The 70,402-nt window shown below is 40.9% G+C and overlaps 1 protein-coding gene across 1 annotated transcript; it reads left to right on the forward strand.

Annotated features, from left to right (window-relative positions):
• The first annotated feature begins 39,669 nt into the window (after positions 1-39,669).
• Positions 39,670-56,147, forward strand: SLC38A2 (solute carrier family 38 member 2). The gene is made up of 16 exons (XM_051608328.1): positions 39,670-39,912; positions 40,575-40,759; positions 41,070-41,151; positions 41,274-41,389; positions 44,455-44,528; positions 44,624-44,716; positions 44,912-44,993; positions 48,031-48,113; positions 49,116-49,174; positions 49,304-49,450; positions 50,205-50,284; positions 50,380-50,480; positions 50,848-50,972; positions 51,674-51,818; positions 51,937-52,034; positions 52,789-56,147. Exons 2-16 carry the CDS (start codon positions 40,641-40,643, stop codon positions 52,885-52,887), a joined length of 1,503 nt encoding a protein of 500 aa, XP_051464288.1. The 5' UTR covers positions 39,670-39,912; positions 40,575-40,640; the 3' UTR covers positions 52,888-56,147.
• Positions 56,148-70,402: the final 14,255 nt, after the last annotated feature.

Here is a 70,402-nt window from a genome sequence, read left to right on the forward strand (position 1 = left end):
TAGTCAGTTTGGAAGCTGTTTAATGCACTTTCAGAGAGAAGCTGTGGGAGAAGTAGGACCAAGGGAGGGAGGAGGCCTTCGCACAGCCAAGTTTAATCATTCTTGCTCTAAGTGCACGTTTGCCCTTAACTAGCTAAGCACCTTTTTCTCCTGAAAGTCCCAAAGGATATACATAGGCAAAACATACCCATACCACTCCCATGTACAAGGTTAAATATGTCCAGTGTTTTCAGAAGGAAATACTAAGTCCCAACCACCTTCAACATCTCTGGATTGGCTGATTTTCCATCAGTAAAAATATGTACACTTTGGTCATGCAGGACAGTGGGAATTGCATACACACCCTTCTGTGTGTATATTGGCTAACAGAGACCTCAGCCCAGAGTGCTGTATCCTATTTTAAAATTAGCTCCCTTTAAATTTAATAAAATACACATATTTGAAAAAAAAATTATGAAAACATCCATCCAGCTGAGAGAGCAGATCTCATGGTTGGTGAGGACTGGGAATAGGAGACAGAAAAATTCTTAAGAGCCCAGCCCTCACCTTTGTCTTGCTTATTAATTCCTCCCAGACGACGCAGACACCAGGCTTGTGGCTTTTTGGCCACACTGTGGTTGACTTCATGTTCCCCCCATGTTCAGAGCTAGCCTGCTCGTGACTGGAAAGAGATAGTGGAAGACAAATGTAAAGAAGTCAGATTTTGAGGAAGGACTTAAAGAAAGCAAGAAACAATCTGGAATGACTGGAAGGGAGCTGCAGAAACTGGATAGACACACTAGCGGGAAGAGATCTCTGCTTGCAAGTCCTCTGGCCCAACAGAGACAGGTTTGTAGAGCAAGAATTGCTGCATGAGGACCGAGCAACCACACCATGCATGTTTCGAGGTTTGCTTGGGATGAGCTCTAGCCTGACCCTGTGGCCCATTAGGAGTACTGCTGGAGAACATCAGCAGGAATAGTTTTATGTATAAGGAATTCAGTTAAGCCATATACTCCAAGATTTGCAGTTCAATTCAAAGCACAGTAACTGGTGTTGATGGGAAGGTTTGCTTCAAAAAAACAGTCCTGATCCAAACTAAAGTGCTGGGCGGATTCACCCTGGGAGACATGACATTGCCAAAGCAGGGTAACTGGGCAAAAAGAGTTCTGCTGGAAACTTGAACAGGGAAAAGGTATTTGAACTCCATATGGATATAAAGAAGGAACTCATGGAGACCTCAGAATCAATTCAGAAGAAATAGTGGTTTATTCTCATCAGCCATACTACACAACTGAGACCAGGGGAAGGACAGGTTTCCATACTCTCCCACCAGCCAGAAGCAATAGACCCAACCCTATCAGGCAACTGCCCATGATTGGGTATGCAGCTCATTCTCCTGCTCTTCTTGTATCCCCATGCTCTCTTGATGTAAGGGAACTTCTGCAGGTTACCACAGCTACATACATACGTTTTTCACTTTGATCTCATAGACAATGCAAATACAACCCAAATAAAGGTGCAAGTCTGAAATGCAGGGACTACATAAGCCTACAGGACTGAGTCTTAGCATTGGACAACTTTTTTGCATGCTTGTGAGATGCACTGGATACAGGCTCTGATCCGACCTGGGAGACATATAGTTGTAACATTCCTCCAAAAGTACCCATTCAGGCAGGAGAAAAATCACTGAGCTGATTCTGGGTCTTGCCAGTTAAACTAATATAAGAAGGCACTTGAAATATTACCTAGAAGTACCTTGTCTTCTCATGCTGCTCTCCACAGGACTGGCACCACAGTAAAACCAAGTTTTGCTGGAATGTTTCATTCTTCTTTTCATATGTGGACTTTCTGACCGCTGATCTTGGAGGCATAAGCCTGTTATTTCCAAGTGTTTATCTACTGTAGACCTTTGCTGCAGAGTCAGGAGATGGAGTCAGGGTCCATCTCAGCAACCAGGCACTGTTGCTGGATTTCTGTAAGACCAAGGGCAACTGGAAATACCAGCCAGTAATGAGGAAGCTGCAAAACTGAAGATAAGTCTTCTACTCCCCTCCTGCATTCATCCTGTAATCAACGAGGTGAACAAAGGCTGTCTTTGGAGACCATCATCAATGCCAAACTCATGGCCTATGTGAAGAGGAAATCCTTGGCTCAGGAGCAGCCAGAGAGCACCTGCTGGGGCGTGCAGGACCTCACATGTCTGCCAGGCTCAAAGAGTCAAGCACAGTCAAATGCTGAAGAGAGAGCAAAATGGCAGCAATTTACATCCTCATGGCCACTTTTGAAGAGCAAAGTAGGTATCTATGTAATACCTCATTCCTATAACTGAGTTTTAAGAGTAAATTACAACATCATAATTCATTCCTGGAACAGGTGTAGCCTCTGTTCCTCTTTCCCACTTAATTCATCTACCTGCTTTTCGGCCTGTGCTTTATGCCAATAGATTAATCCTCAGCTCCACTGTATCAATGGACATTTTGCATTGGCTTTCAGGGAACTTGTGATCACTCTGTCTTTATCAATGAAAAGAAAACATAAAGATTTAAATAACAGGGAAATATAAGAATTAGTCATAAGCCCAGACTATTTACTAATGTAAAGTAGATGTTGTGCTTCAGATATGAATCCTTCCAGAATTATTCAGAGGCAGTTATTGAGAAACCCCACTCCACCAATGCCAGTGGGCAGAGGTGTAGAAATTCAGTTCATATTTGTGATCGCAAGCTTGAAAAAACACAACACAAGCTGCAACATGTAAACAGGCATGTCCAAATCAGAGTATTATATTAGAGTGCTCTTCCCACATACACGGCAAAGTGACAGTCTGGTATTACCCTGCAGTGTCAAGCCTTGAAGCATCTAAGGTGTGGCTTTTCCTGAATGAACATGAATAAAGTAGTGACCATATATAGTGCCAGGATCTTCTTTGGCTACCAAACACCATTCTGCTCCAAAGCACATGATTTCCCCCCCCAACCTGCAGGCTCATTCATCACTGTATTATCCGAGTTTCATGCTGTTATAACTCTGTTAACACCAGGCCCATAGAAACTCTGATTGCCTGCTGATACTGAAAGAAAGCACACATCTTTCCAGTAACATAAAACCAAGTTTTGTTCTGTAGTTTCTTTCAAAACAAGCTGTTCCATTGCATTCAAGTGCATGACAGCTTTGTAAATTAAGGACCACTTGGCAGCACAGTTCTAGAAAAGCTAAATAAAATACATTGTTAAAAATCATAATTTCCCTATTTTAAGCAGTTTTTATTTTCATCCCTTCCTTCTACATTATTTAATTCCTAAGTTTTTAATAGGATTTGTATTTGTTGTACACTTCCCTTGCAATGACCATAACAGGGAAAGAAAGGGGAAAATACATAAATAAATAAATGGACAGTTATTTATTAAAATATTTGTTTAGTATTGTAATCTAGAATATTCTCCTACTATGCTCAAGAATAATATGCAGTAATACCTATCAATATTAAAACCAATAAAAATGGAGTTCTCTTGAGGGGCTGCATTTAGCTTTTTCAGCTGAAAGCAACAAATGAAATGCAAATAAACAGCTGAACCCAGTAGAATGTAAATAAACGATCCTTGCCAAATCTTTCCTGGTTACCAAATGCTTCACCAAGTTTAAAGATCCCATTGCGATACCTTTGTACTTTATTTATAAGGCTTTGAGTAAGCCACTCCCTTTCCATATTTGTTTGAGTTTATGCCCGTATTCCCATGATTATTGCAGAACAAATCCAGGTGAAAGGTTGTTCTTGTTTTACACCAACATTCATCTGAATTTTTGCCCTTTCCCAACGACATATTTTTAAACCATCAGCTAAAATCTTGGAAGAATTCAACTGAAATATTTGAAGTTCTGATAAAGTTTGTTTTCTTCAGAAACAAGGCACCTTTCACAAAGCACTTTAACAGCACACTGGGTCTCAAAGGCCTTGTTCTAAGGAGCTTTTGTAAAGTTTCCAAAGGAGAAAAAAACTGCTTTTCTCATTTCTCCAAGAGACTGAAAACTCTTTGGATCAGAGTAAAGAGACCAACTATTTTGGTATCTTTTTGCTTCATCAGTGATATCTATGCAGAACTGGATGCACTCCCAAAGTCCTGCCTGAACATATTCCAGGCTGAGTTGTGCAGAACTTAGGAGGGGTTCTCTGAATGCCATCTCTCCTCTGCACCCTCGCTGGGAAAGCAGAACAGTGTTCCCAGGGCGTTACACAACTTCGCCGCAGGTAAAGCATGAGACACCAAGTGGGAAAGGTAATTAGAAAAAATTTGAAACTAAGTGACCTTCCCTTAGCTCTAACATGCCACATAGTACTAGCTTTGTCCTGACATGTGAGGAACTTCTCTTCTGTATCTAATCCAGGAATCACTTTACATTTCATGAATCTACATGCAACATGAGTCAGATATAAACAGAGTTGCCCAACCCTTTAAAAAATTCCATTACACTTACTCTGCCTGCCAATTTAAGTGAAAGTTTTATGCAGAGCAGGTGGCCCACGGCTCACCAACTTTTTTCTTCTGGCTGGGATGAGACAGTGGGTGACAGTGTGGATCACCATCTGCATGCAGACATCACCAGCCACATTTTCTGAGCTCAGTCCTGCTGAGAGTTCCTTTCAGGTCTCTAATACGCTCATCTCTGTTTGGCACAGTCCTTTTCAGGTGTCAGCCTCACTGAATTTCACCAAGGATACCCTTCATGTATCATCTAGTGCCTTGCACTCATGGCACAGGGCTGACCAGACAGTTACAGAGCTCAGTTTTTCCTTGGTGGATTACATTTCCCCAATACACATCCACCCCAGCAGTCTGTGGATTACAAAATAATAAGAATTCCCTATAATCATTAATTCTTCCTTTTTTCCCCAAGTCTCATTATATTTCCTGCCCCCCTCAGAGGTCCACAGAAACGGAATGAAGTTATTTGATAGGCATGTCCTCTTTTACTACCAAAAAAGAAAGGAGCTGGGCAGGATCTACAGATACAGCCTTGCAGATACCTCACAGGCTCACAGACTAAAAGCTGAGAGAAAACAATAATGTCTCGTTTGCAAAAACAGGAGAAATGCATTGTTTTCAAGTTCTTGGTACTGAGCAGTAGAAGTTGCTTATATTCACTTGCCCTTTATTGCACAAGGAGCTAGCATGAAAGGTAGCCATGGACTTCTCCCTAGAATTTGAAAGAAGTCTGGCTGATTTATACCAGGGGCTTGAACTGAAAATTAAGCAAGTTCAGAAAAATTAAATTAAAAAATCTCAATTAAAAACTGAGTGATTTTTTAAAAGAGGTGTATAGGGTTAGAAAAATACATCATTGTCCTCCACCTAGTTCCTTCCTGAAATGCTTGCTTGCTGGCTGATTACTGACCTCCTCCCCCAATATAAAACAAAGTAAGAAATCTTTATCTCCAGCCTCACTTCAGTGACTCATACCAAAAACATACCCTTTTACTTCCCTGAACTTCTGAGGAATTTAGAAGCACAATCCTCAAAGCCTCAAGGGAAGTTTGGCACTTCATAATAACCCAGGAGCCCCACCTGAGGTATGAAGAATGCTTTGAAATATGCCTGTGAGTGTTTAATTAATTAACATATTGGCACCTAACTAGCTTTTTAGCACTCCACCTAATGTTTTAGTTTAGAGCTGCCCGTGCCTGTCACAGAGACTGTGTGGACCGATGCCATTACCTTGTAAAGAATAACGTATTTTACATCTAAGTAAACATAACAATGTAACATAGATACAGCAACTTGAATTAAGGATTAATTACAACGATTCGTAGCACTTAAAGAGTAGGCAGTTTACAAAGAGAGGAAGCAATTACTGTTAAAGACAGGGGTTTTTTGCTTCAACATTTCTGAGCAGTTGCGTCATTCTTACTCCTGACAACAAAGTCAAAATCAGCACATTAGAAAACAGCCCTACAGACAAGAGCCCCAGCTGTGCCCTCACACCTGTGCTCACCCAGGTGAAATGAAGGCTTGGTGTCCCCTAACATGGCTAGAGTACTCCATGCTCAGAGCTCCTTGTGCCCACAGGTGCTGGAAAGTGCCCCAACCTGCACCCAGGGTGAAGCCCCTGATGGGCACTGATGGCAGGGAGCAGAGGTGATAGACGATTAATCCATCAGCCTCATGCTGCAAGTTTCCCATGGATGATGTGACTCAGGCAACCCTGAAATTTAGGCTCTATTTCCTATCAGTTGAGGAACTCAATGGGGTCATTTGATTTGTAGAAAAAGATGTTTTCTCAAAAAGGGCGAGTTATATTAAACCTTCAGTGAAGTGTTAAGTAAATTACTTGGTTAACCAGGGGATTTTGGAGTATTTCTGGTTGTTTAGGTAAGCAAAAAACCCACACAACCATAATAACAAAGTACAACCAAAATACTTCAACAAACACAAATCCTCTTTCTCCCCTTCCAGCTACTAGAATAACTAACTTGTTTTTTACATATGAGAAAGTCTTAGGCAAGTCCTAAATCAAAGAAAGGAGTTTTGCATTTAGCCCTGAGAGCAAGAAGGTTCATGGCCATCTAGATATCTTGTGGGAGCACATTTCACTGCACAGCTATAACTCCAGGGAAAGCCATCTGCAGTGTTTGTGGCTTCCCCATGTCAGTTGCCAGCTATATCATTGTAGGGAGACCAACAGCACAGGAGTGTTTCATGAGAGGTGGTCCTGGCACCACTGCTAGTAGGTATCACAGGTGAGATATTTGGGTTGCTTTCCATCAGCTTGGAAAGGGCAGGTGGTGGCTCTGACTGCTATCAGGGTCTGCCACCTCCAGTTCCTTGAAGAGGAGCCTGTGCAGAATTGAAAGTATTTGTCCCTTTTCTTTCTTTCCTCATTTGTGTACTGGTCTTTCCTTTAGTTTGTCTACAGACAGCAAACCTCCTGAAAGACCAGGAAGCACTACAGAATTCTACACCAAATTTGGAGGTGGTTTGTGAATGTCTCATGGATTAGTGGAAAGCTAGCTGCATAATATATAACACAGAAGAAAGTAGTAAGCAGCACAGGATTTCACTTTGGAAGTGGTGCAAAGTCTAGATCTTGCAATTGTGCTCATCGAGGGAGGATGCTCTTCTAGTGATGATTAAGATGCAAGATAAACATCAAAACTGGATCAGTGTTCACAAACATAAAAAAAAAAAAAAAAAAAAAAGAGATAAAAATTTCTAGTGGAAAACAAGCGAGATCCAGTTTAGGAAAAATGCATATAGAAAAAACAACCCTATATACCTTGAGAAAGACCAGCCTTAGTAGAAAAGACTGAGGGTTTTTTCCATTATTTTATACACTAGTGTGTTTTTTACTCTAGAACAACACCACCATAGTGTACTGAATTGCTTCCCAAAAAGATTTTGCTGTTTCTCTCTCAATATACATAGAGGGTAACAAAGAAACAAGAGTGGAATTTTTTTACTGCTGATTGAGCATCTGTCATTTCCACTCTTCCCATATTTCCAAACTCTCTGTTACAGGAGTCCCTATGTTTCCTCTCAGCAACAAAAGCATTACAAACACAGCTAATGTCATGGGTGTTTAAGACTCAGGCATGTATTACAGAGATGAGTCTTGACCTGGCACTTCATCACGGACCAAGCGAGCAACTCTATGACATTGCAAGTGGCCAAGTTTGCTCATGATTACGTCTGTTGCTAGGCTTGAAGGTGCATCTGTAACCAGAGCCCCATTGCCTTGACAGGATCATAATTCACAAGCTGATCAAAAATAGCTGATGACAGCATTTGTTGTTCAAGGGAAGGAAATAGCCTTTGAAGGGCATTTCCACCCATCAGGTCTCATTATGTGATGCTAAAATACATCTTTATTATAATCTGGAGATTTCAAATCCTGCCCCTTTGTAAAGTGCAAACTTTGGTCTTTCCCAAAGAGACGATGGTTGAGGAAAAGATGTCAGGTAGAAATTCCAGAACCTGCTTTTATTCTCCTCCCTTAAAATTTTTACAGTCAATGGTACAGCCTGAGTCAACGAGACTCAGCTGACTCAAACTCTCTAGCATGATTGTATTTTTTATCAAACACTCTTTACAACTTTTATTCTCACTACATGGTGCAAAACACTGCATTTTCAACAAGAATCACCTGCATAAAAAGTTATATTAACCATTTAGGATTGTCAATTAGTTCTGAAAAGGTTAGAGGAAAAATTTGAAGAAAAATAATAATCACAGTTATGTGAAATCTACAGTATTCAAACCATGCCAATCACAAGCTGTACATACTGATTATACATTTGTACAGAAATCTAGTCATAAAGGATCGTTGAAACACATAATTCACACTGTATGCTACAATTTTCCTTCTTGGAAAAAAATACTTATCTGAAGACCAATTTTTATTTTTGTCAAATACTAGGATAACAAAGGCAGCGAGAAATTCCAGGCTCAATTATTCTTCCACATAGCTTCCCTTGAGAAAAGTTATTCTAATACCATTAAGCTATCTGTTAATTATAGTTTAAATCTTGCATAAGCTTGGCTTTATGACCAAATTTTGTAGTTCTTAGTTGACAAAAATTACTTTTGAAACCAATAGGAATGTTGACAAATCAGAACTGCAAACTACAGTCCTGCACAGTTATAAGTTGTTTGCTTTTATATGAAAAAACAGCAGTATAAATTTGTCCAAAATCTAAATTAAGAGCACAGATTCAGAAAGAAAACATGTCCCAAAAGAGCCAGAGACTCAAGGACTTGCTCATTATTTTTAGCTTCTCAGATTCTTCTATAAGCTCAGCTGCAGGTGACAACACAGAAAAGCTCAGTTTTCTCAGTTGTGTGGTGGCTGTAGGTGATGCAGGTTGGTGATCACTAGCAACGATTTGTGCACTCTTTCAGGAGGGGGGAAGTCATCTACAAAGTGACTCTGGTCTCTGTTGATGCCTGAGCACAGGCTGGTGACCTTCCCACTACCTCTGCCCAGGCTTGGCTTCTCCCATGGCAACACCTCACGGGTGCGAGCCGGCATCCACTGAAGGCGGTGGCAAGGCTTGCACTCATTTCACACCCTGTGACTATGTCACACCCTGGTTTCAGACACTAGAATTAGCAACCTGATGTTTTCCATCATATCATCAGCAACTAAAAAGGGAAGCAGGAGCCTGAAAAATGAAGTGCCATATGGAACAAAACACCAGGAGGGGACTGACCTTCTATGTACTCATCCTCCTCAGCATCCCATCCTTCTGTTTTTATGGGAACATCCAGCACTTTGCAGCTGTTAGTATTTTGGCAGTATAAAAAGCCAGAGTTGCTCTGATAGGCTTGACCTGGTGAGTTGTCCATGTCTTCCCAATGGAAGTGTTAATAGCTTAAGAGGGGGTACTAAATCCATATCAAGAAAACACAGCTATGCCATTACTCTATGTACACCAAGGTAGGTAATACATCACATGAGACTGGATTCCATTCCATCCAATTATCTGACCTTCATAAGAGAAAGAGCCTACCAGGAATTAATGTACTGCACATAGAAATGTCTGCTTGCATTCCTCTTTCACAGACATGTGCTTGGCGCCTGAGGTATTAACTTTCAGACTTTGTTTCTTTTTACTGCGTATTCGTCTGCAGTACTGTTGCCTGCAAACGGGGTGCAGTATAAAAACAGGCTGTGTTGCCCTTGTCCTTTCCCAGTTCTCCAGATGAAAAGGTAGTTCATTCATAAGTAGTCTTATTAATTTGTTATATGAGACATTATAATCTAGGGAGAATTTATTTTCAGTTTTGGTCAGAACCATAACCCATATTAAGCTTCTATTTATAAGTCACTTTTTATTATTATTATTATTGCTTCAGTAGCAACAAAATAAACAGCATTGTAACTGTCTCTAGAAAACAAAACAAAAATAATAAATACTTAGACACAAAACTGAAGGCAAATAATTGTTGTTTAATAAACACAGAATTGTTTCTAAAAATATCACTTCTTATCTGGTTCAGAGCTATGCTATATGCTATTTTGATTAGGCTTCTTGCATAAATAAAAAACAATTTATATTGTGTAGACACAAGAATGAAAAATATATTCAGCAGGATGTTAGTCACAAATCATCTGAAAGATAGTTTTGACTATAATGCAAAGAAATCAATTTGACCAATGAACTGTACAATTTTTGTTCTGAAAACTCTGTTCTATAACACAGAATTTGCTAAATGTCTTCAGAACTAACGTGTTCCTCACTTCATACATGAACATACCGTTACGTTCAATCCAGTAATATATTTTTTTAATATAGCTGACAATATATTTTGATTGTATACCTCTCCCTGTGTTCCAATTAGGTTTTAGTAGTTCCGCTCCTTTATCTTATTTTGCAAGAATAACCATGCAGGTTTCAATTTTGACACCAGCAGGTTACAGTGCTCAAGGCAGACACTAAGAATTATAAAACTTGGTAAGGCCCTGTTCATTTTTTCTGTTTGTAAAACAGTGGCATATTATATTAATGTGTTTAATGAATATTATATTCACTCAATAATAAGCAAAAAATAATTTCAGGATCAGGATGTAACAGCTTATACTTTATTAAATTAAGTTGGAAAGAACATTTATGTGAATACACTCCAGAAAAATTTAAATGGCAGGAGAATACTTGGGTCTAATCTTCTAGAAGTCTAATCTTTCATCATCTTCTAACATGACAGCAACTGGATATTCACGTATGTACAGCTACTCAATGCAGGAAAGCTAAGATTAAAAGCTCCTGTGCATGAATGCATGTGGATAATAATGTTAACACTAGTCGCTCAAAAAGGGATAAAGAGGCAATGGGTCAAAGAAAAAGAAGTTATTTTTGTTAGCAGCAGTATCCTCATGTATTCACTAGGACCAGAGCTTTTAAGGCTTTGAGAGCAGAATTCCTCATTGTGTATGCATGATCAAAAAAAGGCTCATGCGGACCATATTAAACAAGCACTTTCACACAGTGAAGTGGTTACAGGATTTACCTTCCTGAGATGGATGTTACTGGAAATCACGTGTATTTGGAAAAACACTTATTTTTCCCTACACAAAATACAGTGTTTTAATTATTTTAATTGTTTAAAGATATTTCTAGGTATCTCTGGATTTCCATCTTAAGATCCCCTATGGGGAATCCATTCAAGATGGAATTTCATTATGATATTTTAAAAATATATATATATTAAAATTTTTGCTTGGCATTTTCACAGCTCTGTCTGGTACTAGAATGTATCAGTAGCCATTGATCAACAGGTTGCTATGATCCAGAGCAGCACCTGCTATTCTGCTCATGGAAAGGTGTTTTGATCTGCATATTATGCAGTTAATTTAGTGATGTCTTTATTTCATTTTTCAACATCAGCTCTACTCATTTCAAATAGCTGTACAGAACAGAGTGTTGTCATTGTAAAGGTAATAGGGCATGGTTACCGAGGAGTCTTTCTTAGTTTCTACAGAAAACCTCCTCCTGACACTTTTCTTTACGACTCATTGTGTTAGCAAACTGAAATAGGCAAATTCAGACACAAATCCTTATGCTCCTCTCTTCTTAGTTTGCTCCAGTGAGAAATGAGCCCCTTCTTTTATCTTTCCATGAATTTTAGCCCCTATTCCTTTGCATACACAGAAGGGGGAGCTCCCATGTGGAATTGTACTCCTTGAACTGTTTCCCTGCCATCACCATTGCCACTCTCCTGATACCAAATGAGCAAAGAACTGACACACTAATGAAGGGACACAGTACCCTTCCACAAGTGCTGGAGCCTCCTGAATGAAATTAGCAGCATTACGTTAATGAATCACTTGATTAGGCAGATCTAAAGAAGAGTCCCATGTGAGAAGTTTCCTTTGACAGCCACCACATGGGACCTCAATGGGCAAGTGGAACAGCACCTGTGCAGCTCTAGCCTCTGTCTTGACCCCCCTGAGGACCCTCCTAGCCAGAAGCCAAAGTGACTTGCTCTGGTTAGGACAGCTCTGGATCATGAAAACATTAAATCATTAACCACATTAAACCATTACATTTCCTCTTCTGAAAGAGATGGTGAATTCTCTCTCCATCCCTTCCTGTCTCTTACCTACAACCAATGGTGGGCAAAGTCCCAAACCAAAAAAAAGCTAACACATCCTTTCACTAATATCACTTGAGTACACTATTTTGCCCTAATTAGTTCATCATTATGTAACAGATACTTGTCCAGAAACTTACCTTGCCTCACTAGATAACAAGTAGAAGTTTCACAACAAACACACAGCTGAATCTCCTGTTAGCTGTGGGTAAATAAATTCCAGCCTTAGTGTTCTATTAATACATTTCTAAACTGAGTATCTTTATACCAGTTAACTTCCAATTTTAATCATCTAGATTTTAAACCAGCTGTCACCTAGTGAGGATGTGAGAGCCAACTTACTTCCTTTTCAATGGAAAACCAGCCCTTTCTATTCACAGAAAATTAATATGACATACCCATTATTTTGTAAAACTACTCTTTGGACAGCACTAAGATTCAGAGATGCTGAGAAGGAAAGAAAAGTCACTGAAAGAAAGATTATTCTCATCAGCTCCATGAACCATCAAAAATTTCCTCTGTGTTTCCTACAAGGGATTTGTTTTTTCTCAGGAGGAGAGTAGAAAGCATAAGAAAAGGGATCACAACTTTTCCAAAATATTTCAATAATTAAAAGGAAAAAAACGTTTTGGTGGCCTGTTATGATACTGGGATGCCAGACAACAGATGTTACCTCTGGGTTCTGTCAAAGACTTACTGAGTGACCTTGGCTTAGATAAGTCTAAATCCCTCTGGGTCCCAAGTCCATACATTAAGCAGGGATAACAGGAATATCATCTTTGTGAATCCATGGAGATATTTCCTTAGTGTAATACCTGTCTTCCAGTAAGTCCACATCAGGCATCCAGGAATTATTGACCTTTTATCCAGGTTGACATGGCTGTATAATGTAGGCAACTCTGATGAAGCAATAGCTCCTCAACAATTTTCTGCACAATATTGTGACACCTAATGCCAGATCAAATTAACCTTGTGAACAAATAAAACAGTGCCTGAGCATATCTAATCTGCCTTTGTTCATGTACCCACTTCAGGTGGGCTACTGCCTGTGGAAGAAAGAAATACTGCTGTATTCTGGAGGCTAAGAAATAGTTTCTCACAAGATCTTAGGCATCTAAGTTAGATGTAAATGGTTATTAAATGCCTAAACCCAAACAGCAAGTCTTGAAGAACAGTGACAAGTGGTATTCCTCAGGTATCTGTACTGGGACCAGTACTGTTTAATATCTTTATCAATGACATAGACAGTGGGATCGAGTGTATCCTCGGCAAACTTGACGATCACACCAAGCTGAGTGGTGCAGTTGACATAGCTGGGGAATGCATTGTCATCTGGAGGGATGTAGACAAGCTTGAATAGTGGACCTGTGTGAACCTCATGAGTCACTAAACATCATTTTTTAAACAAATAGAGAAGGTATCTAAAACTAAAGGAACACTCCTGACTGGAGGAAGCCTCCACCTACAATCTAGAGTTAGCTTCAAAGCTGAGTAAAGAAATGGGGCTCAGAACACATTTCATAATAAAGAAAAACAGGGAAAGAGCAAGGACAGATGGTCAGAGGTCTGCAATAGCTTCCATGCAATGAAATGATCAAATAATTCAGAACTGTACAGTCTGGGAAACAGATGACTGTGGGACGTGGCAGAATGTGTCAAATCAGAACTGTCACGGAGAGGGTAGTCTGGCACTAACGTTGTAATGCATCTACCAATTCAAGACTGAGGGATATCAAAAGACGCTCCAAATAAGAATTCAAACAAAACTAAAAGGTGTAGTTCTCTTGAAATGGGTGGAATTCCTTGCAAGGAACATCAAAGATACTAAAAGTTGATACAGGCTTAAACAGCAACCACATCTCCTTTTCCTGTGTTCTTCCCCTGGGTTTCGCTTAAGGTTACTGGTAGTTTGGAGGTAGGAATATGTTTTAACTTGGGGAAAAAGAACAAAAACAGTCTCCCACATTGCAAATTTTACAGTAAAGTTCCCTGGATCTGAGGAAATTGCAGGAGTCAGCCTATCTGAAGTGCTAGTGGTGACGCTCACTGTTGAAAACCACCTTCCTGATCAGAATGTCTCCCAGTCAGACAAGAAACATAGACAGCCTGCTGGGCTGGACGAATCTTGTTCCTGACCCAGCACAGCTACTCTTATGTTCACCTAGCCTCATGGAATCTCTGTTGATTATCAAAGTCTACTGATATTGAGTATCAGTACCAACTTCTTTCAGTACCTAACTCCTTGCACACCCCTGCCTTCAGATCTACTCGATAGCTACTGTTTCCTAGAATATACATTGGCATTGCAGGTTTGAGCACCACAAGCTTTTGCTTATATTTGGAGCTGACACTTAGAGGCAGCTTCATGTTGCTTTAGTAGACAGTCCAACAGCTTAAAAATGGGCCCTCTTAGTCTGTTAAGACACTAAGTCAGCAGCCTAGACATCTTTTAGAATGGGGGATGGCATTTCTGAGGAACAAGCTAAAAATCCCTGCTGAGTGGACAGATACCTAGAGGCAGTCAATAGGAAATACATTTTTAAGGAATACACTAAGGGCCACCCTTTCTGAGATTTAGACAGACTAACTACTTCCAGTGGGTCAATATGCAGATCCTAAAAGGCAAACAAGCCAGTCTGGAACAAGACATAGGTCCCGAAATAAGCATTGATCATCATACTTAACTACCTATGGTCTTGTAATTTAGAAAGTTACACACGTTTTATAACCTCTCTCCTTACCTAACTTCTATCTAGATTGCACAGGAAGTGTCAACTGGGTATTTTGGATCTTACCCTTAATACAAATGTGTCTTGAGAATCAATTAGCTAAATAGAAAAAGTCTGATGAAAACTTAAAGTAGATGGAAGTAACCCCATTGTACATCCTACTCTGGAAATATTTGAACCTTATGGAGTTTGAGGTTTTGTGAACCTAAGGGATTTTTAAACGCTCTGCAGGCTTGCAAAATGAACTTAGTCTCTTTTTACTCTGCCATTTAAACGTATAGTTTGTTTCATTTCATATAAGGATAATTCAATTTTTTAAAAACCACAAAAAAATGTTTTTCTAGCTACAGACAATCATGTGTAATGTATTAAGGACAGAACAGCCTCCAAGTCCAAGGTTTGGCACAGTCTCAGTCCTAAGGAGACTTACTTACAAAAACTGGGATTTGTTTTCTTTCCCTTTCCTCTGCTGCTTTCCCAGGGTGTCTCTTTCACACAGTCAGCTCTCTGCTTCTTTTCTCACTTTGTTTTTCACCATATATACTTCTGTCTTTCCCTTTTTCATACTCACCCTTAAGGAGACAAGTAAGATGTGGTCCCAGTAACACTGGAATCAAGGTCAAAAATTTTAATGAAAAATATTTGAGCGGGTTTGAAATCTGTCAGAATGTTTTAGCCCATGTCTAATAAGAACAGGATGTCCATGGATTATTTCCAGCACTCTCTCTTGCAAGTTGATCACTTCTGATTCAGAAGCACTGCATTTTTTAATAGCACCGGGTCAAACCTTCAAAGAAGTATTCACCCAAAATAAAATTTGACTTTGTTTGGGTGTCTTCATGTTCACTTTTGCATTCACTCATCATCAATATGCCAATATGTGAAATGAGGACAGAACTGAACAGCGTAAGAAATTAATTTTAACTAAATACATAAAAACTTCAACAGTTGGGAAGGACCTCAAGATCAAAAGAATTCCTAGGAATTACCAAGAAAAGTTTTTTAATAAATTTGAGATAGCTGTCAACAGCCAATGGGGATTTTTTTGAGAAAAGAAATCTAATTTACACAGGTATGTATCAGTAAAATACACAGCAAAAATACTGAGCATACTCTTTATCAGGGTTGAATTAAGGGTTCATTCAGCTACTCCAAAGCAACAGTCCAGCCTTCAGGGCCAGCAACCACTGGCACTTTAAAACTACACTCAGCTCCTATTATTGTGGCATATTGTCATACACATCATCAGTCGTGACACACACCTCGAATCTTACATATCCTTACCTATCCTCCTGCAAAAACATCTAAAATACTAGTCTCTAGACAGCTTCCTTCCTCAGACACAGATAATTCAAAGTCCAACAACATCTTCCAAGCAGCCTCTGCTTTCTAATACTTGAAAATCATAGACAACTACAATGAAAAAGAAATGTAGAAATCAGCTTAATGTACCTAATCTGTAAAATTATCTTCTCTCTTGCAAAAAGTCACTTTATAAAAGAGAGTTTATCAAACAGCCCCCAAAGTAAACTAAACAACCTCTGTCTAGTTCATTTATCAGATCTTCTACAGGTCCCTTAAAATCATTGCAGATACAGGCCACCTTGCAGAAATTACAAGCTAATTCGTGAACAGGAAAACATTCAAAGAAAGAAAACCTGAACATTTAAAAAGCAAGATAACTTCCAAAGAATAGTAAATATTGTGCTATCAGAGGCATAAGTTTCGCAAGTCACACTTTTTACTCAGAGGTCCATTTGCACGCTGGCAAACACTTGTTCCTCAGCCTGTTTTGCGCAGACAATGCAGTTTATTTGTTCTTTCTTGTGTCACAACATGTATGGTAATTCACAGGCTACAATGATTCCAATTTCCATACTTTGAAAGACTGCAACTCCTTCTCCAGATTGCAAAATCAAATCCTTTCCTTGTGTCCCAGCACCAAGCCTCACGCCTCATGCTAACCTCATGGTCAGCAGAAGGTCAGAAGGGTTGCACTGCTGGCTGCTCTGCACTGCCTTAAATATTCAGATAAAAAAAAAGAAAAAAAAAAGAAGTGTGCATTGATTTTGGGCATACTTTATTTTACACATGCATACATGCATATGCATATGTATATACAGGGGAAATAGAAACTTCTATTCATCAGAGCTACTACTGAAAACCAAGTCAGTAGATTTTGGATCTGAATTTACATTTTTGGTGCATTTTTAAAGAGAAGTCAAATAACACAGGTCAATCTATTCTCAGCTTACAGTCTTTTAAATATAGTGATAAATCCTCTATTACTGACAGCAGCCTTAGCATCAGCATTTGCATGTTACTGTGTTGCCTGGTAGTCCTTGGCAGAAATCAGGATTCTGCCTGTCAATACTGCAAACAGGACTTCAAGAAGGAGGTCAGTATTAACTGAGATTATTAGAGTTAGCTGTAACCAGAACCACTGTTCAAAGGAAAAATTCAGAAAATCTTGGACCCACATTCAAACTAGCTGCCCTGGCTACTTCTGAGGTAATTGCTTAGTCTGCATTCCCGAAACCCTTAGCTGCTAACTCTCACTGGCTTAAAACTGGAGCCCCTTTTCCTGTCAAAATCCAAAGACAGAGAATCAACAGAAACAATGGAGGAGAAAAGGATGTTATTCAACTTCAGAAAGTATTAAATGAACACGGAATAAGGATAGAGGCTGCATTGAAATGTAAGGAAACTGCCTTTTTATATCTTGCAGGCAAGAAACTGCCTCTATCTGAAAGGTTCTTTCTTTTTCTCTAGAAGCAAAGAGGAGGCTGTAAGCACAAACAAATGGCAGAACTAAAATGAACAAAACAGGAAGAAGTGGAAAAAAAGAAATCACAGAGTAGTTAGACTCTGTTTCTTAAATAGTTAATGACCATCTTGCATTGCTGTACTTGCACAATCTCAAAACACTTTATTATTGAGAAATGAACACAAATTATTTTCTTTGCAAATATGACAGTCAGAATTTTTCTGTATTAGTTCATAGGAGGTTTCTTTCCTTTACAAAATGCCATTACTCCAGACAGCAAACAATACGTTTTTTTTAACTAGTTACCCAACCTCACATGCAAAGTAATAAACCTTGTGATATGTTACTCTTACTCTGTAAACTCTCCCCCAAGGAAATGTCTTTTGATTATAAAGAAGCAATATCTCCCATCCCCCTTGAGTGAATATGTATTAGTTCTGCAGCATTTCAGTGCTACAATGAACCTACAGAAAAGACTTGAGGTGATGGCACAGATTTCAAAAAAAAAATCACAAAATGCTTACATTGTAAATTCCTCTGTACCCACAGCTGAAAGGGACATGTAGCAGCCTGCTGTTTTGCTCTAGGGGAACGTGCAACGCATATGCAAAATAATGAAAGAAAACAAACAATTTTAAGGACCTGATCTTGCAAGTTGAGTCACCACCAATGATTTCCTTGGGAATGTTTGTGCTTAAAGTTAAGAATATGCTTAAGAGCTTTGCTGAATCAAAGGCAAAGAACTCAACTTCCCACAGCATTTGTATTTCTCCTCATTTGAAACTACAAAGATGATCTTGACACTTTCCTCAGCTATTGGTTGATGTCTTCTAGGTGCAAGCAAGTTAGAACAATGTGCTTTCATTTTCACTTAAAACTGTGCATTTTTTCTTGTGCACCTAAATATTTTAAAATAATCCCTCCTCTACCTAACCTGAAAATAACTCATTGAGACATCATTATATTTCATAACTAAGTAAACTGAGTACTTTGAGTATGTGATTTACCACGTGCTTTATCTGATTGCATTTGATCTGCCTGACCTTTTAATCAAAGGGGGAAATAGATTTATCTGTGGTGAAAACACAACACAATTACCAACTCTCCCTAACTTTCTAGACTCTACAAGAACTTTTTGTACCTTGGTTTTACAACTGCATTGTGAGTCACCTTCCTAACACAGAGATGTCATCATGTTTATGGCACCGTGTTTCCTTTTTCTTGCCCCAATTTCTGTTCTGGCTCTAACAAAACAGTTTAACCTTAGACTTTCCCCATTGCTTCCTGTGTTAAACCCATGCTTCTGAGAACTCTTTGCTAATCTCTTAACCTCTTGCATTTATTTTTGCTACATATTGCATAGTCAATATTAAAATCAGTAACATATTCTTGGAAACATTTTTAAGGTCATTGCAGTATTTTGGACTGTTGCCTATTAGAAATCTGCCTACGAATAATACTGAAATCAGCGCTTGGCCAGTTGAACCATGATTGTTGCTCCTGTTACTGATGCTCTCAAATTACTGGGATTCTGTTGCAACAGAAGCTTCACAAATACAGGAAGACACAGTACAGAAGACCTCACTGTTGACCAGATGATACAGGTTTTAAAACTCCTTAACCAAAATGAGACACAACTTTCATCAATGGACAGTGTTGCAATGGTCCTCACACTCTTGGCCAAGATCAAAACAGCTGGGCTTTAAGAGCAATTTTTTTTACAGAGCCTAAAATGTTAAGTAAATGCTTAATTTTTATGCTTATAAATTGAAACTTTCAAATGCAAGTGGCTACAATAATTAGATTTAATACATCATACTGTAATGTACTCTGGATCTTAAAGTCAATGACAAAATTTGCTTGCTATTGTTTTTTCATGGTGAAAACCAAAATATATGTGCATATTCTCAGACTATTTGTCCTAAAAAAGTTGAAGAAAATGTCCTACCTGCCCAGAGCCATCTGCACAGTCTCTCACACCATTTATAGAACATTTTAACTTATTTATCCTAAAATAATTTCAGAAATTATTGACTCAGAGGTTTCTTCACTTGTCACTGGCTTCAGTGGCAAAACCCATTTAAGAAGCCTTGGCTTCTCTTCTTTCACAACACCAGTGTGCTTCCTCCCCAGCAATACTCACAGAGCTGTTGGGGAGGCTCTGCAAGGAGCTGGATTGCAGAAAGGATCTAGGTTACGAGTAACCCTGGAGAGGCTAACATATTGTGGTGTAGGGGTAGGAATGACAGATGAGCAGAAGAGGTGCATGGGAGGAGGCAGGATTCCTTGAACTGAAATTATCTTCATAACACAGACTGACATCCTGAGAAATACCCTCACATGGCTGGGGAGCAGCTAAGGGGAGGTGTGAAGAACTCTGTTGCAAGTTCCTAACACCTTCAGAGAGGGGGAGAAGGCACCAAGACTTTAGCAGCACTTGTGACTTCCAAAGGCAAGCTAATCATAGGCATCAAAGAGGTTACAAATTCATACCCCTATCTCAAAGTCTACAAACTACAGCTGAAAAACACCTCCTTTTCTTGGGATTGTTTCTTCCTTCAGATGTTGTGATGTTGCTATTTCACTGATGCTGCTGTCACCTTACATATTTTTCTTTACTGCAAAATACACTGAAGGTGAGGTTAGATTTAAAGAAAGCCCAGTCAGACAAACTACTATGGTTGTGGCAGATCCAGTGTCAGTGGTTATCCATGCAGACTTCTCCAAGCTGCTTATTCAGGCCTCACCACCCATCCTGGGTGAGATAGCTGCACTTTCCCATCTGCTGGTGTCACTGAGTGCACAGTCTCCTCTAACCCAGTTCTGTCAAAATTCATCCAAGGTGGTGGTTTGGTTTTTTTTTTTAAAAAAAAAAAGCCAGTAGGAAGTATTTAAACTCACTCAAATCATTTTGACAGAATAATGTTAATGAGTAACCAGATATTCAATTCTGCTGGAGACTGGAGACAGGGAGAGGGACAAAATACTCCAGTTGGAAGAAAGTGTCAGGCAGGTGACAGCAGCCTGGGTAAGTCAGTCCCTTCACCCCACTGGCAGACATCAAATGCAGGTTAGTCTCATACAGCTAACAAAGTCAGACCTAACCCTTTGATACTCCTAACTGATGCTTTTCAGTCAGTCAACAGCATCTGCTACTGAAGAAGTAGACAAGACAACTCTAGAGTGTCCTAGTCCAGATAGTATCTGAATTTGGGAGTAAAAAGATGGAAAAGTAATAATAATAATAAAAAAAAAACCACCCAAATTTTAAAAATATAAAGTTTGAACTTTTATTTATATGTGAAAAAGTATACAAATTTGAAAACAGCCATTTAAGTTTCAACTTCTCACTTCAACAGTACCCCTTGAAATGCAAAATACCAACTTTGAATAAGAGTTGCAAAATTATGGAGCAAATTAGTCTCTTATGTTGCACATTTCCAAACTTTAATAAACCATGGAGAGACCACTGTTACCTTATTATGTTGGATTTCTCAAGTTCCTTTCTCTCTCAAGTATGTTGCAGTTGTGGTCACATGTAATTGATGTGATAACTACATTTGTTCTCTTTCAGACTAGTCTTGCACTGATCAAGTATTGAGTTAAATCCAGGTCAATCCATTAAAAATTTGGCTGTGCCAGAACTGGACCCTTCTGATGGCAAAAATCTCTTACTAATTATTTTAATGTTTAAGATATTACGGATTTTATTCTGGGAGTTTTATCCTGTTACAATGCAGCATCACTCAGTCAAGTGCAATATAAAGCAATATAAAGCAAAACACTGCTTTATAGCAGTCTGTATTGTTGCTCACTGAGTACCACAGCAGCAAGAATCAGCCTCTCTGAATCATTTATATCTTAGGGGAAAATTACCTGGCTGACACATCATTATTTAATGTAATTTTTCCATGTCTTACTCCTTCCAAAGGAAATGCAGGGCTATACTTTAAACCATTTAATACATAACAGGTGTGGTATTCGGTAATTTTATTTGCAGAAAATAAGCAAGTACCCCTAAAGAACCCTTACAAAAATCTAAGTTTGGTCTCAGGAATCCTGCTTTACCACACCTAAAACAAAGGGGTTCTACATGTTTAAGTGTGCATTATTTTTGCAGCAAATTTAAAGGCTGATGGGCAGGCAAAACATTTTAAAATGTTTGCTTGTGGATCTCTACTTTTTCATACGCTGAGCTAAATTACTGGAAGCATAACTGCCAGTGCAGCTCAAACTACTTATTTTCTTGTAACTGGCCTTGGAAAAGAGTGCAACCATTGTTAGTGAGAACAGCAAGTTCATCTTCATCATGAGTTTAGATAAGGAAAGATTTTACAGCGAATTGTATGAAAGAAAATCACTTTCCACAGCAAAATATATCATCAAATAACTACTCTTCTAAAGTAGCTGTTCATTAGAAGATATTGAAAAAAAAAACAAAACAAACAAACAAAAAAACACCTGTAATAAGAACATTAGTTTAAAACACATGAAACTTTAAAAAACTTGTGTGAAACCCAAATATATTGGGTGGATCATGTTTATGGATGTCGTGGCTTGGGACAAGAAGACAACAAAGGAACAGCCCCATGGCCGCTCACTCAACTCCCACCCTCTGGGATGAGGAGGACAAAGCTCATGGGTCGAGACTAAGGACAAGGAGGGTTCTTCACCAATTAAGGTCCCGGGAAAAACAGACTCAACTTGGGCAAAAATAATAATTTATTTTCACACTAATCAAACACACACAGGACACAGACAACACACAGAGTAGGGCTTGCATATGTTACCCCCACCCCTCCCTTCTTCCTGCGCTCAAATCGCTTTATTCCCAGTTTCTCTCTCTCCTTCCCCCCAGCGGCACAGGGGGACAGGGGATGGGGTTTAGAGTCAGTTCACAGGCTGGTGGTTCTTGTCACGTCATCCTCCTCAGGAAGAAGGATTCCTTACAGTCCTTCCCTGCTTCCCCACAGGACCCCTCCCATGGGAGAGAGTCCTCCACAAACCTCTCCTTCATGAGTCCTTCCCATGAGGTCCGGAGCTGCTCCAGCCTGGGCTTCCCAGAGAGTCACGGGCTGCTTCGGAAACAGCCAGCTCCGCTGGTGCCAGGGTCTTCCACAGCTGCATAATCCAAGTCCACTGGCAGCAAATCCTCTGGCCACAAAATCCAACTCCACTGGTCAAGTTCACCCCTCTTGGTGCCTTCAGGGAATGTTCCACCAAGTTCCTCCAGGAGTGCAGGGGGACAGCTGCCATCTTGCCATGGGTTGCAGGGAAACTCCTGCTTGGGCACCTTCTTCCCCTTCTTCCTCACCAACCACCAGCACCACTTTCCTCCTCCAGCACAGCCCTTCTCCCCCAAGTGCTTCTCTGCTCAGGTGTTACGTTGGTTCTTTCATATGTTAACCACAGAGGCACATCTATTGTCCCTCTAATGGCTCCTTGGCTGGGTTTGGAGCAGGGGGAGCTTCTCAGCTTCTCACCAGAGCCACTCCTGGAGCCCTTCCCCCAACACCAAAAAACCCACCAACCCAACAACCAGAACAGTGGAGAAACAGTGATGAAAACTTAAAAAATCCTTGTCAGGATCTTTTTGAGAAAAATAAAATTTCCTAACAAAACATGCTATTTATAGAACTCAAGTCGGGTGGGGGAAGGGAAAAATCACACTTTCAAAAGTGAAAATTGACAGGTTTCTCTGTGAATAGAAAAACATACACACCATGGCTTACTCAGAGAGCTACAACAGCTCTAGCTCCTGAATATTTTTTCCCTTTCAACAATACTTTTAGTTCTTACTCATATTCCTAACTCTTTCCTTCACCCCTATCTAAGAACACTGTTACTTTTTAGAGAACCTGGCTAAACTCAAGTTAATTTTTCCTGAAACAGTTTTAATTATGAAAATATTAAAGCAAACTTCTAGTACTATTATAATGGGCTGACATCCACAAACACAAAGAGGGAGGTAGCACAGCAAATATAACTCTGCAGGCTGTGTGGAAGAGGCACTGATGTTTTCAGGCTGCCTTTTCAGCTTTGGATCTCATGTGGACACTCATCAGCACTGTTGCAAAAGATGCTCAGGTCTCCCCAGGCCTGGTCAATTTGACATCACCTCACTTCACCTCTCTCAAATCATGGCATATCAGTAGAATAATTCTGATTCTACTGATTAGAATTCTCTAACCAGAATTATTCTGCTAATTATAATAATTCAGTATTATTCCAATAATTATTATAACAATAATTATTAAAATAACTCAGTATTATATTAATAATAATCTCTGATCTGTCCTGTGAGCTTGATTAATGAAGAGTCACTGACCAGGACATTCCATGTGCACTACACTGTACAGTACTTATTCCAGATCTGGCAATTTTCAGTGTTTTCATTAATGATTTGTATGGCAATAATAGCACTTATATCAGTTTTGCAAAGGATGCAATGCTTGGAAAAGCTGTAAGTCCCAAACAGAGAGCAGGATTTGAATTCAAAAGGAGAAACTGAAGAATGAGAGGATGTATCACTGAAATAAGATGCATGTGTTCGTTAAACAAATGGAACACATGTCACTAAGGACAAATCCAAAGCACAGCACTTGGGAATAATCGACTGAACAAATACAAGATGGGGATGACCGGGCAGCAATTCCACAAACGGGATCAGAGGTCGCAGTGGGTCACCGACTGAACATGCGTCAGCGATGCCACAAGGTTGCAAGAAAAGCAAATATCATCCTGGGTAAGTGTCAACAGGAAGGCTTTGTTCAGATGGAGTACTGTCTTTGGTCTGAAGCATCATTTCCAGGAATGCCAGGAACCAAATGGAGAGAGTACAGTGGAAAGCAGGTAGAGCTCTCCAAGCCTGGGAAACATTGAAAGGACCCAGCCCCTCATCATCTACAAATGGGAAGACTCTGGGGAGACACTATCATGATCTTCAGACACGTAAAAGATTACCGCAGAGAGAACAGATGGTAGTGGACTTAAGTTGCAGCAAGGGAGAACTGGACAAATCTCTGCCAAGAATGGTTTAGACATCCTTAGACATGACTTGAGAAGAGAGGATGGTCTAGCTGACTTTCAAGGGCTCCTTTTCTTGTCTGCTTTCTATGACTTCTCTAATGCAATTTTCAATAAAATCTTGTTATTTCTCCAGAAGCAAAATGCAAACAGTGATTGAAAACAGATGATTGCTTAAAGCAGTCATGACAGTGTTAATTCCTGGCAGATTTATAGAAATGTAGAGGACTTTTAGAAGAACTTGCTTCATGACAAAATTATTCACAAGCTTTAGCTTTATTTCTTGTGTAGACAGATCATTTTAGAATAAAGTATTCACCTCTTTCTTCAAAGTAATTTTTTTTCTTGAAATGTTTTTTCCCACAGAAGAATTCCAGCTACAGAGTTAGAACAGATTAATTATTGCAACTATTTTACCACCACCCACAAAAGGAAGGAGACTGGCTCTTTAGGCTTCCAATTAACCAGAACCTGCTCTTTGGACTCCAGGGTGGGCTCAATGTTCCTTTTTTTTTTTTTTTTTTTTTAATCTAGATAAATTCTAACTGGGGTGTTAATTTAATTATCCCTTTGCATGGGAATATATTTCCTGGTGTTGTCTTAGTTGGCAGGAGAAAAGAAGGTAATGCTCTGTGTCAAATAATTCTGTACAGAAAGGGGCATATCTCTGTCATTGATTTCATTCACAAGTGCATGTGCCCAGAAAGGCACAATATGGCTTTTTAATCTCACAGAAAGGATTGCACAGATAGTCTGGAATAAATCCTTCAACCAGCTACAAGCAATAATGTTGCATTAGCAGACAATCTGCCTTGCTCCACTTGTATAATAGTATTTGATGTTAGTCAACACCTTCACCTCATTGATACAATTGTTACCTTACACCTACAAGAGTACAAAACCATCGGTGTAATTTCATGCTTTACAACAGTGAGAGGATGAATCTTACAATATCAACTTGCTAAATATGCAAGTGTAGCTATCTTTGCACCAACAATAGCGCGGCATTGAAACAAAAGTCTGAGAGACATATAATGAAAAATAATGCATTTGAGAGAGAGGCAGGCAGGCAGGACTACCAAACCAGTGTTACCAGCTAGAATTTCAGATTTTGCGTATACAGCAACAAAAAGTGAATATACAACTAATTGATTAAAGAAGCCTCTGTGAAACTTTAAGCATGTAAAAAAAAATTATATATAAAAATCACAGTAAGTATATACTTCACCCAAAATATTGAATAGCTTCCTCAATCATGTACTATCGATCAGAAGATCAGAAGCAGTGCTGGAAGACCAAAGTTTAGTTATTTTGTGTAAAAATAAGGAGGCAAGAATATCACTTATTACTCACATATTTACTTTTTTAATTTATAGAACCTGGAGAATGATGAAATACTATACTTAGGCATGGTATTGAAGATATCTGGTTGTAGAAATGAATTAAGGTAAGAAGTAGAAACAAACATTTTTAAGTTTGATAGCTCTTTTCCTATCTCTCTTTAACTTACCTGCCATAAGCAGCACTTGTTCAAGTATCAGAAGAGAACTAAAATTTTTATTAGCCTTCACTCTCTTGCAGCTTCACTAGTTTTAAAGAAGACAATATTTGTATTTGAGTATTTAAACAGAAATAAAATGTTTAAATGTTCTACCAAGCACTGATCATGACAGACTACAAACTCGGGTCCCTATCCTAATGTCTCCATGCCTGTGAGGAATTTACTGACTCCACTGGTCTCCAGGACATACTTGCCCACCTGAACAAAGCTAAACCATTAACAAAAGCAGAGACCATTACACCATCCTGTGAATCTTCTCTTCTTCCCTTCATTTCCACCCCAGAACAGTGAAAGATACTATGTCCAGACCCGAGCTGATGAAAGACTTGAGAGTTTTCCTGGTGCACTTCATGCAAAATAGCTTGGGTTCTTTAAAATTATCATGGAAGGCTATTGACTCTGCACTGAAACAAATGAGGAAACTTCACAGCCTGTTTGGTGGTGGGAGCAGGGACACCCACCCCAACACAGCACAACCTTTCCACAAGGTTCTTATCATGGCATGTGTTTTTGGAACCTGAGACCAGACTTGGTTCAGAAGGATTACAGCTTCAAAGACAGTGGCTAGGAAGAACTGACTGAAGAAAATCCAACTGCCTACCCACTCAGATTTACACTACCAATTATACTATCTGTTCAGCATTCCTATGTGCCTAGCTTCTACATGATTATCCAAAGACAGATTACAAGGCTGAATTTGTCATACAAGTTCTGATAATGTTTAAAATAATCACAGATTGATTATTGCAACTGCATACATTTTACGGGCACTTAATAACAGGAATATTTGTAACTTGTACCACTGCAATATTTTTTTTAAATAATTACATGGTCTTGTATAGCAATGACCATCTACATATGGTAGTGTGTATGCATGTGTTTGAGTGGACAGAAACAGGAAACATTTAAGACAATATTGTAAAGTACAATACATTTATGTGCTTTAAAAATACAACTATGTGCAGAGTCCTGTTAGCTTACAGAATTCTGCTGGTTTAATTCAGTCATTAATAAGGAATACCAAACCTTCAGAGAACATGTTACAACAGATGTACTGGTATGTTTTGCTCTCTATAGACTAATACCAGACCTTACTCTTCTTCTGTACTTTTAGCTTGCATATGTATATTAGTTAGGAAAGATGAGCAACACTGTAAAATTCAAAGGCTGTTCCCTAAATGCTGGGTTTAGATGCTCACATAGAAACCTATTAAGTAAGATATGCACTCAACAATAGACCATCATAATCTAATACTGTGTTCATCATGATCTATAAGCAGCCGGAGCTTCAGATTTGAACTAATTCTTTTTTTTCTTCTTCTTTTTTCTTTTTTTTTTTTTTAAGTGTAGCATTCAGTAAGAAAGATTTTCGTTTACCCACAAAAACTTGTAGTGACTCTACACAGAGACTCCCACACCTTCCTTTTATTGACTGCAGGATTTGGGGCCAAATTCCTACTGAAGGTCTCTGACTGTAAGCAACAAAGTATTATGTAAATACAGAACCCCCACAGTAGTAAAAGATGTCTTGTAACGCTGTAACATTTTGGGAAAGCATTTATTTCTGCTGCGTGTACTGAAAGCCAGCGCGAAAGATACAGCTAGCTAGCATGAAGCTGCACCATCCTTCCAGGAGTCACAAAGGTGAGCAGACTATGAAGGTGTATATAGAAGCTGGGCCCATCTGAGGGTGTGCTCTTACCAAGCTGTTCAGTGAAGTTAGGCAATATCAAGAAAAGAGATGGATACATTTTTCTTTTTAAACACTTCACAGCAGTTTGTAAATGTACAAGCAGCTTTGCGTGCAGTCCAAAGGATGAAACTAGATGCCACGGTTCAAAAAGGGAGGAAAGCTTTGTTGGTCCTTAGCACTGTCAGAATTAGTTGCACCCCTCCACTGAGCAGACACATGATGGTTTTATCGGTTCAGATTCTGCGTATGCTGCGAGGGAGGATGAGTGAGGAGACTGCTGGAACCCCAGGACAGGCAGGCAGAGACCACCAGCACCCCCAGCAACCGGACAGCCCCATACCCAGGAAGGGCCAGCGTGGTGGTCAGGTCACAGTCCACCAACAGTGCCAGACATGGGTATTGAACTAGGTTCATAGTCCATCCAGGGGGTGCAGCCAGGTGTTCCTGCAGGAGAGCGCCAGGGACACGGCTGCCTGCCATGTGTGTTCAAGGTTCAGTCAGGAAACAGAGGTGGAAACAAGGCTGCCTTTAACGCAGGTTCATGGTCCAGCCAGGAAGGCAGCCAGCAAACCTGGACTGCAAGAAACAGAGCTGGACACCTACAGACAGAGCTACACCTACAACACCATGCAAGAGTGGGATGCCCAGACCTGAGCTTAACAGGGCAGCATGTGGGTGGGGTTCCCAAGGAGACTGGCCAGGGCAGCTACAGCCTGTTGGTGTCTTCAGAGACCTGAGAGAGCTGGAGGCAAGGCCCCACCATTGCCCACAGCACAGAGCTCACATAGAAAGTGGATACGCAGAGGCACAGCCTATTCCGTGTTGTCCCAGACCTTTAGGGACATCAGGAATACCTGAAAAATTAGTTGCCAAAACAGCTCTGTGGTAGTCATCGATAGCCTTATGGTCCCTCAATTTTGGGGAAGACAGTGTATGACCATTTTGTGCCAGAGACTGGCAACAGAACTACACTCATGAAGGCGAGAGCCCAGCCTAGTGAGTACTGTGGAAAGGGGTCCATGACAAGATCTCAATGGCAACTTAGTGAACAAAGTGACGAAGTGGTCTCTTGATAACATTCTTGCCTCTTTGTGACTCCTCCTAATGAGCCCTCTTCTGTCTCTAGTGTAATATTTTTTTCTTATAAAGCCTTACTATAGGCTCATTTCAAAACTTTGTGTAGAATTATAAGGTTTTTTGTGTCATGAAGGTTTTACGAGAGGCCAATCTGATCTGGGGACTAAGGGCCCTGGGTGTGAGGGAGATGGCAAGAAGTGAGGCACACAAAGACCAACAGTACAAAAGATGTCTCACCAGCATTTAAGGGAACTGGAAGGATAGGTGTGGAAAGGCAACATTGTTAGGATTGGGATTTTTTGTCGTCTTCTACATGTTTGTATCATTTTGTCTAAGTCAGTTACTCTCTCTACTGTGATGCTGTCCCACAAATTTTCCACCAGAGGAAAAAAATCTGCTAAATTTGTATAAGTTCTAAGTCTGTTTTGGCCACAGTGAAGGTCTCCAAGTTTCTATCTGACAACAAATGGCATTTGTTTCCTACAATCCCAACCATATTAAAATAAAGAATATTTGCAAACTTTTGGGGAAAAAAATAATAGATTATGAGCACGTCTAGTACACCGATAACTAGCCTATAATCCCGTCAACCTGTAGCCAAACTTTCATTTATATTGGTGTCTCAACCATTTTATTGCTCTGTGAGACTTTTCCACTTCAGACTATTTATGAGAAAATTATACAAAATTATATCATGACCTTGAGGAGTTCTTTAAACTAATAAGATGTTAAAAATAACAGCAATCAGAACAGAAAGGAAGAAATTGTATTTAATAATAGCATTCACTGGCCATTATTAACCTTAAAGTCACATTAAAACCGTGTTTCTCTCTTTAAATACACTACCTATTGTGGCATTAATTAGTGAACCTACTTAAAACCTCAAAAGATCTTATTTTAAATGTTCTTAAATTTCTGGTGTAGGGATTCCCCTCCTTCATGTAGCCTCCTTGTTTACCAGCAGACGCCAAGATCACCTATTTGTAAGTTTGTCTGCATGTGCTTACCTCTGCATGCGAGTGTACTGCCTGTGAAACATAAAGGAGAGCTTGTGATTTAGACTTTTTGCATTTCTTGGGGTGGTTGTGGGATATGTAGGTTGTTCCACACGTGCTAATCACGAGTTAAACTACAAAATATCACCTATATATTCCATAGACATTAGTTAGAACTGCCTGCTATTTTACAATTCTTCAGATAATTTGTACAATCTACAGTTACTTTTTCATGTCATTCTACAAAGAAAACTTTAGATTTCTTAGTATTTCACAAAAAAATCCCATATCAAATTCCAGTGCCATTATTTCAGTAAGGTATACTCCATCAGAAAAACTGCAACATAAAATCTGTTACATCCAGTGGCGCAAAAGCTTTAGTACTTGTGCAAAATCATGCATGTGAAAACTGCATGACTCAATTCAGATTATAAATTTTCCCACATACTGAAGTCTCATTATTATGGCAACTAAGGTACTCATGAGATACACAATATCCAAACGACCTGAAGTTCTCACCATCATCTGTTCTCAGTCCAAAGAAGGATGGTGTAATAAGCACTTCCAAGGCAACAACAAAATAGAACAGAATCTTCTACATGTTCTTCTACTCTTTCACTGCTGAATGCACTGACAAACCATATCACAGGAACACTATAAATCTCAAAAATATGTCTGTTTACATGACAAATGACAGTAAAATCTTTAATGGTCAAGGGTAAATTTCAGCCTCCATTAAGATTACACCTATATATTTTAACCAAAAAAAAATCAATAGCTAAAAGAAACATGAAGTACTGCACCATTCATAGAATAATTATGCTTTTAGCAGCAACATAAACTAACTACTTACAGGATTTTAAAGTAAGTAATAGCTGCAGATATTTCTGTAAATGTAAACTGGATTCTGCTTGTCACAATCCAAACACGCACTTACTCTTTCAGGGAAAGAGAATTGAAAACATCACAGAGGAAGGGGAAATAAATGTATTGGACATATTTATAGTTCCATAGTAAAACCTTCCTACATTTATGAAGAAGAAGGCAAAGTTTACAACTTCTCATAATTTATTTTGACCTCACAAACTATCTAATGTAGGTTTTATATTGGCATCATAAAATGTAGATTATCTAGGTTTAGACTTCACCACACTAGTAACGTACATATTTTTTCTTTGTTCAGAAAACGTTGCCAACAGAGAGCACCCTGTCCCTCTCAGATCTATTACAACTCATACATCCAGATAAAACTCCCTCTGAATAACTACACTGCAAAACTGCTAGTTCAGCACATTGAAATGAACACTATTATATTATTTTCTTTAATAATGAATCCTTACTGCCAGCAAATAATTTAATGTGGATAGATTTTTATTTGCTTTACCTGGCTGCGCAAACACATTAACATTCTCCTGCTCATAGAATTTTCAATGAAGTCAGCTAGAATGCTGTGTCATGCTTTCATTTCCTAAGTAAGGGGTGTAACACTGTCCACCTGATACACAGCAGAGAAAGCCTGTCATTTCTTAGTAGATGCAGGGGTTGTCAGTCATCCAGTGAAAATATGACTCAGCAGCTGCTTACTCTGTAAAAGTGTGCTGCACACAGGAGATAAACAGGAGGGGCCATGTCTTTACATGCAAAGACATTCTCTGGAATGTACATAAACACAAATGTCCTTCCCACCATATTGAATTTATGTTACGTTTTTTCCACTATTTCATTTCAGATCTTCTCATTGCATATAAGGGAGACTGTACAAATTGGTTGATTTTACCATTTCTATTTTTTGCCAGGAATTGATCCATGCAGATTTCTCTGACTAAATTAAAGATGTCCATTTTGCTCACTGAAAAGCCATGTGCACTCAGGTAGCAGAATTATTTTTCTTCTCACATGCAAAATGCTTACAAATGTCGCTCATAATTATTTACACTTTAAAACTATCTTTCTAAAATAAAAAAATAAACAGCTGCAAGTTTCTACACAGGGACACTGGCCAACTTAGAATACACAGACCTACAGCAAACAGTCAATCTAAAAGGCTAGGGGAAAAGTCCCTCCTCAGAAGGTGCAGATGCATACACATCAGTCTGAACACAGAGCAGCAGCAAAAAAACAAAGGTAAAATCTGCTTACTGCCACTTTATAGGAGACTCCAAGCGAAATTTTATTCTCTGGCAAAGGAGAAGACACCTAGAACACCCTGAACAATCCTAGTTTTCTCTAGTCTGGGAATCCAGGGGAACTGAAGACACAAAACAACTTCTCCCTATCCATATTGACTAGGACTCCTCAGCTGCAAGAATGACAACTGTGCAACATGTACTAAAGGTACACTGCACCCATTTCTTACTGTGCAAAACATGGGCATCTCAAATGAACTGATCAAGAAGAAGCCTGGAAGAAAAAATCTAAAAAAGGAAGATTTTTTTTTTTTTTTTAATGTCTAAGTAAGCTTTGGCACTGGTTATGATAAATATCAAATTAAACATAGGATCAGAAGTGATTCAACAATTTCAGACAGACAAGGACCAGAAACTATTAAATACAAACATGTGGTTACAACCTTTGGCTCAGTAAAGCCTAAACATTAGACCGCTAGAACATACAAGTGCATGCTTCTATGCTCTTTCCTACTCTTTGTCCTCTACTGGCCACTGCCAGAGAAAAAGTATCAGATTTTACAGACATTTTGTGATACTGTGAACTGCCATTTTTGTGCTCTATGTACTGGAAGTGAAAAGTGGAATTTTAAGTTCAGTAGATAACGGTTGTCATCCACAAAGTAGGATTCAGTCCTCTAGTCATCCTGTCCTCAAAATATTTAGGAATATCATAGAATCATAGAATGGTTTGAGTTGGAAGGGACCTTAAAGATCATCTAGTTCCAACACCCCTGCACAGGCAGGGATACCTCCTGCTAGATCAGGTTGCTCAGAGCCCTGTCCAACCTGGCCTTGAACACTTCCAAGGATGGGGCATCCACAACTTCCCTGGGCAACTTGTTCCAGTGTCTCACAACCCTCACACAAAAAAATTTCCTCCTAATGTCTAACCTAAATTTCCCCTCTTCTAGTTTCAATCCATTACTGCTTGTTCTCTTACTACGAGCCCTTGTAAAAAAGTCCCTCTCCAGGTTTCCTGTAGGTCCCTTCAGGCACTGAAAGATCACTACAAGGTGCCCTCAGAGTCTTCTCTTCTCCAGGCTGAACAGCCCAAACTCTCTCAGCCTGTCCTCATAGGAGAGGTGCTCCACCACTCCGATCATCTTCATGGTCTTCCTCTGGACTTTCCCTAGAGCTCCATATCCTTCTTAAGTTGGGGGCTGCAGAACCGGACACAGTACTCCAGGTGTGGTCTCATGAGAGCCGAGTAAAGTGGAAGAATGAGCTCCCTTGGCCTGCTGGCCACACTTCTTTCGAAGCAGCCCAGGACACAGTTGGCTTTCTGGGCTGCAAGTGCACATTGCTGAATCATGTTAAGCTTCTCATCCATCAGCACTCCCAAGTCCTTCTCCTCCAGACTATTTTTGTTTCAGTCTCCACCCAGCCTGTCTTTGTGCTTAGGACTGCCCTGACCCACGTGCAGGACTTTGCACTTGGCCTTGTTGAACTTAATGCGGTTTGCACAAGCCCACCTCTAAAGCCTGTCAAGGTCCCTCTGGATGGCATTCCTTCCCTCCAGCGTGTCAACCTCACCAGCCTGGTGCCATTAGCAAACTTGCTGAGGGGGCACTCAATGTCTCTGTCCATGCTGCCGACAAAATATGTTAAATAGCACTGGTCCAAGTACTGACCCTTGGGGAACACCACTCGTCACAGGCCTTCATCTGGACATCGAGCTGTTGATCACCACTCTTTTGAGTGCAACCATCCAGCCAGTTCCTTACCCAGTGAGTGGTCCATCCATCAAATCTGTCCCGTTCCAGTTGCAGCATCAGGACGTCATACGGGACAGTGTAAAAAGCTTTGCACAGGTCCAGGTAGATATTTAAAAAAAAAATAAATTAAAGGGATACTGCATACAAATTTACACACACAGCGATCTAGTTACAGTATGTTTTTATTGCTATTTGTGCTATATAATTAGACAAGAAACACTAAGTAAGAAGCTGATCTTGCTGGTTCACACAGGTTTTGTGTTCCACCAAAGCATAGTGCTTGTTGATCTCCTGCCCTCGTTTGCCTTTTTTTGTCCAATCAATGCATCATCAATCCCTATTCTGACCAGTAAAGCACAGAAATGTCTTGGTAACTACACATTTATTGCCATTTTGTTCCCTTCTGCTTACAGCTCTAGCACAGAGCCTTGCCTAGAGAACTCTAATTTCTTAAACTGACACTATTTTTAAGGGACCCACAAAAATGCAAGTGAGTTTTCCAAGATGAGCATTTTTGTCAGCATTATTTAGCTGACAATATCCTCAAAGATCTGCTGACAGAGTAAGTAATGCTGCTGTACAGACTGCTGTAATAACAGCAATAACATCTCTGGGAACCCAAATGTATATCTCACATTATACTCTCTGCCACCAGCAAATGGGGAAAGAACAAAAATAGTAGCTCCTATTCCCATAAGGATCTAAGCAAAAATATGTGGGATGGCTTATAGAAAATGACAGTTTCAGTTGATTAACAGATACCATTCCCAAAGTTTTTCTAGATTTGTACTATAATTAAAAAAAACAAAAAAAAAAAAAAAAAACAAAAAAACAAACAAACAAAAAAAACCACCCAAACCAGAACTTATGTTTTTTTCACACAGGAAAAAAAAAAAACCAAAACAGTGTTTGCTGAGTGGAAAAGATGAATCAAGATTAATGCAGAAATGCTATTTTTAAAATGCCTAATAATGTTACAGAGCTAAAAATATAAAATAAAATTTATTTTTACAGCAGCTAGCAATGTCCATTTAAGGATGACAATCTCTTGCAAATGACTAGTACTATGTAACTCATGCAGCATGCATTGTTTTGGGTTATGCAGTATAACAGCATTGTCAGATGGCTTTAAGACACAAGACTCAGAATCTCTGCCTAATTTTGGTCTAAATCCAAGTTATAATTACAGTAAATGTACTATTTTTTAAAAGAATGTTGCTGCTTATGTTCTTAACATAGTGATTTTGTTGTTTTCCTATTGCAAAACTGAAACTAGACTAGGATAAACACAGAGGGAAAAAATTAAGGCTCAAACCGAGTTTAATATGTAACTCCAACTCATCATCATAAAGCCCAAGAGGCAGGATATGCAATCCTGCATTCCTTACACACTCGTAATACATCTTGGCTTCAGTGGAAGTTTTGTTTGAGAAAGCATATAATCAGAACCTATAATTTCATTAATTGCATGCCACAGGCAGTCCATGTGAGGTAAGCATAATGAACCAATCTGGTTGGAAGGATGGTGGAACCCTCAGCCCCGCCTGCATCTTTGTGGACCACTGAGTCCACACAGCAAAACTATGACTCCTTATTTTCTCCACTCACCCACACTTCCAGCTCTTCCTCATAACAGACCATGTCTGTCATGTAGAAAAGACCACTGTGCAGATGGAGGACACAATACAGCTCTCAGGTCTCAGTCACTGCTCTGCATTATCATCCTTCCCCAGACTCCAAGCAGTAATGAGGATTTCACCCGATGCAGATCCTCAGTCTGTTGAGATTTTTATATTACTCATACAAGGCACAGGCAAAATGAATGTTATGTAGCTATTAGCACAAATTGCTTTGACATAACATGTTACATATTTCATTAGATTTCCTTTGGGCAATTCAGGAACTATAATCTAAAAACCATGTGGATGGACTTGACTTTTCCAGGATTACTGTACACATAACTTTTTGATGCATACCATAAACATCAATTACTCTACCAGACGTGTTACAGATAGTTTTGCAGTATTCCACAAGGTTTGTTTATGTATGTCAGAAGAAACTGCATGAAACAAGAACCTACTATATTATGAAGGCCTTTTATTTGCTAAAAACATAGGCGAAGAAAAAACACAGGCATTTGCCAGCTACTTCCTTCTTTTTCTAAACATAAAACCAACTAATCAATATAAAAGAAACCATTTGCAGGCTGAGAACTGGTAGGGCACCTTACAGCAAGACTACAGCATAGACTCAGCTGCAAATTGACATTTAGAAGTGCACTGCAGACAGCTGTTCAGCTGCAAAAAACACCTGTTACCTTCCTGTATAATGAATTGAAAACTCTAGTTCATTTCCACCTGTGTAATTGAAGACAACTCAATTTTTACAACACCTAACTCACAATTAACTCATAGCATCTTTTACAACACCGTTACAATAACGTATCTTGGTTTTGTTTGTCTGTTTTTTCCTTGCTTTGAAAGAGTAAAGCATCACCCCCTAAATGATTTTAAGGTCTTCCAGCAGGGTTAACATAAGATACTAAGAATATAACATACTAAGAACACCCACAGCTCTATATTGAAGGAAAAATAGAAAACGTTTTCCAGCATTTTACAAAAAATCTTTAGCAGTTTTTAGTCTCCAGAACTGTGCTGGGTTATCTCATGAATACATAAAGTAGAAACAGAAACTCCAGGCTTAAAAAAATAATAACAAAAAAGTAATAAATAAATCAGTTCTTAGCTGTCCCAAAGGCTTTGTAAAGAAACTTGCAGTGATAAGATGCACAGGCAGGAACAAAATAAAGGGCAAAAAAATGGAAGGTATAAAGCTGAGGGTGACTGAGGAATAAGGAGGATGAAAAGAAAGGGAAGGAAAATAGGATGCAAGTACATTAAAAAAAGAGAAAGAAAAGCAAGAAAATGAAAACAAATGAAACGTTGAAACTATGGTGGGAGGAACTGATGAATATTAAGTTTTATTATTCTGATTACAAAATACATTTCAAAATCAGATGAAACACATTGTATGTGTGTTTTGCCAAGGACATTCTTGGCAATTACAAAGTCAGGAAAATTATAATTCAATCATTGAGGCATTACTTAAAACCACTTGAAAAAGCAGACCATTTGAACCATCAAATAGGCTGCATGGGTAAAGATTTTAAAGACTCAGTATTCTTAGGGCAGTACAGATTGCACTCACATGTTGTGTTCCAATAATGGAGCCATTAGATAAACACTAAGTTTTCTTCCTGAATATATTTTACCTATTTTCCTTCTCATAAATGAGCATCAAAGCATCATCCTCCATATAAAATGACAGTGGCTCTAGTAAAAAAAAAATAATTGTTACACAGTAAAACTTTTATTTTGCTACAAAATCTGAGTTTAACTTTTTAGAAAAATGTTCAGATCATGGCAACCAGAGCACACCTACTGCTTCGTTGTTTTAACAGATGGTCGTGGGACACCTCGCCATGCACCAAAGCTGCGTGCTCACCTTGACCACCCTCAGAGCCTCCAACAGCTGCGGTCCTGAAAACGTTAGGGCCGTGTCATCACGTTTGTTGTTACACCAGCAAAACCCACAACGAACAGGTCACCTTGACCTCTCTCACGTAAACTGTAATTTTACAGAACTGCTAACACCTGAAGAATGGGATTGACTGAAAAACGCACAAGGAACTCCCCGTTCCCCTTCAAAGAGGTCTATGACCTGGCTCCCCCAGAGTAATGCTTGTTTATGTATCCCCGTGATCGCGCTTTTAAGTGGAGCTGCGCAGCCCACTGGCTTAACCATCAGTGCCGCAGCCTTCGCAAATTGCCCGTTGTTACGCAGCCAGATTTTCAAGACCCAGGGCGCCGGCTACAAGCACTCCCGGCGCCACCTTCTAACACACCTCACGGTCCTAAGCACACCCGGTTGTGCTCTGCACGCTCTGCTAACGGGAATAACCCGCACACGCCCTGAGCCAGCCGGTGATTACGCCAGGAGAGCGCTCACCATTGAACTGACCCCACAGACGAGTTTAAACCCCGCTACGGGGAGGCTGGTGCCCGCCCACCCCCCCCCCAGGACACGGCGCCGGGGCCGCGGACCCCTCACAACACCCAGCCAAGGGCCCGAGCGGCGCGGGAAAAGCCCGCCGGCGCCACCCGCCGGACCCGGCGCCGGCCCGGGCCGCCCCGCGCCAGCCCCGCAGCACCGGCCGCCCGCCCAGGCAGGTGGGACGTCGGGGCCGCCGCTGCCCCGCAACGCCCGGGGGCTGCGCGGGACGGCGCCGCAGCGCCCCGCCCCGCCTCGCCCCGCACACCGGCCGGTGACGTCACGTGCCGGATGGGGGCGGGGGAAGAACTGCAGTGATGGAAAATTTTCGGCTCTGCGTCTCCTGCGCGTGCCCCCGCCGGGCCCCGCCCCTATCCTGCCCCCCCAGCTCCGCTCCCCCCCGTGCTTCACACCTCCCTCCCGCCCTCCTCCCGCACCCCCACCGGCGGCGGGGACGCTCCAGAACCTTCTGTGGTGTTAACGGTGGGGCGGCTGCCGCCCCGCGCCGGCTTCCCGCCCGCCCCGGCGGCAGGAGCGGGGCAGGGCCGCTGCCGCCGTGGCCGCAGCGGGGGGTGCGGTTTGTCTCATCCCGCGCTGCCGCAGCGCGGGGAGGCCTCGTGCCGCCGGCAGAGTGCGTGGGCCGCACGGCTGGCGGTGCGGGGATCGCTGTCCCGCGAGTGTGCCTGCTGCTCCCGCGCCCCTGCAGCCGCCCCGAGCCCAGGGCGGGCTGGCGGGCTGCAGAGCCGGGCGTCCCTCGCATCTGCGAGGTCGGGGTGCTGCAGGGGAAGGGAGGGAGGTAATAGCAAGGGGCAAAAGGCCTCGGTAGCCAGGCGTCCTCCACGCTCAAGGATGGAAGCACCAGGCCCGCGTGGGAGTGTGCTGGTGGGGGGCGAGGAGGAAGGTGGCGGCTTCAGAACCCTCGCCTCGAGGAAGAGCGGGAAGTCGTGCCCGGCTGCCTGCGCTGAGCCTCCTGAAGCTCAGCCTGGCTGCACGTGTGTGAGCTGAACACATGGATGTGTGAGGCTGCGGCAGACGGCGAAGCCCCGCTGGCCCTTTACACGGGGAACCGAGCAGCAAAGCCCTCAGACGTTCCCCGAGTGACTACCTGAGGGGAAGGAAGCAGGGTATTCATTTACACACACACACCCTTCCCGCAAGTGGGGTCTGCATCGCATCACGACAAGGGAGGCCGGCATTCCTCATCACTTCCCGGAGGAAGCACTCGGGGTCTGGGCTTGCCTGTGCATCACTGCGTACTCGTGTATTAAAAATAGCACATGACTGCAGCGGGTAGCTATGGGTCAATGATGCCTCAGCCCCTGCCACGCACCAAGCTACCCGGACACGCTGGAGCCCCGCAGCGGGCAGGAGGCAGCAGGCGCAGGGTGGGAACGGGGAGGAAGGCCCCTCGGAGAGCTGGTTCGCAGTGCTGCAGTCATGCTGCAGGTGCTGCGCCGGGCCAGGGGAAGCACTTTTCAGTCAGGGCGCTCTTGGCAATCGCCGCAGAGTCCTGTTGTGAAGCGCAGCTTCCCCCCGCGTAAACACGGGAGAGCTGCTCGGCGCAGCGGCCGCTGTCAGTGTCGGCGGCCCCGCTCCCGGCCGCCCGCCGGGCACACGCCCGTCACCGCCTGCCACCCCTCGGCCGGGCGCTCCCCAACCCGCCGGTGCCCCCGGCCCCCCCGCAGCCCGGCGCGGGCGGCAGCGGGGGGTCAGCCGGGCAGGGCACGGCGGGGCCGGGGGCCGCAGGGGGCGGCGCGGCGGGCGGGCACCACGCCCCTCCCGGTGACGCGCCCGCATTCCTGCCTGAAGAGCCGCGGCGTCCCGGGAGGGCCGGCAGATCAGGAGCGACGTCGCCGCCGCTGGGTCTATAATCTTCCTTCCCTTCTATATCGCTGGCTTTTTAGAGTTATTTTTTTTCTACCTTTATTTATTTAGCGCTTTGTTTTCGCTGACGTTTTACAGTTAAGGGTTTTTTCCCCCTTCCAAGAAGCAGCAGCAGAGAGAGGAGCATCTCCTCGTTCCCAAGCTCCGGGAGGAAACCTCGCTTTCAGGCTCTTGCGGAGAAGGTACGGCGCGGCGCCGGGCGTTACACGGCCCCAGGAGAAACGGGGCGAGCCTTCGGACGCAGTGCAGCGGGTCCATCGCGCCTTTGTCTGCCGGCAGCCCCCGGCTCGCCGCCCGAGACCCTCCGGGCTCTGCCCGAAGGCGCGTCCCCGCTGCCGCATCCCGGGAAGGTGGGAAAGCCCGAGCGGCTGCGGCGCGGGGCAGTCCCGTCACCGATTCCCGTTTTTCCATTGAAAACACCGGGATGCCCGGTGTCGCCGGTGGGGAGGGAGGGAGGTAAACACAGAGACGGCCGCGGGACCGGAGGCTCCGGCAGCCGATGTGACAACCGCCCATCGGTGTTGCATCAGTCTCCGCTATCGGGGGGGAGGCGCGGGGGGGGGAGTGCGGCGTGGCGGTGCCACTACCTCGATCCGGTCCCCATCTCCGCGGCGGGTCCCCTCGCCCCGGCGGCGGCAGCAGCAGCGGGAGCGCCCAGCCCCCTCCCCCCCCCCCCCCATCCCCTGCGGGGCTCTCCCCGCGGGCTGCGCGCGCCCCCCGCCCCGCGCGCCTGGTACTTTTCCACTCGGCGGCGGGCGGGGGCCGCCGAGCCGCGGGCGCGCGCTGGCCACGTGACGGGCCGAGGCGGCCGCTGCGGCACTGACGTCGCCTCCCACCTCCGCAGGCGCGGCCGGTCCCGCCGCCAAGGACAAAAGAGGAGCCCGGCCCCGGCCCCGGCCCCGCCGCCGCCATGAGCAGCGCCGAGATGGGCAAGTTCAACATCTCCCCCGACGAGGACAGCAGCAGCTACAGCTCGAACAGCAACGATTTCAGCTACCCCTACCCCACCAAGCCGGCCGCCATGAAGAGGTGAGGGGGCTCCGCCGCAGCGGGCGGGAGGCAGCGGCCCGGGGCTGTCAGACCCCGCGTCAGCCCCGCCCGCCTCGGCTCCGGAGGTGCGGGCGGGCGCGTGTTCCCGGAACAGGGAGCGGCTGCGGATGGAAACGCGCAGCGCTTTGCGCGGCGGCGGAATGACAGGCGGTGGCGGGAGGGGGAGCGCGGGGCTCTCCTTGCTCTGCTGGCTTTCTCGTTTCGCTGCGAAGTGGAGAGAAAATGCTAATCGGGAGGTGAACATGCCCCTTGCCTGTGGTAGTCGCTGATGATGCAATGTTTTTTGCAGCCACTATGCAGATATTGATCCAGAAAATCAGAATTTCTTGCTGGACTCCAGTGTTGGAAAGAAGAAATATGAAACTCAGTATGTAAGTACAGAGCAATGATGCTTCAAAAAATGGAGGGGAAAAAAAAAAGGTTTCTTGCCAAACTTGTTTAATTCTGAATTTGGTAATAACTTTCTATTAATTATTACCCCTCTTTTTCCCAGCATCCGGGTACTACTTCCTTTGGAATGTCAGTATTTAATCTGAGCAATGCTATTGTGGGTAGTGGCATCCTTGGTCTTTCTTTTGCCATGGCTAACACTGGAATTGCTCTTTTTGTGTAAGTATCTTTTGGTTCATTAAAAAAGATAAATAAATGTGCTGTGTAATTAATAATGGAAAACTACCTGGTGTAAGAATATGAACTTTACAAAATACCTGTTTGTTGCCATAAGTGCAGAACTGTAGGATTTACGGCTTGTTTTAATTAATATTGCGATACATTAAAGATTCATTGCAAGTTCTGAAACCCTTAGAGCATTTTACAGAGATCTTTCTTAACTAGCTCTATTTTCTCCATGAATAACTGGTAGACTGACCTTGAAAATTCCCTTATCTGAGTGGAAAAGAGAGGTGCTACTTTACAGACTGTATTAGCTTTTTCCTTCAGAGTTCACTGATTGAAATGTGTAACAACAGGAACTTTTAGGTTAGTGGAAGTCATAACTGCACAAAAAGTACAGAATCAGGATGTAAAGCGTTAGAAGAAAAATGTAGGCAGAAGAAGATTATTGTATTTGTTTCTTGCAAGTCTGGCTGTGTCTGCTCTTAAAAATTACAGTCCTACCAATCAGGGACATGGTCTGTACCTCCCATGAGAGATGTGCCTGTGTACAATGTACTTGCATCAGTTAAACAAGCCTTTCCATTGATGTGCATTTATTTGATTTAGGTAACTGGTTTCAGCTATAAAAATCTCTCTCCCTGCATAGGAGGGGTGTGGAATAACCAGCATGTCTTTATTGGTATGTCTGTATTGGCAAAAGCTCTCAGGTATAAGACTACAGTAGTGTAACTGGAAAGGGCATGAGGAAATCATTGTGTACAGGGCTTCTGTATGTCTTGGGAGAGTACACATTTCATATACTGGCGGCAGTTCAGTTTAAACAACATGTAATATCAGTGACTCAGTGCAAGTGGGAATCTATGGATATGTGTAAGGAACTTTATATTTTTATCCTGGAAACGGATATGTGTGCTGAATGTTTAAGAGTAATGTTTCATTTTAAATTTGCTTTACTCTGTTGCGGGATTTTCGGAAAGTTGTAGGTTGGATTTACTTTGTTATTTCAGTGTATCAAGGTGGTGTTCAAGTTTCCCAAGGAAGCTACCAGTGTGTAAAGTTTTGATCTAAAGTATTTTATTTTAACTATAGGATGGTTTGCTAATTTTCTGCTAAGATTTTTACTTAGATTATGCTGAAACGAGTGTGAACAGCTGGTGTGTGAATTCAGAAGAGATAGATACTTCATCTCTCTATATGTCACTTTCATGCTCTAAAGGTGTTCTGCAGCACATAAAAGATAAATCAGCATAATGCACTTTAGAACATCTCTGAGGAGAGGAAGAAAAATAATTTAAGATTAGATATTTGGACATATTTGCATATAGTGGGGATCCTTTTTTCTAAAAACAGCTTTTTAGAACTTAATTGAACAGTTAAGTGCTGAGGTCAGTTAGTTAGATTTCATTTCCAGATACTACATTCAGATCTATTTGCATTAGTACTGATTCAAAGATAAATTAGCTTGTTACCTTTCAAAGCTGAGTGTAATTTGCATAGTTCCAAGGCAGGAAAGCAGTCAATCACTGATGATGCTGAGGATTTCTGGTGACACTCAGGATATTACAGACATCCTTTAATAACTAGGTTACAGATTCAGATCCAGATGCAGTTGATTAAGGCAGTAAATTCTTCAAAGGCTGTGTGGAGTCACTTGTGTCAGTGCTGTGACTTGTCACTTGTGTCAGCACTAAATAAATGAAAGATACAGTCTGGAAGCCAGAAACTGAGTGAGCTTTGAGATGAGTTTGCTGACTGATCTTGTCTGCACTGTAGGCAGCCCTTCAAGGTTTGGTCTGAGGGGGTCCAGGATCTGTGCTTTTTTAATGAAATGTAAACTTGCACATCTCACTGTGCTTTTTCTAATTGACAGCTATATTAAAACCTGGTTAATCTCTGCCTGTCAGAAATACTGAGGTTTATTTGTCTGCATGTTGGTGTTGAATTGGCACAGGAACACAAGTTTCCAGGTTTTCTTGTTCAGGCCTGTGAAGCTTTTCTCAGACGTTCTTGTTTCCAGTTACTTGTGCGGTGTTTTCTGGTTTCACCAACATTAAAAATGACACTAAAGGACATGTAAAAGGTCCTCTGGGAACTCTAAATGAAGCTTGCTGGTTTTGAGCAGATATGCTGATTGTTAGGTTTCCTATAAAGCTGAACGTTTGTATTGATACAAGAAAGGGCAGGCAGGGTTGGTTGTTTTGGTTTGGTTTTTTTTACTGTTGTAATTTTCCACTGTGTTCTTCAGCAGCTGAGAAGTCCCCCCCTAGTGTGCCACTCCAGGAAGTGCATTTATTGTGAGAGAGATGGTTGAGAGATCCAAATTTTAGATGTTGCAAATGTGCTTCTGGGAATAATATATATTGTGTGTAAAAGCTGTGAGGAAAATAAACAAGCCACTAGCAATTCCCATGTAAGCTCATGTGAAGAATAACTTTTGAGCAAATAAAGTATTCTCTTTTTTTTCCTTTAATGACAATAAGTATGCATTTCCATTTGAAGAGAGAGCTCTCAAAAAGTCTGACTTTTCAGTCAGTTCTTTAAGGCTTTTGCAGTTTTATCTTTACATTGTAAAGACATAACACAGGTTTAAGCTGAAAAGCTGATTTATTTAAGACCAAGAGATAATCTTCACTTTAGCTACAGTTACAACTCCCAAGTTCAGTAGATTCACGAAACACTGTTGAACAAGGGTAGGAAAACAAGAGAAATACAGTTTCTAAAATGTTCCAATTGATACTTTGTTATTTATAGCATATGTAGCCAATTATAATGCCCTTGACACATGCTGGTGCTTACGCTACCTTATACCGCATGTAAGCGTTGTTTAATCCTTTGCTAGAATGTCTCTGAATGCCAGTGAAATGTGTTTTAATATAAAATCCTTTCTAAACTTGGCATTAGCTGGGTTTTCAGAATGCTTTTAGCTGGCCTTAGAGCCCACAGGGTTTTCCCAGATAATATTTTAATATGATTAATTTTTGTGTGATCTGCCTTTATTTAATAAGGTTACAGCAAGTGATTTATGACTATTAAAAAGTTGCATGTTTTTTCCCCATCAGGATACTCCTGCTGTTTGTTTCGATATTTTCTTTGTATTCAGTGCATCTCCTTTTGAAGACTGCCAATGAAGGAGGTATGGCAGATTACTATTTTACAGACATGGTGTTTGTTTCATATGGTATCTTTGTGAAACACACCCTTCCAATGGATTACTTTGTTTTCTTTCAGGATCTTTATTGTATGAACAGTTAGGAATGAAGGCATTTGGCATGGCTGGAAAACTTGCCGCTTCTGGATCAATTACAATGCAGAACATTGGAGGTGAGGACAAGATCTTAAAATAACTGTACTGTCAATAGTAATTGTTCCCTACTTATTCTTGGAGACTTTTTTTTCACACAACATGTGTTCATTAACTGCTTGTGTTCAAGTGAAGTTATGAAACATGTTATGTGATTCTTGCATCTTGTGGCATATTCTATATTTGTAATGATCTATGATGTTATTCACCTACAGCTATGTCAAGCTACCTCTTCATAGTGAAATATGAGTTACCATTGGTCATCAAGACATTTATGAACATCGAAGATACTACAGGGTAGGTGTTAGATCTCCTCATCAGAGAAACTATTAGGAGAAACAAATACGGAGACTGATACATTTTTATATGAAGACCACGTTCGGTACAACATAGGGTAGCTTCTTACTCAGACAGAGATACAGTAAGTTTGCCCTTCCCCTGAGTCCTTCACTTCATTTAGATCCAGTTGGTCCTGGGAAAAGGGTAGAAAAATACACGTATTGAAACATATTAGAGAAAGCTGTTCTCTAAAGAACATCAGGTAAGTGTTAATGTATGTACCAGTCAGTACATACTCTCAGGAAAGATAAAGGTGGTTATGGTTGGGGATTTTTTTTTTTTATTACTGCATTCCAACCGGTTTGGACTGGTTATTTTGGCTTTCTAGTGTTATTATTGTGGGAACTGATTAAATGTAAGACTAAAGTGCAGTTATATAATTAATGTCTTAAGGAACAGTTCTCAAAAAGACATGAGGACTACACATTGAGCTAAAACAGAGTTAATATGCCCAAGACTGAAATGGTGAAGGGATTGCCTTTTAGCCCTGGAGACACCTTGACTCCATAGTGGCTTTCCTGCTTTGGCTTTAAAAGTAGGTGCCTTGAGTGGGGTTCATTTTATCTAACTGTTCCATCTGAAAGTTAGACTTTGAGATCATAATTACTTTGCTGTTTGTATAATCAGTGGAGAAAAGTGACCAAAGTGGTCAATTCAGTGCACCTGGCTTGGACACCTGTTTTGGACATCTCCAAAGGGCGATTTATTAATATCACTCTGCACTTGGAGAGTGTATAAAAATAGCTAACTAAAGATGCCTGACTTCAGATGGATAGAGTTAAGTGCTATAAATCTCACTCTTCAGAGTTGTACTTCTGTGCCTTGTCCTGAAGTGTCCCAGTCTTGAGAGGGTTGAGCAGCTCAAGACTCCAACTTACACCTAAGCCTGAGTTCAGAAGGTAGGCATTTTTCTGCCTGTGTTCCCCAAGGGGTTCAGGCCATTTGGTGATGTTCATACAACTTGTTGATAGATATTGTCATGACAACAGTACTAGCTGTCTCTTTTTTTTTTTCCTTTTTTTTTTTTTCCTTTTTTTTTCCTTTTTTTTTAATGTACTCAATGCACCCACCCTATTTATTTAATAGTGTAATGTTTAGAAATGATTTTCTGGGAAGGTTCATTTCCCCCCTTTGGCTGAAGCCAAGTTCTTATTTTCTACTTCTTAAAAAAGTCCCTGGAGAAGCCAATTACTTATGAGGGGGCTTGGAGGCAAGTATTTCTTAACTGTCCCATCTTCAGAGAAGAACTGGAAATCAGTTGCAGTTCAAGAGGGAAAGTTAAAAACTGTGAATCTCACTGGATACAGCTGCTGCTCTGCAGCACCTGGCAGACAGAATTAAGACATTGAGATTTGTATCTTAAATATTTTCTTATTGCCTAGCTACCAGGTAGCTGTACACTGATTTGAAGTAAATCTATTCTCAGTGCTCTGGCAATTGTGGACCCCATTTAACTGACTCTCTCCATGCATTGCTTAGGGGAGTCTGGGTGGCTACTATTGGCATGGATTCCACTCTGGCAGCCTGGTGCCGAAAATGTAAGCACTTACCTGTTTACATGTCCCAAAATAATGCTTAGTGTAGAAGATGTTTTGGAATTCTGAGACAGTATTACAAATACTAGCTCCATGATTAACATTGATTTAGCAATTTTTTAAACACTTGGCTGTATTTTAAAGCCATGCAATTCCATTCTTTACTCTTGAGCACAGACCCTTGAGTCCTAGCCTAGGTCTGAAAGTCCTGATGGGCTCCACGTGGGGCATGGTCACATTTGTATGTCTGTATGAAGTGCAGGGAATTTCTGTGGTGTGATTTCATTTACATTTGCCACAAGACTACTACATTTAAAAAAAAAGCAAACAAACAACAAAAGGGACGTGACATTAATGTCATACGCGTCTGAATGTTCTAAAATACATTTTCTACATCTAGTTATCTCAGATTCCCAGATAAAGCTGGGGAAAGAGATGAATTTGGTTTTGTTTTGTTGTGGTTTTTTTTGCATTTACTACATAAATCCAGAGCAAGTCAGTTGAAGTTATTCCTTATTTCTGCTACTGTATTACAGGCTTATCATTCAGCAATTGAGTTTGGATGCACAAATTTCCAATTAAGTGATTTTTTGTTTATCTAAATGGAATACAGGCCATTTTTAAATACTGTTACATTATATTAAACAGGATATAATGTATTAATATTTGTGAATAAATGCTTAGTGGATGATCCTGTAGGACAGACGAAGAAAGCAATTACCTTGCCACAATTAAATACTCAAGACCAGTTTTTCTGTTCAGTGAAATTACATTATATTTACACAGATCTAACTTTATTATTCTATGTTTCAAAGGAAGGTGTAAACCTTTCTAACACTCAGAAATGTTTTGTCAAAAAAGTAGATGCTGCTTCTTACAAAATAAATGGCAAAAATTATCTGAAGGAAGAAGACATCTGAGTTTCTTATCATAGTTTCCCTACTGAAAGGGACTGAATGTGCCTCCAGGAGACTCCCAATGCTTGTTGAAGCTTTCTCAGCCAGGGGGCTCAAGCTACTGCCTTAACTCCAGCCCTCACCTGTTTTTCTTTAGCTCCCACAGGGCACCCAGCATAATTGTATTTCCATTACAAGTGGATTGCCACCCTGCTGGGGCCCTGCAATATTCTAATAGAGTTGGGAACCAACATTTAAGCAAATTACTATTTTTTCATTATTGATCCCAGTTGCCTTTTTTTCTGACCAGTTGTTTACTTTCCTGTCTTCTGACTTCCAGATGCATTTTAATTTTAGAAAAGGACACTAAAGGAAAGGCACAATGCAGGTTTGGGGTGAGATGAAAGGGTATGGTAGGGTCTAAGTTCCATATAGTAAATTGAATATCAAGTACTACATTTTTTTTATGAAGCCATGTGTTATAGAAGATAAGAGTGAAGACTAGACTGCAATTTTTAAATACTTCAGTTACTTACAAATACTGCCTTTTTTTTTTCTCTACAGAGAATGGTATCTTAACGGTGACTATTTAGTGCTGCTGGTATCTGTCATCCTGATTCTTCCACTTTCCTTACTGAAAAATTTAGGTAAGCAGTAGAGAACAATAAAAAATGCATTGAAAATACTGTAGGGGAATGGATCAATACAGTGTTTGAGTCGTGAAGTACTACGTGAATTAGCAGCTGTCTCCAAGCTTGTTTCTTCGGACTAATCAGTGTTTAGATAAGTACTGTCAGTCTTAATTAAAAAAATGAAATAAGATTCTTCAGAAAAAATAACAAGTATGTTTAGTTACAGAGGTTGGAAAACAAAAGGACAACAGATAGGGCAGCTTCAGAACAAAGCTCAGCAGTAATTGTGTCCTTATCACAAAGTTTGACCCATTTTGGTTAGCAGTGAAATGGCTTATTACTGGTATTAGGTAGTAGTGTTACTTGCATCCTGTAACAGTCTTGAAAGAATAGAGATGCCAGCCGTAGGCATTTAAATTGTCTCTGCAGTGTAAATAGATGACATCTCTTTCTGCAAGTGTTTGGGATCTAAAATAAATATTCATACCAGGTGCTTTGAAATGGCTGTAATTCAGCCATGTATGCAAAGAACTCACTTAACATGCTACATGTTCAGAGAATCCTGTAGTGGAACCTTAGTAACTGAGAATCTCAATATGGATTGTTTGCTCAAGTTACTGCTTACAACAAATTAAGAGAATCAGTAAAAACAGATGGGAAAAGGCCAAGTTATCTCAGAGTGCATTCTATCAGGATTAATCCTATAATCATTCTTAGTATATAATAAATTTCATAATTGTTGATGTGGCTTTTCATTGTGTTCTGAGGTTTTTTTAAGTTAAAAAGTTGAATACTACAAATTCAGTGTATGTACAGACCCTAATATGTCTTTGAAAACTTTGAGATCAGGGTTGAGATGAGCAGATAGTCAACAAGTAATTAACTTGTTCTATGTAACATAAAGAAAATGGCAATCTAAAGAGATCAGTGACAGAATACATATTGTCACAATGTTATTACTTGAATGGTGTTACTGTTTATAGTATCTAAGGGTTTTTTTATCTTTCTTGAACACAGGATATTTGGGCTATACCAGTGGCTTTTCCTTACTGTGCATGGTCTTCTTTCTGATTGTTGTAAGTATAATATTATAGACTTCCCGTAGTTGTAAAACTGCATTTCAAAGTGAAATAAAGCACAGTTTTTTATAAGTTTCCCATACTGCATTAGTCAGAGTAATAATAAACACATGGCTTTATTTCTAGGTAATTTGGAAGATGTTTCAGATTCCTTGTCCTATGGACAGTGACGTCTTGAATATAACAATAAATGGAACACTGGTATCTTTGGCAAATGAAAACATAACAATTGATGATATGTGTAAGCCAAAGTATTTCATCTTCAATTCACAGGTAACTACAAATCTGACTCTTTTGAAAATAACTTAAGAGACTACATACATAGCAGATAAAGTAGATTATTTTTCCTTCAAATAATTGCCCAATTGTAAGCTTAGGATGTGTTATGGCTTTCTGTTCCAGTAGAGTTAGGCATAGTTTATCTCCTTTATACTGGGGGTTTCCACATTCCACACACAAGAAATTAGAGGAGCTTGAGGTGCGTTCCTGAGGTGCGTGGCAATAAATGCATCTATCGCTCTTTGGCAGAGCATTTCTCAAGCTTCCATTCAAGTAAGTTAGTAAGCCATTTTAATGCAGAAGATGAAGGAAATGGTAAAAGCACCTGAATGGGAAATTATGCCAGGGTTTGGAATAGACTTCTAACTTTCCGGTCACGGTTTTAGCCCTCATGAATGCTCCCAATTACAGTGGTGAATCTCCACACATGGGAGAGAAGTGTATGTGATAACCAAGATCAGGCTACAATGGATAAGCCTGTGAAATCAAGAGCGTAATTCTGAATGTAAATACTTTCAGCTCAGCATGAATTTCAGTGAGATGTGGGGGTCTTTGGTACACTTGGGATTAAGAAAATTTTAGATAGTTGTTTTAATTTTTGCCAGTTTCTTTTGTAAAGAGCAGGTAGTCTTTATCAAAAACTAAACTGGTACCTAAGTCAAATCTAAAAAATTTACTGATAAAATGTTAAAAACTAAATTCTAGAGTCTGTCAAGATACTTAAGAAAAACATTCTTTTATTTTTCAGACTGTGTATGCTGTCCCAATCCTAACATTTTCTTTTGTCTGCCATCCTGCAATTCTTCCAATCTATGAAGAACTGAAAAGGTAAATGTTAGATAATGTGTCTGTAATTTCACTAGACAAACAACTCTTATAAACCAGTATGTTGTCATTGCTAACAATATTTCTTTTTCTTACAGCCGAAGCCGTAAAAGAATGATGAATGTGTCCTATGTATCTTTTTTTGCCATGTTCCTCATGTATTTATTGGCTGCTCTCTTCGGATACCTGACATTTTATGGTAAATATTACCTTTCTTTAAAGTGAATTATGTTGTGCAAAACCACAGTATTTTTTTTTTAAGTTAGGGCAAGGAAGCAATTACTGTGGGTTCTAAATACACACAGTTTGTTTTCATTATTTTTGTAAGTGCACATCCAAAAGAAGATCAGTTATAGACTAAGGCCCAAGGCACAAGAATTCAAACTGCATTAAAACAGATTCACTACCTCCCAAGTTTTCCTTGTGTAAATGGAGACGTGCTTACAGAAGCTGTTGAGGCTTTCAATTAGTATCGCTGTAACTGTAAATTCACTTACGATTTAGAACAGAAGTGGTTGTTTGAGACATATGTCAGCTGTATGTATAAAATACTATTTTCTTTATAGGAAAAGTTGAACCAGAACTGCTTCATACCTACTCTGCTTATCTGGGTGCTGACGTTCTTCTTCTTATTGTGCGTCTTGCTGTGCTTATGGCTGTAACCCTTACTGTACCAGTAGTTATTTTCCCAGTAAGTAATGTATTTTTTCAACCTTATTACCATTTTTAATTTTCATCACTTGTCCTGCTGCAGTCATTTACTGATTTGGCAAGTCCCATTTATAAATGTACAGATTTTTTTTCTCTTAACTGAAAAAGGAAATTTATTCTAACAAGCTTGATGACATATCTCTATACTGTTAATTCAAATAAATAGGCAACATTTACAGAGCAGTAGATAAAAATATGTCAGATTGTTCTGCTGGTGTGTTTTGAGGGAGTTGAAAATCTTGCCCCTTTATAAAAAGTACTTACATTATTTTATTATCAGCTTATATGTGTGTTTTTGTAAGTACATTGTGAATGTGAATTTTGGCCACTTAGGTGTACAGTGTTGAGCAACAACCTTACATGTTAAAAAAAATCTGATGTTTATTTTTGTTAAAGGCAGATGTTTTTTCGTCTGTTTTCTCTATTATTGCCTGTGCTTTGAAAATCTAAATCACTGAAAAGAGAAACGGACCAGAAGCACAGAACTGCATCTTAAGTGCAGAAATTAAATCTTTTTAAAATCATTTTAATGTCTTTTAACTTTTATTAAAATCTGAAATGTTCAGGAGTATTATGTTCAAATATTTTCAGCAGGAAAGTCTAATCCAGGCAACAATCACTGACTTCCACAACAAAGACTAAGCAAGTTTCTTTTTTTCTTTTCTTTTTCTTTTGCAAAAGATTCGCAGTTCCATTACCCAGCTGTTGTGGGCAGGGAAGGAGTTTAGATGGTGGCGTCACTGTTCCATTACAGTTGCTCTTCTGACATTTACCAATGTCCTTGTTATCTTTGTCCCTACTATTCGAGACATCTTTGGATTCATTGGTAAGTGTTTTCACGACAGTTTAAGTAGCCTTTCAAATCTCAGAAAATGCTGTTCCAGTCTAGTTAAATTAAGTCTACTTGTTCACGAGTATTTAATTTCTATGCTTTTTAAATACAGGTGCATCTGCAGCTGCCATGCTGATCTTTATACTTCCTTCTGCCTTCTATATCAAATTAGTGAAGAAGGAACCAATGAAGTCAGTGCAGAAGATTGGGGTATGTATAGACAAATACGTAGTAATTATACTTGCTTACTAATTCAGAGCTAGAACTTCAGTTTCCTTCTTCATGTTTTAAGAGTTTCAAAGTCCTGGTGAAGGTAGTCAGTAAATTTGTATTTAATGCTCTCTTAGTTAACATGGGAATTCTGTAGGGACTCCAAACTGAGGAGTTTGCCATCACAAGGCTCAGGTCACTTCGGTGACTTTTCACACTCCCCAGCCCCCAGTCTCTACAATAGTTGAGTCGTTCTGTTGCTGGTAAGAACCACATTTCAAGAGATCACCCTTAAGAACTATACTAAAAACGTCTCGTCGTTCTCCTTTAAATTTTCTTGCAAGACCTCATTACATATTTTACCCCATAAAAGCTGACCTCCACTGGTCGTTTGAATCATCCTGACTGATTTTTGTGCTTTTACTTATACTAGTCATACTGACTTAGAATTAAATCTTAGACCCACTGAGTCAGAATCAAGTCAGTGCAGTGGTGCAGCCTGACAGGTATCAGCAGATATGTTAATTTCCCTCAGTTAAGGGTGAGGTCTGCTATATTGAAAATAAATGTACTTTTTTCTTTGAAAAAGGAACCCAAGTATGAGGAAGATATATAGCTCCTAGTTGGTTGCTGTGATCTCTTGTCTCTTTTACTTTGTCCTCCATGAGAAATTGTATTTGTGCCATAAATTGGTATGACTTGATGGGTATAGTAGCAGAAATTGAAATACTTCTTCTATGCTTTCTTTTTTCAGGCTGCATTCTTCTTACTAAGTGGTATACTTGTGATGACTGGGAGTATGACACTGATTATTCTAGACTGGACCCAGAACGTTCCATCTGATGGCCATTAACTGTCCTGGTTTAATCTGTAATACTCCACTTCAAATGCCAGTGTTCACTCAGATACCTACTGAGAATGCAGATGAGCTATTCAGCTTCCTTTAAAATGCAGATTCTTTGTTGATGGTTCTTCTGATTGTAGAATACTCAAACTGTCTTTAAGAAACTATTCTGCATGATGGAAGTGGATATTAACATCAAACCACGTGAGTGTCTGGCTGAAGGAAGTGACAACTTTATTCCATTCCAGAGAATGGACAGAACTCTCTGTAGACTTTTATCAAGCCATGTTTGGCTTTCATCGTTGTTACTTGGATATTTTGTTATTTTACTTGAATGTGCCTAATGGAACCATTTGATGTGAGAAATAACTCTTTAATTTACAGCAAAGTGTTTAAATAACCAATGAGAGAGAGAAAGAGAAACACTATTATTTTTTTGTACCAAAAATTCTTAAGGACCTCAAAAGCACTATTTTGACTTTAAGAAACATTTTTCTAAAAAAAATTAATAACATAAAAGAGCTCCTACAAATATTTAATCAGTGCCCTAGATTAAATCTAATTTGCCTTTCTGTAGAGGCATAATTAGAAGAAATTTTATTTTTAAAAATGCTTCTGATGACCAAATCGGAAAATAAATCATTTAAGTCAAAATGATCTAATTATAAATGATTCTCATAAAATTAATTTAGTTCAAAGTAGAGTGAAAATAATCCTGAAAATCATTTGCCAGTTTACCTAAGTAATTACAGTTACCTTAGTTTCAAAAAAATGGTGTGGAAACCCAAACTTTCAGGCTTTAAAAAAAAAACACCACCACCCTTTAAAACGGGTACGTTTGAGAAAAACAGCTAATCTAGAAATCGTAACAATGGCATTGACATTTCCCTTCTTGAGGTACTCAATAGTGCAATTGGGTAAAACAGGGTTTGGGGGATTTTCCTTTTTTATTGTGTTGTTGGTTTTTTTTTCTGTTGTAGATAAAAACTGCGTGGCACTGGAGCATATTGTGCCATTAACAGAAAACTCTCTCCTGGAGTTCACTTTATTACTAAGGTCCACTGTCAGTTGTAGCAACTTTGGTTGTTTATTTTTTTCTGTCTGATTTATCTTGAAACACTCTGTAGGAAAACAAAAAGGTCCTATTGTAGCTTACTAGTTGTATAATATTCAAAAAGTGTACAGTATTTCTCAAATTACTCATCCATTATTGGATTTTGAATTACTTGACTATTCTGTTTCTGAGTCAAATCCACAAAATAATTGCACCAGTATTCCATGCTTGGTACAAGCTCTCTTTGCATACACAACTGGGATTCCTCTTCCAATTTATACTGTATAGTAGTATTAAAGGTAACCTCATAGACTGGATAGTCATCTCATACTTGTTTGCTTCAGAAATAGGCAAGTTTCTTTTGAGCCTTAGCTGGCTGATGAACCAGGTGCTGTATGGTTGTGATTAGCTGTTTTGTTTCTAGTGCATGTTTACTCTTTCATTCTTATCCCAGGTTGAAGAGAAAAAACACATGTATAACAGCGTACTTGGCTTCTCAAACACAACAATATTGGGTACAAAAGCCTAAATAGAGATTATTAATGAAATAATCATGGCAATGTGGTCAACTGTCTTCATCTGACATACTTTAAAAATCCGTTTTACAAAATTCTACTTGGTTGTTGGGTCAGAGGGAACAAGTAAGGGCCTGTAATCCACTGATTAAGCAGTACCTGAGACTTTCTGCTCTTGTAGAATTAATCGGGAACAAATCTAAATGACAGTCATTGTTTGGCAGATAATGCCAATCTCTGCCCAGCCATTTGAAAACTATGAAAAAAGATGGCAAGTGTTTTGTATTGATACTTATGCATGACTGTAAGTACTGGTCACTAAGTCTGTAGCGTGAAACTGTAATGAGAAGTTAGAATCCTCTTGTGTTGTTCGTATTATTAGTTCAGTGGTACTCAACTGGCAGTTAACCATCCTGGAGTCAGCACTGACCAACACTCCTTAGGTACTTCTCTGCCTCAGGTACTGTACATCCATGGCTTACTATCCTGTGTTACCTGATCTCCACAGAAGTGCTGAGTGTCTGCCTCCTTGGTACTTAGGCAGCTTTTCTTCTTCCTTTCTGCAAATGTAGAGAGGTGGAAGAGGATTAAAATATTGTCTAGCTTTGAGCAATTTGTAGCAAACAAGGGATTAAGCGTTTCCCTTGCCAGCATTAAAAAAAAAAAAAAAAATACATGGAAGTGAGAAGTAACCTCCTTTCAGTAACCACAGAAAAAGAAGGGGGTATAAATGAGAAGTTACTACACAGTCCTTCTCAGGAGCCAGAGAGGAGGAAGATTTTTGTGATGACACCTCATAATATACACATCACTTAATTCTCTGAATGTAGCAATTTCCAGATTTTACATTGTGTGTTCTATCATTTGATGACTGACTCTACCTGCAACAGTTGAGTTCCACTTGGCTGGGTTGATTTCCAACATATGATTTTTAATTACATTTTTTTTCTGCTTAAAGTTACCTACATTGCAAACCACCCAGAAGAGCAGCTTCAGTATTAAACCACTGTTTTGTCACCTCAGTTAGACATTAATGTCTTCCATGATATTTCAGTCATAAATGTAACATGTTATTTATAAAACAGTAATCCATTAAAACTAAACCTATTTTTCAATATTTATGATAGTCTATGTACATAAATTGTATGTGTGTATATACTGTAAGTATAATGTATATAATGTAGGTTTGGAATCTGGGATTTATGTATATATTCCTCTCTCATTACTGATGTTACATCATTTCAAGGAGTTCATGTTGTACATCTGTACAACAACTGTCAAAGGAAAGACTTCTACAACAGAATGTAATGCCTACAGCAATGGAAGAAATGTGTTACACCTAAGGTGTGTAAGAAAACACTAAGATTGTATTTATTACAAATGTATATGTTGCAATAAACACAGGAGTCATTTGGGTCCATAAAAAGCATCGTTCAGGTTCATGTATACTTTTCCTCTAAAATTTACCTTGGATGTAACGATTTCCTGAATGCAGCAACTTAACAGCTTTTACAATCTAACATATTTGTTAGGCCACCAAATTCAGGTATCCTGCGGTACATCCATGTACATATGTAAATACCCACTGTATTGTTAGAGGCCAACACTCTAGCTACAGTTGTTGGCAGGGAGTGCAACACAGTTTCAATGAAACATTGTATGTTTGTTTTAACTGAAATAAATAAATAGATAATCCTAAATGAAGTTGTGGTGGTTTTTGGGGGGGAGTAATTTGAAGGATTTTCTTTACAAACTACTAAAAGGGTATCTATTTCATGCATGTTTAACTTAATTAGGAGGACTTTTTGGAAAGGGGGGAGAAGAAAGCTTAGCATACAACTAAGTCCACGATTTGTGACACTGCAAGAGTGAGTGAGGATGTCTGGACATTAAAGAAAATGAGAGAATAAAGTCTGCAAAGAACCTGTATTACATTATTTTTAGCAGTATAGACATACCTGGAGACAAGACTGCATGTGTTAGGTCTTGCTGAAGTGTTATAAATGAGTGGGTCTTGCCAAAAGCCTATGCCATTTTCCTGTAGCTGAATCTAGGAGGACAATAACTGCTACTGTTAAAATTTCCAAAACTGGCGTGACTTGTACTTTAGCAATTGGATACAAACTTAAGTGCAGCATATCAGTTATTTGTTCTCCAGAAATTTATGAATGCATATGAAGCTTAATCTTTCACAAATACTAAATCAACTGAGAGACACTGGAGGTGTAACTTGGTGTGGTAAAGTATGCAACAAAACACTTCAAGAAGGGGAATATTAAGGAGGCATAATTAAGTTCCCCAGAATTAGGCTTTACCTATAGGATCATACGTTTCTTGCTGGAAGCCCCACTGATTAGCTATTCTATTTTTTAATCACGTTTTCTCTGTGTTCACATGTTTATGTATTTGCTCAAAATCCAATGCCCATCCTAATAAAGGATGAATATCCTTATTTTTCTCTAGTTGTAATTTTTAATGTCATCTTTGTGAAATACAAATTGTTACTCATTTTCACAATGTTGCAGACCTATAAGAAGGTGTTGATCTGTCTACACATACGGAACCTGAAGTGTGGAGAGGCAGTGCTGTGAAGCAGTTGTGATTTTAGCCCACAATTTGATGTCCTGCACTTGCTTATTGTGTATTTCAGCATTTGCTTACATGTATCTGAAGCGTATTTCAAAGAGGTTTTGAGAGATGATCATTCTTGAAGCAACCCTAAGTATCAAGTTAGCCACTTGGAAATGATGGGCATGCCTGGAAATACTCATTCCTAAGTTGCTTACCATCTGACAGGAATTCCATAGCAGTGGAGATGCCCTTTCCCTAGAATTCTGCTTGACGAGTTAAACAGTTAAGCCCGCCTCTCCACATTCAGGCATTTTCACCAAATCAATATATGTGTGAAGCAGTCTTTTCTACACTCTTCTGATTCCTCCCAAGAGCTGGCTCACCCTGTGGGATGAATGAGATGGTGTGATGATAAAAAAAATAGAAATTGTGTTGTGTGACAGTATCCAAAATCCCATGTTTTGAACCACTTTAACTACCACAAGGCCTTTGCTCCAAAAGAAGACTAAGCTGTCACTTAAGGTTTATTCACAATGCTGAGATCCAGACCTCTACAGGTGAGAGATGGCATCTCTACTTTTTTCTGGTTCCCCTGAAGTTTACCTCTTTCTTCCCCCTGGCCTTGCCAAATTTGACCTATCCCAAGGTCATGTCCCTGCACCTCACCCCCACGTATTCATGAAGAGACTAGATGGTATCAGGTCATGTGCCAAGGTCCCCCACAGCTTATGTCTTATACGTGTTTGTAGGGTAGCTCCTGTTCAGTCTGTGTGCCCAGGCTTCCCTTCCGGAGAAGCAGATCAGAGGGTGGTGGGTGTATGCCCAGGTTTCAGTGCCAGAAGTAGCTGAGGTGCTACAAGGAAGGCCCCAGTTCTGTCCTGGGAATGTGGACGTGCCATCATATCTCCAGTGCAGATGTGCCCAGCAGCCACTTCCTCAACCTTTCTGGTTGCAGTCTGTTGAGCGTGACAGTCTAAACCCCACCTGCTTGCACAAGCATTTCCTTCTGTCTTCTTGCACAGCTGCTTTCAGCTGTTATAAGGTGACTCCTTGTCACCTCTGTCACTCTTGCTCTCACCCCAGTCCCTGTTTGGCTGCTGCCCAGCAACACTGCCTCTCCCAGCTCCTCTTGAGAGTCACCTTCCCTCACCTTACTGCCTTCCTGACTACATGCCTGCCCAAGTCCAGTTCCCACTCTTCCACATTCACTGTACTCAGGCAAAGATAGAACCACCTTCATTTGACTTTCCTAGTTTCTGCCCTGCTGGTCTCCTTATGGCCTCCACTCTAACTACAAACTTTATTTTCTTCTCTGGATGTCCCAGCTCTCCAGCAGTCCCATATGGACTCCTTTGGTGGCCCTGAGATGCCCAATTCCACACTAAATTCAGGCACCTCTTGTCCCTCCAGCCTTTGGGCAGGTGCAAAGCCATGCTGCAGAGAATGGGAGGGGCAACTTTTCCAAGGAAAAATTATTCACTATTTTACTATGGGAAAACATCCTCTTTTCCTGATTTTGTTCTCAAATGAGCCAAATTATTTAGTCTGATTGTTTTTTCGACACAGATGCACAAAAATACCACCTTGCTGCAGTTACTTGTAATGGAAAATGTCAGGAGAAACATCTGAAGCTGGGTGATGTTTAAACAAACAGAAACATATTCCAGTAAGAGAACTGCCAGGTTATCTCAGTAGTATGTGGTCTCACCAACCATGTTTGGAAATGTTATTTAAATTATAAATAAGTGCTATTTTTTTCTTTTTGTTATTGTTTACCTTTATAAAAGGGGCGGGGGGGAGGTTTTCCAACTGCAGAATGTAAATTGATAGGTGATATATGTTGAATGGGTATCAACAATAACACAGAAATTCAGTATGGGTCTTGTAAAGGAAGTGTAGCTTATACAACTAGCCTTTTGGTGATCTTTAAAAATCTTCGTACATCATCTCCAAACAGCTCAGGTTGGAGCAAAATGAAATGGAACTGAGTGAGGTGCTGCAGGTATTCCCAAATACTCTGGAGCTATTGGGCTGGGACTAATGTGGTAAACCAGGCATCAACCTTTTGCTAAAATGAATACCAGTTCATGAATAGCCAATATTACTCCTTCCTGCCAGGTTAGTAGAATGATTTAATGCACTGGTAGAGCACATCTCAGGGCTGGAGGCAAGGTCACTACACAGAGCAGACAGACAGATCTCATGAGAGGCAGCTTGGGCTGGGAGCTGCCCCCAGGAACCTCACCCTGCCTGCAGCGATGTCACCTGGAGGCCCTGCTTGAACCCCCACTGAAGACTTGGGAGATGAATAATAGTGCTGACGGGCAGGTGTTTCCACTGTGGGCAGAGCAAGGGGAGCGCAGCCCAGCACAACAGCTGAGGAAAACAAAACAGCCGTCAAAAACACCACAGCAGAGCCACAACTTCATGGAAACATGGGAAGCAGCCATGGAGAGCATGAAAGCTTCCCTCTCTATCAGCAAACAGTGGCAATCAGGAAACCTTCAGAAGATTGGCTTGAAAATGGCTGCCGCTCTAATATTTGCATTTGTGCTTGCTCTTTTGATCCAACTGGGGAAGCACCAGCTGTGAAACTGTTGCTTTGCAAGGTCTCCAAATGAAAATGGCATATGAGGGATGTGTTTTTCCGGGGAACAAGTGAGGAAGTTCCTAAGAATACCAACCACAGGAAACAGAGCTGTCACAAGAAGCTGCTGAAGAGTTACCAGAGGCCAGCGCTGGGTGCAGATATTTCCTGCCGAGGAGCAGTGCCAGGAGCAGTGAGCCTGCTGCGTACACCGGCCTGCTCACAGAGATTGAGCCAAAATGTCTTGACTGCAGGAAATGATGAAATCTGTACTAGCACTGATCAGCTACCCATGGGGGTCATCCATAGCCTTCTGCCGTGGCCCAGCTCGGAGGGGCTGCAGGCTTCCTGCTTGTGCAGGATTTTGGCACTTGCCCTTTTCCCAGAGATCAGGTGGGTCTCTCCCCTCAGTGCAAAGATGATGTATCCAAGCATAAGACTTTAGTTCTTCTAATCAGATTATTAAAACCACGAGTGTCCCAAGAAACATTTCAAAGTAAATGAGTTATGCTTGATGTAATAATGATCATGATTTGGGGTGTCTGTGTATGTCTGTGTCTGGATGTACAAACTGGGAACAGAGGGGACAAGGGCTCTTCCAATCTACTTGGATTTACCTGCAAAGACAATAATAAGTTACATGGGGGAGTGGAGCCCACAAGTCCCTCTTCCAGTATGCAGCCAAGAACCAATATGGATTCCCGCACTTACATAATTTTTCTTGATCCCAGACAGGTCCAGGATTCTTCAGATTCCTCTTGCACATTATACTTTTTGAAGCCTGTACTCACTCTTGTAGCTGCACCAAGCTGGCCTTTAATCTCCATTTCTTCCATGAGACCATCCATTTCAGGTAGTCCATATCTCACACACCTGGCTCCTTCAGATCTTAAACAATCAACTTCAACCCTGAATTGATTGTAATGCATAAATACAGCAGTCTTTCCCTTCCCAGGACCCAGCCCTAAGTACTACAGTGAGCTCCTTTAAACTACCAAAGACAATACAGGCCATATCACCAGCCAGGTCAGACTAATGTTATGAACTGTGTTTCAAAACCAAGTCAGTAGTTTCATGTAAAACAAATACTTTTTGTTTTTCACTGCCACAGATTTCCAGCCATTGTGGTAGGTCACATGCAGCACTTCACTACTCCTGCACTTAATAGAGCCAGTTTCCATCTTGTGGTTAAATTTCTCAACCCATTTAAACAATCCATATCTTGGATCAACACATTGCTTATCTCCAAGTCCCAGTGGAGAAGTTCTATGACAGTTATTATATCTGAACATGGCTAACTGCTAGAATGTTCATCTGTCCTCCCCTGCAAATTTTAGTTTGGCAGGGAACAGCAGGCATCTTCTCTTCTGCATTTCCTAGCAGCAACTTGACCAAAACTAAACCTCTGAAGTATTTCCTTTCTTATTTGCACATGGATAAGTGTGGGAAAGAATGAGATCCTATCTTTGTCATCCGAGAACTCTGGAGAATCATGAAATCCTTCTGAAAAAAAACATCAACAATTACTTGGAGTAATTACTTTTATTGCCTTCTTATTTTTTATAAATACTGAGAAAATTTAAACACATGGAACCTAAAGTATTTTTACAGATTATTCTGTTTCTCTCATTTCTGCTGTTATCTGAGTCAAGTTATGTGTGTGATTCAGACTTTTCCTCTGCTGAAGTGACTAGACATGGTGCTTTCCCTGTCTGCACAGGGAGTTATTATATGTAGGCCAATAACACAAAGATAAAACTACGGAAGTTCCTCTGTAAGGTCTTTCCTGCTTTAATTTCTTTCCCTCCTGTTCAGACTAATGCATTGTAGATTTCCCTGCTCTCCTCCACCACAGACACTCAAAACCATTCACTTTTCAAACTCTCACAAGGCTTCACAAATCTCTTAGCACCTTTTTTTTTTTTTCCCCCACAAAGTAATGTCCTTGCTTTTCATCTGCTTTGTAGTTTCCCATGTTCTTCTTGTAGATTGTAAAGATAAAGTGATTTCAAAGAGGAGCTACATAGGTCCCTTTCGCCCAGTCTAGCAAATAGACTACCATATCGTTTTCATAGAATCATAGAATCATAGAATCCTAGGGGTTGGAAGGGACCTCGAAAGATCATCTAGTCCAACCCCCCCTGCCAGAGCAGGGTCACCTAGAGTACATCACATAGGAACGCATCCAGGTGGGTTTTGAATGTCTCCAGTGAAGGAGACTCCACAACCTCCCTGGGCAGCCTGTTCCAGTGCTCTGTCACTCTTACAGTAAAAAAATTTTTTCGGATATTCACCTTGAACCTCCTAAAGTGGGATTTGATAAAAGCATGAGAGAGGAGGGATTTTGGAAACACTCAGTGGTAAAGAAACAGTGAGAAATGTTGCAATGACACAGCAGTGAGGATGACGGCCACCTGATGCATTAAAGTTACTGAACTAAGGTTCACCTCTGGCACTGGAGAGAATAACTGAATATCTAAGTGCACAAAGTTTGCTCTGCATCCTCCTGCTGCACCTCAGCCATGCTTACCTGCCACCCTGCACACTGATCTGCCTTGCCAATCTTCAGGGTTTCTGCTTTTTTTCCTTAGCCATTGTCATGTCCATGAGCCCAACCACCCTGCAGCCTGCAAGGGAGCTGGTGGCTGTGGAAAGACGCCACAGGTACAAAGGGGTGGACAGGCCACCCAGCTGGCCACAATGCCCATAAGAGTAAGAGTCCTGAGACAAAAACCAACTGTGTGCTAATGAAAGGGATGCTTGATCAAAGGTTCCTGCCTGATGGTTTCCCTGCACAGGGAAAGAAACTGCCACCTTTGGACAAACCTCCATTGCCATGGGGGCTGCCAGCCCCTCAGGTCTTCTTCTCACCCTCCCTAGCATGCTTTCAAGTAGATTGGTGTCACCAAGTGCTCCCACAAGCATGAGGGGAGACGCAGGCAACAACTGCAGTTTTGGAGTTGGCAACGGGGACCAGTAAAGCTGCAAGCCACGGGGGAGGAAAGCAAGCCAGAAGAAACATAAGAGGAAAATAAGGCCCAGAGAGGAACAGAAAAAGAGAATAATGTCATGATTGTGAAGATGAGAGTAAGCAGACCCTCCGATAAACAAGAAGGGAGATGAGAAGAACATCTGTGCAAAACATCAGAAATCCTGGAGTTATGTAATGGATATTTGTTTGCCTTCTTGCTTTCCCTGAACAGGAAGGGAGGAAGGACTTTGTGGAAATAATCCTGGATTAGGTACATATAACAGAATGTGTGAAGATCTGAACATCAGCCAGCCCAGCCCATAAAGCAGCTCAATTAAGAAATATTCATAATCATTTGAAATTATTTTGAAATCACGTGAAAAAAGGTTTGAGAAAATCATACGTGTTGACAGTCTCCAAGGGAAACCTGAGTCATTACTTAACTCTTGTTACTTAGTGCCCATAAGGCCATCTTCTATCCCACTGGCACATTAACATAAGGAATAAAATAAATCATTATAACCCTTTCCTGCTGACTGTGAGCAATTACTACCATTTACATGCTCAGTGAAATCAAGGAGATAACTAATCTGTTTAGCATGGAGGTCCAGATCACCATCTGAACATGGATTTTTAGAGTGGATAACCATTAGAAATAAGCCAAAAATGAAGCAGTAATTTTTTTCAGACTTCACTTGTTTCTGACTCTTAGCCAAAGACACATAAACCTCTGTCCTACTTTTCAAGCTGACAATAAGCAAACTCATCCTTGGAAAGCAAAAGGAGCACTGGCTCCTGGCATGGAAAAGTGTCTCAAGGCAGCCAAGAAATGGTGGGCAGTAACATCTGGTGCATCGGCCACGGCCCAGGCAATAGCCACGCAGCAGCCACAGCCCCTGCAACAGCCCTTACAGGCAGAATGCTGGCAGATCATGCCTTCTTCCAAACACCCACAGACCAAATACACAGGCATGTGTGTGCATGTCCTTCACCTGAAACACATTCTCTCTTGTTATGGAAAGCTTTTGCAGACATGAGCTTTGGTGCTACAAATATATTATGTCAAACTTACTCTTTCACTAGAGAAATGGTCATCCTGGTCCATAGTATCGAGGATTGTCACCCTATGCCAACACATACCAGTGATGCTGTACACTTTTCTACTCGCAGCCAATTACAATATTCTGAATCACAAGGATCACAGAAAAGTTGTAAAGTCACAAACAAGGTTCTGACCTTAATTTAGTAACTTCATTTCCTGAAAATAAGTCAACAGAAGCAGGTTTGATGCAATTTTCCAGGAACCGGATAGGAAGGAAAAGAGGGTAAGTATTTTCTTCCGGCCGAGAGATTAATGGCAAAATTCACATTTGAAGAGAGGAATTTGCCTTGACTCCTAGGAAATATCTTTGTTCTTGGGGATTTAAAAACAGTCTTTGTGGAACAAAATAGATAGCCTGAACTATGCCTGTGTTTCAAGAAAGGATAACTTTGCTTATTGAAAAGAACAACAAAGTGAAGAGTGTTTTAATGGAATGTGAGGACATTTTCATTTTTCTGGCTGCACCAAAGGCAGATGACAGTGTTGAATTATTTTAAAGAGCATAGCAACAGAGAAATTGAAAAATGTTTAGAATTTGGATAATTAATTTGGATTTTATTGCTATTTTTGAGCTGTTAGCTTCTCTAAAAGACACAAAAATGGATTAATTCTTTGCTCTGAAGAGCAAAGAATTGCTGGTACCAGCTGTCACATACTTGCCCCAGCTCACTTTTTTAAAATGTACGACAAGGTTAAAAAGGATTAATTGAGGCAATAACAGAAACAGAGCTGCAAATCCCCTCCAAAACCCAGTGAAGGAGCTCACCCATCTTCTAATCAGCTTTTTGATGCAGAAGAATGGCCAGGGCTTGTTAAAAACACCCTCAAACTTGACAGCATCATTATTGGAGTCCCAGGGTTGCGGTTGCTTTTTTTGCTGGAACATAAGCATTTGTACTCCAAGAACTATGATGGTGCCAGAAAGGATTAGCACTTGAGAGAGGACCAAAACTTAAAGGCAAAGTTTGCATTCACTGTACTGTGCTTGGGTCACTGTGGAACCCAATGAAGTATATGCTTTAAGCATCTTGAATGGTCCCACTAACTTTAACACTCTAAAGTGGTTTCAGACTCAAGCCCAAAATAAGTTATTTTCAAACTCAAGTCCTCCTATACAGAAATATTCTGGAAACCAGAAAAAGAAAAGTGAGCTCAAACTTTGCACTGAAACAAGCAAGTAACTCTGACTCATGCTGGAAAATGCCATGGGGAAAAGCTCCGTGGCATGAGAAAATTTACCCCAACTCCCAGTCCTGCTGCTGATACCCAGTCCTATTGGAAACCATGACTGGATCACTACCAAACCTGTCCTCGTGATATTTTCCATTTTAAGGCTGAAATGCCTGCATGTGTTGCCCAGTGTCAGGCATGGCATCCAGAATGGAGGGCAGGGAGTTGGTGTGGCCAGGCAGGACAACAGCAGAAAGACAAGCCATGCTTCTGAGTCACATCTTCTAACAAGCCATCTTCTCAATTTTATGGGCTCTTACAAATATTCCCAGATGTTACTGCAGCTGTTCCAGTCAAAGTATTTCTCACAGATGCCCTTTTATGGCAAACGTTTCAAGGCACTTCTCAGGTAACAGACCTGACGGTATTTCAGGGAACACATGGCCTCTTTGGGAAGGAGACTTCTCAGCATGGGAATTAGAAAGACAAAGAGGACCACCTCAGAGTGGCTGCTGTGTGAATATCTTGTTTAAAGGCCAATGTCACCCTGCAGCCACTGCCGTGCTGCGCAGGTGCCCGCACACAAAATGACGGCTGCGTGTGCTGGGCCTTCCCTGAGCCCCCAGCACCGCCTGTCGAAGCCACCCTTATCTGCGGGGTGAGGCCATGTGACAGCACGCAGAATGATCCTGCTGCGTTTCCTTCCTGCTGGATACCACCCAATCTGATACCTCCATGGAAATTAGGACAATTCCTGCCTGATGCAGTCAAGTTATGAAAAGGAAACCATTCCCCTTAAATTCTCTTTTCTTTGTCCTCTTGTTACAAATATTTTTTTTCATTCTGTGGTGATATAAGACCTTTTAACATTATTTTCTGTCTGTTAAGTTTCCTGTGTAGGAGGCACCATCCTGACGCACTCTATTAATCCTTAAAGAGGATCAAACAAAAAAAAAGATAAAAATATTAACATTTCAGAGTTATTAGAATCCTCTTGAGGATTATTTTCTTGTTTTCCGTTTCCTGTCAGAATTTGATTTTGCAAATGAAGCTGACATATGCAAACCCTGATCACATCTTGCTATTAGTTTTATATTTAGACTTGTGACCGTGATTCAGATTTCACTTGCAATTATCAGAACTTCAGTTGCCCATTTCTTTAACTCTGGGCTCTGAAAAAAAGTTCTGCAAGGAAAGCATATCTGAGGACAACACCACAACAAATCATTAAGCATTATATGCCATAACATGTATATTAAAGATAAAACACATCCCACTTGTCTGAAAGGTGTAAACCTATCTCCTGGAACAGCAAAGAGGAAAAGAGACAAAACTATATATCCCAAACCAAATGCATACCAAAACTGATGTGGAAAACAGAAATAAACTACAAAATCTTCAATGTGGGCATCAGAGAACTAACACTGAAATCTTTCTATTCATCTTACATAGGATTGCTGAAAAAACAGCAGTGTAGCAGAGGAACACATATTCTCAGGAAAGTCCATTATAAAACCTGGAGGGGCCTATAAGAATCCTGCTTTAATTTTGTTACTTTCCTCCATGACCTTTGTCACAAAAACATATTATCTCTTTCATATGCTGTAAAATGAAAAATGAGAACAAGCTACCATACATATCAAGGTAAGTTGGATTCAATGTATATTTGTATCAATAATGTAGCATTACCATAGCTAAAAAGGTATAAGATGAAAAATAAGATTAGTTTTGTAGGTAGAGATTGTATCTTTGATTAGATTAACTGGTTCAATTTAAAAAAAAAAAGTACAAAATAAAGCTTGCAGGAGCACAATCTCTTGCACAGGCCTTAAGTAGAAGCAGCAAACTACAGTCTGCTCTCTTCCCACCCTCATGTCAGGTAGGTGATGCATTACCCCTCCCCACACTTCAGGGGACAAACTTATCAAACCTCTCCACTTTGCTGCCCAAGTACCAGCTACCTTTTCTATCAGGTGGCCTAACTTACACACACCTGATGTGGCTCAGAACAGCTTCCCTCCACTTCTGCTGAGCTTTGAAGTTTGCTTCTACCTGAAGAAGGCTGTGTGTTCTCAGAATTTTGTGTTACTCAAAGAAGAAACCTCAGCCTGCCAGCCTCTGCTAGAGTACTCTACCTGTGTGAACTGTGTCCTGGGTTATTGCCATCCTCCACGATATGCTGACACAGAGTAATCCAAATTACTAGAAACCAGAGGGCAAGTTTTACTGCAGCAGCACGGCAACAATATGAACAGTTCAAGTGTTAGTGTAATGATATTAACAGCCTCATGTCACTGGCATAGGAGAAAATGAACACTTTCAATTTTAACCTTGTGAATAAAATATGAGTTAATTCTGTATGACACAGTAATTTTACACTGGATAAATGCAGTAGGAGGAGGTAATTTTGTTACCAGCCTAATATTGATGGATTATTTTTTTTTTAAGTTGCATTTCACTCTCCAAATATGTGGCATGGACTCCAAAACTCTAAGAAAGCACACAAATAGATACCCCCACTCCAACAGCCCTGAATGGACCACCTAGGTTTTGCATATCATCACCAAGATGAGGAAGGGCGCAGCATGAACTTGCTGTCCCTGCTTCCCATGAAGCACTCTGGGGTGAGGTCTGAATCAGCTCTGTGGTCTCAGCACAACGGGCAAGGCAGGTGAGCTGGCAGTGGGGTATTTTAATTAGCAAAGTGCTATACCCTGAAGCTAGGGGGAAGAGAAAGCTTTGCCTGTCCTTAACTAGTAACATTGGTGCTCCACCCTTTTTTATGATGTGGCATTATATAATGTTATCTATGATGCAGCCAAGCCTTAGTAAGGCAGAAAAAGGAAGAAGGCAGGGAGGGAAATATGAATTTTAATCCAGAAATCTTCCAAACACGAGATGAAAATGTAGAGGAAAAATTCCTCCATTTTCAGAAGTCCCAGTGCAACACTGCTGTGTGCAAAAGGCCTGAAGAAGGCAGCCTTTGGTTGTGATTTCATCTTTTTCACATTACACAGCTCATCAACTCTGTTGTCACAGCATTTTCAAGCAATTGATTACCTGGTTAGGAAACACAACTTAATGAGTCATGAGCCCCAGTGTTTGTTGTGAGTGGCACGTGTTTGTTTAATCCACACAAGAAATTAAATGAAAAGCATCAGTAGCCATTTCAAACTAGCCGAACGTCAGAGAAAAGCAAATAGCTTTATGTATGTAATACTACACACTGGCACTGAACCCTCCTCCTGTGTTAAAACCAAAAGGCAAACAAGGAGCAAGTGAATACTTGTGTCCATAAAGGCCACAGATGTTGCCAGCAACAGCCAGCCATGAAATGTAAAGCAAATATTTGCTCTGCTTTAAAAATGCTCAGATTGTAACAATGGCACAGTGCTGTAAGCTTCGAGAGCTTCTTGATCATTTATGGAAGATGCCTCTTTGCTTGCTGCATATTTAGTGTGAGTGGGGTGAGGTTCCCAGCAGTTTGCTATCAGTCACTCCACTAGGTAAACCCAGAACATTTTCAAACAGAATTATACATGTGAAACAAGTTCTGATATACAATATTTTTAGCTTCCTAGTTCCCTATAGTACAGGCTGCTGTGTTTGTTCAGGGTTTTCTCACTGCTTGCAGTGGGCATGCCCCAAAGTCTGATCAGTCTTTCATTAAAGGTCCGGATTTGGGTTTCTTAAAACCACAATCAAAATCTTGACATTTCCTATGCTGGGCATGCTCCAAGCATTAGGTGGTTTTGGGGGGAGAGGCTGTTGTGAGACTGGATTCATCGTGTCTCAGCCAAGAAGAGAGGAGGAGAGCCTGTGGCTGAGCTTAGCTACTTTCTGGCTGTAGCTGCTGGCTGATCTGCCACTTGAAGCCCATGTTTTTCAAACCTCTCACCTTTGCACTAAACCATAAACATTAGTAAAAAAAAAAAACCCCAAACATAAAAAGAGTGTTTTTGCACCCAAGAAAAATGTCAGAACTGATACATTTACCTGGGAGGTGGAAAAAAAAAATGTAGTTTCATAATCCAGAGAGCCGTGTAGTTCTTGCAGGGCTGTGCTTCCGGCTGCAGGGCAAGCCCTTGTCCTCCCTTCATGCTGTCACAGGAAGTGTTCTTTCTCAGTGTTACCAGAGGTTTGCATCACCTGCTCCTTCCACTGTATCTTGAGGCAGCCCTCACCAAGGCTGGCAACACTGACCTTGCTCTGGTTTCCCATGACCCCAGTCCTGCCTCTGCCACCTCCAGCATTGGTGTGCCCCACTGAGGCTGCCTGTGTCCCAGAAAGGGACCTGCTCTGGTGAAGGGAAACAACAGCACAGTGGGGACTCTTGAGCACCCAGTGTAGGAAGGGAACAAGAAGGGGAGAAAAAGTCTCGGGTCCGGCAGTGGGAAGTGGGGTCCCAGACAAGTTCCTGTAGACAGCTCATGTGGGTTAAAAATGCTAGTGCAGGCTTTGGGACAACAAAGGAGCCTGTGTGCCACCTGCTTGCTTCTGACTCTGCACTGGCCCTTCTGGGAACTGATCTGAGCTCAAGGCTTTGAGGAGGTTTTGTTCTTAATCTGGACATGTGTTCCAGCCTGCCTCAAAACAAAAGAGACATCTGTGCAACCACATCCTATGATGGAGACATGCTCCTTCCCAGGCTGCTGCTTCCCCTGGACACTTGTAACTTCTCAGCAATTATTTATATTATTATGTCCTGGACTGACCATTTTGGACCAAATTTGGGAAAGCGTTTCAGCCCAGGCTATATTTTATGTACCTGTCTGTCTTCATTGACTTCAACAACCTTCCAGTCAGCCCTAACAGTGCCTGAAATTCCCAAAGACATGACTTCCCACAGCCCCCTGCACAAAGGGAGTGAAGCAGGATGATGGACTCTGCAAAACCAGCTCTGTGTCTCTTCTGAGAACAGCATTTTAAGATTACAATCTTTAGAAAAGTGTCTACAACCTGAAACAGGTAGATGAACATTAATATTTCAAAACACATTTACAAAATGCACTTCCTCCTTCCTTTTACAACTGCATTAGGCCACGATGGTAATAGTAAAAACATATTAGGTCAGGGAGCTTTGCATCCATAACAATATTTCCAATGCAACTTCACAGAATCACATAATCTTAGGGGTTGGAAGGGACCTCAAAAGATCATCTAGTCCAGCCCCCCTGCCAGAGCAGGATCACCTGAAGCACATCACACAGGAACACATCCAGGTGGGTTTTGAATGTCTCCAGCGAAGGAGACTCCACAACCTCTCTGGGCAGCCTGTTCCAGTGCTCTGTCACTTTCACAGTAAAGATTTTTCTGGTGTTTACATGGAACCTCCTATGTTCCAGTTTGCACCCATTGCCCCTTGTCCTATCAATGGACATCACTGAAAAAAGCCTGGCTCCATCCTCCTGACACTGCCCCTTAATATATTTGTAAACATTGATGAAGTTGCCCCTCAGTCTCCTCCAACCTAAAGAGACCCAGCTCCCTCAGCCTTTCCTCATAAGGGAGATGGTCCACTCCCTTAATCATCCTTGTGGCTCTGCACTGGACT

The sequence above is a fragment of the Apus apus genome, chromosome 1, assembly GCF_020740795.1.
Source record: "Apus apus isolate bApuApu2 chromosome 1, bApuApu2.pri.cur, whole genome shotgun sequence".
Taxonomy (NCBI): domain Eukaryota; kingdom Metazoa; phylum Chordata; class Aves; order Apodiformes; family Apodidae; genus Apus; species Apus apus.

Excerpts from the sequence above, each read along its gene's own strand:
- SLC38A2 (XM_051608328.1), top strand. The coding sequence starts at position 40,641 with ATGAGCAGCGCCGAGATGGGCAAGTTCAACATCTCCCCCGACGAGGAC. Across the intron at positions 41,390-44,454 it reads ACTGGAATTGCTCTTTTTGT|GATACTCCTGCTGTTTGTTT; the intron begins GTAAGTATCTTT and ends TTTCCCCATCAG. Across the intron at positions 50,285-50,379 it reads ATCTATGAAGAACTGAAAAG|CCGAAGCCGTAAAAGAATGA; the intron begins GTAAATGTTAGA and ends TTTTTCTTACAG.